This window comes from Pecten maximus, chromosome 17 (genome assembly GCF_902652985.1).
Source record: "Pecten maximus chromosome 17, xPecMax1.1, whole genome shotgun sequence".
Classification (NCBI taxonomy): Eukaryota; Metazoa; Mollusca; class Bivalvia; order Pectinida; family Pectinidae; genus Pecten; species Pecten maximus.
This window is the reverse complement of record NC_047031.1, coordinates 26592691-26664779: the sequence shown is the minus strand read 5'-3', so window position 1 is coordinate 26664779 and position 72089 is coordinate 26592691. Positions and strand designations below refer to the sequence as shown.

At 35.2% G+C, this 72089-nt stretch overlaps 3 protein-coding genes across 3 annotated transcripts in view; 2 read left to right on the top strand and 1 right to left on the bottom strand.

The window, feature by feature from the left end:
- Positions 1–8397: 8397 nt before the first annotated feature.
- On the bottom strand, positions 8398–14121 carry LOC117315266. Its single transcript, XM_033869413.1, has 3 exons — positions 13632–14121; positions 11522–12667; positions 8398–9827 (listed from the first exon to the last, which is right to left on the bottom strand). The coding sequence occupies exons 1-3, from the start codon at positions 14119–14121 to the stop codon at positions 9481–9483; spliced, it is 1983 nt and encodes a 660-aa protein (XP_033725304.1). The 3' UTR covers positions 8398–9480.
- Positions 14122–31413: 17292 nt separating this feature from the next.
- Positions 31414–37365, top strand: LOC117315770. Its single transcript, XM_033870129.1, has 6 exons — positions 31414–31822; positions 34088–34175; positions 35360–35454; positions 35882–35985; positions 36328–36544; positions 36847–37365. The coding sequence occupies exons 1-4, from the start codon at positions 31511–31513 to the stop codon at positions 35975–35977; spliced, it is 591 nt and encodes a 196-aa protein (XP_033726020.1). The 5' UTR covers positions 31414–31510; the 3' UTR covers positions 35978–35985; positions 36328–36544; positions 36847–37365.
- A 31311-nt stretch (positions 37366–68676) lies between these two features.
- Positions 68677–72089, top strand: part of LOC117315456 (serine protease inhibitor dipetalogastin-like) — a 14714-nt gene continuing 11301 nt past the window's right edge. The window contains exons 1-5 of the mRNA XM_033869650.1: positions 68677–68740; positions 69186–69273; positions 70024–70143; positions 70712–70831; positions 71279–71398. Of these exons, the coding sequence (XP_033725541.1) occupies positions 68677–68740; positions 69186–69273; positions 70024–70143; positions 70712–70831; positions 71279–71398 (512 nt within the window). The remainder of the gene's footprint in view (positions 68741–69185; positions 69274–70023; positions 70144–70711; positions 70832–71278; positions 71399–72089) is intronic.

The following is a 72089-nucleotide window of genomic DNA, read 5'->3' as shown; positions in this document are numbered from 1 at the left end:
TCTTACATTACAGATACAGTTACAGTAATATAAGTGTGGGTATGTATGATAGAACAAATCCTTCTCTTACATTACAGATACAGTAACAGTAATATAAGTGTGGGTATGTATGATAGAACAAATCCTTCTCTTACATTACAAATACAGTTACAGTAATATAAGTGTGGGTATGTATGATCGAACAAATCCTTCTCTTACATTACAGATACAGTTACAGTAATGTAAATGTGGGTATGGTTTGCATTGTTTAACGTCCCATCAACAGCTATGGTTATTTAAGGACGGTCTCCCCTCTATGTGTGTATTATGTGATTTGTATTGTCTAACATACTATAAACAGCCATTATTTATTATGGACGACCTCCTCAGTGTGCGAGATACTGCATTTTTTGGGAATTTGCAGTATGTTCGTATCTGTCTTCTACTGATATAAAGTAATTGATATAAACTCACTGAAGCATACTGCCGAAGACACCAAATTTTTTTTTGTATTTATTTTATATTACAAGTTTTTCCGCATAGTAAAATACAAAAATATAACCCATACACTTACACTCGCACATAAGATCATAATCACATCACATACATCATCAGAATCATCATCATCATCATCATCATGCTATACATTCCCTTACACACATTAATTCATAATTAGTTCACATACAGTGTAGTGACCACACCTATACATACATCATCATCATCATCATCATCATCATTCAATATATCATCATTTTCAAGCTATACTTGCGCTAATTAATAACTATTTCCCACCAAATATGATAACTAACCCCGTCACCTTTTACTGTTGTAAAAGGGCGTATGATTAATAAAAAATCAAATCACTGCCTCCGCTAGAGATCTAACCCTGTGATGTCTTGCTATAGACAATATCTATTTAGCCAAGTCGTATACCACGGTTACGTATTTCCCCTCCAGGAACGATCTCCCCCTGGATGTTCTAGGGGTTAAAGCTTTTCACAAGAAGATATTGCCCGAATCCCTAAATTAAATTTGAGTTTGAATAAATATGCATCTGTACTCTACAAAAGTGTTGGTTGAATAATTGTTTATAGCATAGTATACATACTAGACGGGGATTTCAGATCTATATTTAACAACTCATTTTCACATGAAATAGTTCTGTACATACCATCATATGGTCGACGCCCCCCATGATATTTTTAGTATGAGTACCAGTTCAAATTCTTTCTCATACATGTATCTGTTGAGAATTGCACGTTTTATGCATGTTTCGACTGTTATATGTTATGCATCTGGCTTTAGTCGGTACCCAAATAACAGCTGATGACGTCACAGTTTTGTTTTCGGCAAACAACATGCAACTTATGACACACTAAATTACAACACGTGGGAAAGTTATTTCTCTCTTTGCAGAATCGCCAATGCACGCGTATCACCTAAGCACTATTTATAAGAGACCTCGAGTTAAAACAGATGTTTATCAAATACCCGATTAAATACATGTCACTATATTTACTCTTAGTGATTTTTTAAAATTATTTTCAGGTTTCCATGCCTGGCCAAATGGAACGATTTGGACAGGAATGACGTATTCACAAAACTTGCCTTCTTGGCTGCCAATGAAAACCATAACGACAAACGATACTAATCTGTGCCTGGGTTTGGGTTATCACTTCGAAGAGGGGCTCCATTTGGGACCTATGGAAGCTGTCAACTGCGATGAAATCAAAGCTTTTTCTTGCCAACATAGGTATGTTCTGGAACAATTTTTTTTTTGTATTGTTTAATGTCCTATAACAAAATGACCATTTAAAGACAATCACCTAGTGTATGGAAATTGGGTGCCTGTGTGTGTAAGTGTGTTTCCGAGAGGCTGCAGTACGTTAATGCTTTGGGAGGTTGCTCTACGTTCGGGTTAGTTTGCTTGTGATAGCGCTGAAATGACATCGACGTTTATAGTCTTATCACTGAAGCATACTGCCAAAGACAACCAGCAGAACACCCTACTTGGTCACATTATACTGACAATATTAGAACCAATCGTCGCACTCCCTTATTGCTGCACATTTAACGAATAGTAGGAACTACGTTATAAAGATTGTGGTAGACCTTGCCAGGGGACAAAAACAAAGGATTTCCTTAGAGGGGCGAACCCTCAAATTAAGGCAAGTAGTGAGGCAGTGCAGTAGGAAGTCAAAATTGTATTAAGAGGATAAAGGATAAGATTCTTAATTGATTCGCTTTATTGAACCGTGCAATTGAATGAATGATGTTATTTGTTTGAAGTGGGTATTAATGCTCAATAATAAAATTGCAGCTGAAGTAATTTGCGAAAGGCATGTCAAATGCCATTATATATAATTGGTCATTTAAAGTTACAATTTATGTTTGTGTATTCACTTTTATCACAAAATGTATCCTTTCTATAGTATAATATGGTTTTATCATTATGATGGTAGGTCACATGTATTTTAACAATACACTAACACTAACAATATCTTACATGTACAACATCGATGGTTGGTGACGTCACAATAAATGCATTCATTTAGGGGATAGTAAGTTGTTTTGAGTGGCTATACTGGCGATTAGAACATGAAATTTGGTTTGAACTCGAGACCGATAGGTCGAGAGTTTAAACCAAATTTCATGTTCTAATCGCCACTATAGCCACGAAAAACAACGTACTATCCCCATTCTAACACGTTTACTATCGCATATATTGAGAAACATTGTTTTACAGCGCTACAAGTACGCTGTTAAGTACTCTGTGACCTCCGCTAGTGACGTGTCATACTGTGGCGGATTGACCAACCAGAAAGAAGCTATCAAAGTCGGTCAATTGGCCACGCCCATACTGGCGAGAGCTCGGTCTGTATGTTAACGAAGCGGGGTATTTGGATTGTTGTGAAAGTCCTGTTTCCGAAGATTTAAAGACATATTTGGATTTACGCAGCATGCTTAACGACATGTGCATTTTAACAAAGTCAGGGTTGATGTGTTTCTACAGGCTCCACCGTTATGTGAAGTTGTGTGCACTTGTTCCATTTCATTTCGGATTTTACTTGACCTTAGATGCTTACACACGGACGAAATGAAAGTTTCAATCAATAAATGACGGTAAGAATGAAGTTAACGATTTTTATTAAATTTATTAAGTTAATTCATTCTATTCGATTTCTTCACTTTCGATTCCAATATCACGGGTCATCAATCATAAAAATGGTGCAGAGTGTTGAATTTCGCTACGAGTCGAACTTGACGCCATATTGTTTTGATTAGAAACGGGGCGTGGCTTAACACGATATGTTATGGTTCTATCGCAGATTAGAAGTCGGTCCGCAACCAATCAAAACACGCGTTGCAAACGAATCGTGTTAGAATTGTATTATAGATGAATTTATGTGCAAAAAATTAGACAAATAATATATTACACCTATGTCAATTTAATATGGGATTTATTGAATACATTGTTAAAATGCTATTAAATCCATATGAAATAAGCCCTGCGAGGACTTATGATTCCTTTTATTATTCATATTGCTGTCTTTCAGGGCTCCTGATCACTGGCCGTAGGGGTATGGACAACATACCGTGTGGACTGGACACTAAATGTGTTACCTATTGACACTTGGAAGACGTTATACCTTTTGTTTTCATTCTTGTCGGTTCTCTTCTCTTGGTGTGATCTTCACTTCCTTCCGTTGTGTCTTTCAAACCTATCCGTTGTGTGCCCCCTTACGTCCGTTCGTCTTCCCTTTACGTACTTCCGTAGTGTCCCTTTATGGCCGTCCATGGTGTCCCCATGACTGTCGTTCGTTCTGTCCTTTTCACCCCAGTCAGTAGTGCTCCGTTGTCGCCGTCCTTGGTGTACCCTCGCAGTCAAATGTGTGCCTTCTGGACCGCCGAGATGTTCTTTCTACGACCGTCCGTCGTGTTTCCTTCATACTAGTCCGTTGTGCTACCTCTACGTCCGTCGATTGTTTACCTCTCTTGCCGTCCGCGGTGTTTCTACTTGATCCATCCATGCTGTACACTTCTAGCCTTCCGAGGTGTTCCCTCTTCGTCCGTCCATTGTATTCCCTGTACGTCCATCAATGGTGTAACTTTCTCGCCCTCCAAGATGATCTCTCTATGTCCATTCTTGATGTACCTTTTACGCAGTACATGCCTTTTCTTCTACGTCCGTCCATGGTGTAACATTCTCGCAGTCAATGCCGTTCCCTCTTCGTCCGTGTACCCTTCCCTCCGTCCATGGTGTACCCTTCCCTCCGTCCATGGTGTACCCTTCCCTCCGTCCATGGTGTACCCTTCTCGCCTTCCATTGTGTACCCTTTCCTCCGTCCATGGTGTACCCTTCTCGCATCAATTGTGTACCCTTTTCGCCGTCAATTTTGTACCCTTCCATCTGGCCATGGTGTACCATTCTCGCAGTCAATGCCGTGTCCTCTTCATCCGTCCATTGTGTACCCTTCTCGCCGTCCATAGTGTACCCTTCTCGCCGTCCATGGTGTACCATTCTCGACGTTCATGGTGTACCCTTCTTGCCGTCCATGGTGTACCCTTCCCGCCGTCCATGGTGTACCCTTCTCGCCGTCCATGGTGTACCTTTCTCGCCTTCCATTTTGTACCCTTCCCTCCGTCCATTCCCTCTACGTCCGTTTATGGTGTAACCCCCCCGCCGTTCATGGTTCGTGATGTCCACTTCATGTCTGTCTTTAATTTATTTGACCTGAACTATTCGAGGTTTTTTACTCCGTGTAAAAAAAAAGAAGAAGAAGAAAAGGCAAGAATTGTACAAATAAACAACCGAACAATGAAATGGACCTTTTTTGGAAAGGAATGTTCTAACAATCCTTTAAGGGATTCGAAATCGTTAGGCTTATAGCTGCCTGTTCTCATCGACATGACCAATTAGCCTCACGAATAATTCGTTAATGTAAAATACATGTAGTACTAGGCATCATTTTACACTGTTTATACGCATGCAATACATATATAACTATTGTCCATTCACCAATATGAACTTGCGTGCAAATCAAAGGTCAAAACGGCATGTCATTATGGTGGGTTAATAACGTTAGGTTTTAAAACATTCATTATTAAGACACTACCATCGTCATTTGTTAGTGGGAATTTGGTTGTTATACAGTCGGTGCAATTTCATGTTTTTTTTGGGAGAAGGAATGTATAGGCTGACGGCGCTGTAGCATCTTTAATATAAAACCATAAAACGAATATACATTGACATAAATATTATAGCGTTTTGATGACCAAATGTACTTTCTTTTAATTTTTCTACCTTCAAACAGTTCATACGAGTAATTCTTATTAAAAATGATATTATTTTACAAAGTTAATACTTAAAACAGTTCTTTTAAAAAGTAAAACTGAAAAACATAATATCATTTTACACAGCGAATATTTGAGACCGGTCATTAAAGTAAAACTAAAAAAAAATGATATCATTTTAAACAGCGAATACATTAAATATGTCATAAAAGTAAAACTAAAAGAGATATATCAGTTTACAAATCAAATACTTATAACAGGTCATAAAAGTAAAAGTAAAAACATAATATCATTTTACACAGCGAATAATCAAAACAACTCATGAATGTAAATCTGAAAGAATGATATCATTTTACACAGCGAATACTTAAAACAGGTCATTAAAGTAAAACTCAAAAATATGATATCAATTTACAAAGCAAATACTTAAAAGGGTTGGTAAAAGTAAAGCTAGAAAAAGATAACATCATATTACACAGCAAAGAAGTAAAACAGGTAATACAAGTAAATAAAAAATGATATCGTTTGACACAGCTATATTTGAGACCGGTCATAAAAGTAAATCCAAAAAAATGATATCACTTTAAACAGCGAATATATAAAATATGTCATAAAAGTTAAACTAAAAAAGATATATCATTTTACAAAGCAAATACTTAAAACAGGTCATAAAAATTAAAAGTAAAAACAAAACAAAAATCATTTTACACATCGAATACTAAAAACATGTCATAAAACTAAAACTAAAAGAGTGATATAATTTTACACAGCAAATACTTAAAACATGTCATAAAAGTAAAACTGAAATATATAATATCATTTTACAGAGTAAAAACTGATTTGTTTTAGTGCGTTTTGGAGATGTTCAATCATTAAGCCAATACACCACATCTAGATAAACGATAGGTACCCTATCATACAGTGACATTAGACGATACTTTCACACATTTCGATAAGAGTAGGGGAGGTAACTACATCAGATAATGTGATCCTAAATTTGGAAATATTTCCATTGGTCCAATCGTGTAGCAATCACTAACATTAACTAGATATTGTGTGGTATACCGTGTAAAACGTTTGACATTGCTAAGAATGCAGTTAATCATGTATTCCAATTCACAAATATGCAGGGCTTCGAGTAATTTGTTGAATATCTTTTGTGTAAAACGCTTGACATTGCAAAAATTAATTACATCTATGTAGGGCTATTAGTACTTTTATGATGTGTTTGTTGTGTAAAAATTTTGACATTGAAAAAAATTATTAAAACAATTGTTTCAATTCAGCAATATGTAGGGCTTGGAGTAATTTGTGATGTGTTTGTTGTGTAAACAGTGTAAACAAATTTATCAAATCATATAATTCAATTTGAATATGTAGGGCTTGGAGTAATTTATGACGCATCTAAAATGCATGACATTCCAGAGAACGTATTAAACAATTGTTTCACCAAAATAAAGGGCTTCGAGTAATTTGTTATGCATTTGTTACTAAATTCTTCTTCTTTAGTACTACTTTATTCGCATGTATATTTTTCAGTCATTTGAAATTGCTGGAAGATAAGCTTTGTCGGTCAAGTGCGGATAACAGCGTATTCAACGTGCCAATATTGGTAAAACAAATGGCACTAGACAATTTCTATATTAAATTTTATGCAAATTCTTTGAATCAAAAGTTTCATTCGATATCCATCCTTTTGGCTCCTAGAAACAGCGCGCGTGTGACGCAATTTTATAGTCATGATTTGTATATATTGTATTGTTATATACTGTATGACTCTGATTTTCATTGATTTCTGATTCGTCAAAACCGAACCATCAACAAGTCTGGAAAGATGGGCTAAAATAGTAACAAGGTTTACACACGAACCTATTGCCAGACATGATAAGAAGCACTTAATCTATATTTCGCACTGTATCTACAAATCATTATTGAAATCAAGCACAGAAGAACAACTAATTGCTAAGTAGACACAGGTGAAAATATTCTGAAATTATTTAATGACGTTAACTTTGAAAATCTAATCTGTAGATGTCTTAAAAGTCCTTTGAACGAAACTGAAACTACAACATTAGTCATTTCAGTAACGGTCATAAAGAGGCTTAAATGGTAGTAACTACTCCAAATGGTAGTTACTACTCCTGCTTAAGTCTCAGAACATTTCGGCGTGTGACGACTTCAGTATCTGTTTATAAAATCATGATTTGAAAGGTAAAAGTAACTTCAAGAGAACGAAATATTTGTTTGACTAATATAAGTAATATCAATAACCTTGAATCCAACTGACTTTAGGTGAAAAGTCTCTTCATATTAATTTCATTCATTGATTATAAGTTAAAGGAAAATAAAATGCATGGTTTACTAACATATAGCCACTACTGTTATTGTCTGAATACAGATACAAAATCTCTCGACCTATTTATTTCATATACCGGTAGGGGTGAATCGCTTGAGTGCACGCGCTTATATACATGTACGTTTAACACCCAGTAACTGAACACACCAACAAAAACAATCATTGCATGTTTAGCGGAGACTTGTTTTACATATAGTTTACTAAGTCTGATCCGTCACAAAGAAGATAGGACGTGATGCAATGCTAACGTGTATTGATAGGTTTGGTTAAGTAGTGTTTAACGTTCTATCAACATGTCATTTAGGACGGACTCTTTGTGTAAGTAACACGCGTGTGATGAATGTTTGTGTTTGTGAGGCTGCAGTATGTTCGTACTTGACCCATCGACAATGATCAATTTGCATAATATATATATAAATGAATAACCGTATGGAACATTTAGGATTAAATAGTTATGTAAAACTATAAAATATAAATAACTTCTACAATAGAAATGGATCATTTACAGAACATTAACACAAAATATTGAATCCAAATCTGAGATATAGAAACAATAGAGAATTATACAAAATCAATAATACAAATACAACATCAATATCAAAACATAGAGTTCAACAACAAATAATATACCGTACACAGTTAGACGTGTTAAAACAAATAGAAAATACAAAATATAAATAGAAGTTTAAACAATATCAATAATTCAAATAGAGCATCAATATTAAAATTAAGAATACAAAAACAAACACTATACCATGGCATTTAAAATTGTTAAAAACAAAGGGAAATAAACAATATCAATGAAAACATATCTAAACATTAAATTACTGAATAATGGGTTACACGCCGTATATGCTTGAACTGTCTGTTTATCCTTCAGAGATCGGGTAAACATAACTGTATGTCGTTCTTCCCTTGTTATCTAGCCCTTCAGACAGGTTTGCCTAACAATCCCAAGATGATGTCTAAAACCCGTCAGGCCTGAATGGTTCATGAATAAGTTAACGCCATGTATCTTTGCAAATTCGATTGTATCAAGATACACCCCCTTTTAAAAATTGATTATGCTTTATGCAAATGGCGACTCGACGGCGTACAGGAAATGTATTCATGCAAATACGGCGTTAAAAGCTCGTTATTCAATAAAACACAACATGACTCTACTGTATAGAAATAATAATGATACCTCGCATAATCACTTACTGGGAACATGTGCTATTTTGTTAACCATTTTGACAATAGGCTGTACCAATGGTTGATCACAATACCGTCGGTAAGGTGATGGATAAGACAATGATGTAAATTTCATTTATTAACTTTCAAGAGAAAGAACCTAAAAAGCACATTAAAATGTCTTAAACATGGTATAAATTGTCGATGGAATGACACACAGCGTGCATAATGATGTTTGCCTACAATGATACATATGAGGACAGTTCGTTGATTAAAATTACGATAAACTGACCAATGATTTTAAACAGAAGAGGTAGAGTAGCTATTTTAAATAGGATATGATTTAGAATGGATTATGTTATTGTATATTTACGACCTTGTGTTTTAAAACGTTTTTGTTTAATCTTGATTTTAACAAAAAAATGTCCTTGTATAGCAAATTGCTGTTGTCAACCCATAACGTTAAAACGATGTTGCATATTGAAGCATGATTTTGGATTGGCTGAAAAAGCGGCAGAAAAGTTTCTGAGAGGCATAAACAGTCCTTCAATAAAAGTGAATTTCCCAAGAAATTGTGTACCGTGGATAATTGCAACCTGTTTAACTTGAAAAGATATATCTGATGTTACGGCCCATAACATCAGATATATTCAAGTTAATTCATAGCAATCAATAAGTTACATAAGATTGTAGTTACCGCATTGATGTAAAACATCCTGAATCGGAATGAAATACCCTTCTCGACCTCTTCCGGCAATAAAGAGTCCGATACATTCAAGCTTGTCATTGGCATTGTTGACATATACTCCTGCCCCAGAATCGCCGTACTGATGGTTTACATGGCATAAAATTTTGGTTAGTCCTTTCATAAGTACCATGCCTTGCGGATATCTGATGTATTCTTCGTGCCCAATGGCGGAACATTTACATTTTAAAACTGGAGTGAAGGCGCCAAATTTAAAAACTGTGCTGTCAGGTAAGGGAAGTCCTATGGCTCCTGTGTTGATTGTTAAGGTAGCAAGACCTACAATATAGATGACGTAAGAATTTAGGGTATTGTTTCACAAAGCTTCGTAACTTACGCAATTTGCGTAAGTCACATTTACGATTTACTAAGCGTTTTACAAAAACTTCGTAACTTACGAACGTTCGTAAGTTACGCAAAAACTTGCGTAACTTTACGCTATATCAATCATGTCGTAACTTACGAACACAATTTTAAATCGTGCGAAAGCATGCCCTTTTGAACAGAAAATGATGTCGTACTCAACTCAATTGGTTTTGAATGTTGAGGAGGGGCCCGGCAAAATACACATTGTCATGAAACTAATTGTACGCATATTCGCAGACTGTGCCAACAGTTAGTCTATTTTAAAAACATAACGCGTATATATGAGCAAATATGTGAAAATTGCTTTATTACTGTTTGTTTTACCGCATGATAAACAATATAAAATAGGAATTTTATAGAAAATTTGATCCTCTATCAATAATACGGTTGTTTTGATAGAAAAAATAAAGTTCATAGTCTATGTACGGGACTCGGGAATAGGACGGGCGTACATTTTTTACCTCAAAAGTGTCGTCCTTTTTTACCTCCAAGTTAGAGAGCGTTATATTTTTACCGGGAGAAAAGTTACGAACACCTTTGTGAAACGCACTTACGAACTTCGTACTTTTTCGTAAATATTTTCGAACGTCCGTAAGTTACGAAGCTTTGTGAAACGGTATCCAGGACATACATGCACTCAAGTAGGTGAAATGACAAAACAAACTCGGTAATCTGGATCCTAACACCAATATCGTCACATTCCTTAGAGATGATACAAATGTCCCTATAGTTTCCGTAATGTTGGCACAATTCCTGTGTTTATGCGGTGTGTTATTGTAATTGTAACGTCGGCATCCTTCAAATTGTAAGAGTTGTATAGGGAGAATATGCAAATCGTGGCAAAAGTATTGTAGAGAGAAATCGACACGACAGATGGATCTTGATGCCCATCATTGTATGATGTCTTTTGATTCAATGTTAGTTCGAACTGGTCAGTTTTTTACTCATTTTCCTCTTCATCATTTCTATTATTTCAACACAATATATTCACAGAATACAAATCGTGATAAAAAGTGTTGAAAACGTTTATTGGTTTTATGGTAGTTTAATGTACTCAGATCTTTTCTCCTTTACCTCTTTATCATTTTTGCTCTGATACATTATATTTAAAACACTCTTTTGATCAGTAGAAAAACTGACAGTGGAAAAAGAGCAAAAAAAAAAAAAGATCTACATGGTGGAAATATCGTGATAAAAAAACTCCAAGAAGGTCATCGTCGGCCATTTTGTTGGAGAACGTACTTTCAAATAAAAGAATCAAAGATTGCCCCCTATCGACCTTTTTTAAGATAAGTGTCAAACCTGAACAGTAATAGCTAGCTACAAAGTACTATTAAGAATCATTTTTATTTATATTCCTTATAAAAAGTAAAAGTTCAAGTGCGATGCTGTCGCGAATTGTTATTATACCGATTTTGGTGTGGTCAAGAATTAACAATCAATAGTTGTCAAGGATTTTGTTTGAATGCAAAGACATGTAACTTACTATTCCACTAGTAAATTATCATATTTCAATCTTCTGTTACTCTAAATGAGTGCAATTTGCTTGCGTATATATGTATATATATATGTATGTATTTCTCACATATTCATAAAATAATACAAACCTTCAGACATTAATGCTTCTTGGTTACAGGAAACGAAGTCGATGGATTGCGGAATACGCACTTCAGGTGTGATCTTAACGACCGCGGCATCCATTGACGGGTAGCTACTTGGTTTGAAAGCCATTTTTACAACTTCACCACAAAGATCATCTTTCTCCGGCTGATAAACGAGGTGATTGTGATTTTTCACAACTCCAAATGAAGGATTATTATCAATGACGTGAGCACAAGTAATAAAACCTTTCTCCTGATCAGACAATTTCACAAAAGGTCCAATGGTCCCGTATACATTGTTTGCTTTACAACTGCCTTGAATGCGACCTCCACAAGCTAACGGTTCAAGCCTGTCTGAAGGAGAGTTAGCCGATCTGACAGTCTGATTCTCACGAACGTCGACAGGGAAACAGACTTCAGCACATCTTAACGACTTTGGAAATGGCTCTTCCTCTCCAGATAAGAATCCTTTAAACTTACAAAACAAAACAATGCAGTTTTCTGCGGTTGCTGTTCCATTAGTAGTACGTACTGCTGACAAATGGATTCCGTTAAGATTTTCGTGATTTTTCCAGAGGGAGTCGCTATAAGCTCTTACTACATTTCTCATACGGTCGTTCTCTTCTTGGGATAGACCTGATGTCATCATATTCAGTTCATAATCGATCGATTTTTCGTTGTCTTGGTCGCATCTCTTTGTATCCTTCCATATTGTGGTTATTCCGGCTGTTTTTGGAAATGTATCATTATGTTTGTCATTGTTCGTATGTATAACTATGACATTTTCACCGGTCTGAATCAGATTCCCATACTGCACGTCTTCGTGATTTTGACGAAGCTGATACAAAATTCCTCTTACGAGAATATCACGGATTACCGTATCACTTGAACCGGCCAAACACTGTTCGATGGAAGTAAACGAAAAATGTCTTGCTAGTATTTCCATCGCAGATTTGTCGCCGCTGTACATTGCCAGTTGTAAAGGTGTCATATTGACTTTTTTGGGGAGATGAAGGTCAGGATAAGGATGGAAAGCGCTGTCAACTTCAATATCGACATCTTTAGGTGAACTTTCAATCAGGCTATAACATTCTGCCGCAGATCCATGAACTGCATAATGTTGTAGCTTTGTCCAGGTTGATTCAAACGTACCTAAATAAATATTGCAGTTAATTCTCAGTATTATTTATTTTGCATTTACATACATGGTTGCGAATTGTACACATATGACAAACATTCATTGAGGACAACTACGAGAGGAGATTCAAATCTTTATCTTTGGATCACCAACACATAGTGCATATAATACATTGTGCTAATCATTTGATATATAACATAGTAACATAATTGACGAATGAAGACAACTTTATGACTCGTGCCCTGACCGAGCCTCGAACTCACGATCTACGTCACCCATTCGCCTAGCCAGAAATACCCACAGCTTATACCGCTGCGCCACATCGGCGTTCTGAAAATAATGTTTCAATGACGCAGTGATAGTCTATATTCTAACATGATCATTGTGGAAGTCGTCTATTAGATGATATGGATACATGGATCGTAATTATTAACATACATATATTACAAATATTCATCGAGTACAACTACGACAGGAAATTAAAATCTTTATCTTCGGATCACCAACTCATAGTGCATATGATACATTGTGCTAAATATTTTATTCCGTAATGAAAATTATAATCTTATTTGAACATTCTCGCAGGGTTAAATAATGATATTTAGGAGTGTAACGTTTCGATGACTACACTGATAATTTCATCAGACTAATGAACAATGAACTTTATAGTGGAAACTCATAACTCCAAATTTACTAGACACCTTCCACAGTTCAAGAAGATACGATTCTCTGCTTTTAACGCTTAGAGGTGTCAGCTCTTTACGTACATACACAACAATATAATGTCCAAGTCACAAAGGTACTTATCAAGCTTGCAGAAATAAATTTCATCTTAAAACATGATATAATATTGATAATAATGCAATTATTTAGTACAACACCGTGATGTTTTGGAAATCAGCATTAGTTTCTATAAAGGACAAAAGTAGTTCTAAAACGTCACAGAAACGGGTTGTTTGCATATACAAAAGATCTTACTTTCTATCTTTTTCCTCTCGCCTTCAAGTTGATCAGCCATTTTTCGTAATTCTCCTACAGATTTACCACCGAATTCGTTATGCATGTGGACGGAAATTATGTCCATGTCTGGCTTTGTTACATGTTCCGCATTTAAAGCTTCTGAAGTTCCATAAGTCATATCTTGGATTGCAATGTTCAGCTTGTTACTTTCGTTGCGGTCATCATCGAAAGCCCGTTGCATTTCTTTTGTTAAATCCGCAATTACGTGATTTTTCATTAAGGATTGCACTCCATTCAAAAAGCCAAAGCCGGCAACTCCTAACGAACACAGAGTGGAAATACCTGCCGTGAACGGAGCTGCCATTAGACTTAAACAAGCACCCGCCATTATCATACCGCTTGCTGTTTCCGATAGGCTTTGCAGGCTTTCTAGCTCATCTGCCAGTTTATGCAACAACTCAATTGTTATCTTCCTTTTTTCCAGCCATGTTTTGATTTTCAGAGACATCTTCGTCAGTCCAGGTACAGACATATCTGAGAAACGAATACATGCGATTTACCTTAACCCTTCATTTTGTCACGCATATTACGTGGTATACTTAGACTATCCAAAATACACCGAAGAACAGCGATTAATTAAAAGTATATCACGTAAGCAAACCTTGGACAGGAATACACACGGTGGTACCAGTATACTACAGTCTGTACATGGTAGTACCAGTATACTACAGTCTGTACACGGTAGTACATGAATTACAATAACACTAGAAAAGAGACGTGACTAAGCGGAATTATACATTGTGCTCTTTGTGTAAAAGTTTATAATTGCGTGCAGCCAGGTTTATCTAAGGTAAACAGTATTTATATTCCAGTAACAATTATGAAACTGTACAAAAAATACACACGTTCATTTAATATACAAGGAGCGATAACATCTATGAGTAAAGTTCAAACATAATTTATAGCTTCAATCTGATTAACAGGTCTTAAATATGCCTGATCACGATGGATCACGCGTATCAAATTCGCTGTGTGTATTAAAAGCTATCAATCAGGAAGTATGAGCTAGGTGGTCACGTGGTCCGACGCGTTATCTGGTTCACCTAACCAATATCACAAGGCTAGAATCTGTCTCGTTATATGCATTTATAGAGAGAAACTTCAAAGAGCCCCAAATTATTTTGTAAACATTGAAATAATTGACAGTGAATGTCCTGATTTTATCATCTTACATGTTTAGATTTTCTTTCCACACCTCATGTCTGTAATTTATAATCGAAATAATAGACCACCAGACAATAGCATAACCTTGATAATTTACTATTATCACATGGCATCTTTCTTTTTTAATTTTAAAAACTCAAACAATAGAACAATAAACTATAGGCCTACTCAGAGATGTAAATATCACATATGTGATATATACATCTCTGGTCTACTATACAGTTAGGTGAAAAAATGATCTCACTTGTGCAGTCTTTTTACGGTGATTAATTTTCATAGCCTTGTTAACCATTTTATTTTTGGCATAATTTGATAAGATTTTATACTCTTTTAAGAACATGTTTTACCCTTTCCTGACGTAATATTAACATAAAATATCCATTTCTTAATTTTGCAAGATAAAGATTTGATAAAAATGCAGTAGTCTGAAATACAGTTGTCTCATCTTGATGTAATTTAAATAGAAAGTATGTAATCACAGAGCTGATTTTTTTTATCTAAGACGATACATGGGTTTTTTTGTACATCGAACTTTGAGGATTTCCTTTGTACATATTAAATCAGGAATTTTTAGATATTGGTTGAAATTAAAGGTCCAGATAATTTTTAACTCAAAGCATATTATGACGACATGTTGGAAACTAAAGATCCTTGGATTCATTATTTAAATCAGGCACTTTGAACTGTCAATCTTGGGTATATGTTTGAAGAAATCAGTTACTGTTCTGATCAGTTTTATTGTGATGTATTCAAACAACGTCTTTTTATTTTTTTACAATTTCCCTAAGGAATGTTTTATGAAGATTATGAAGGAAATGTATTTGATGTGGTAAAAATGTTTCGCAGACATTCGTATTGATTTGATTAAAAAATATATTTTTTTAATACCCTAGTATGTTTAAACGTATTCAGTTACTCCAAGTAGAAAATATAAAAGAACTGAACCATTTAGAAAAATATTTATCACTAGCAAATAAACTAAAGTAAACATGTTTGTATTAGATTTTAATTAGAATATATTCATTTTTAATGAGTATTTCTCTGTTTCCCTAACAAATCTGACAAATTAGCTTATTGAATTATAAATCATGTAAGAGTGGATGCCTTTGTCCATTACTCAATATGTTATATACACTATTTTATCCAATAAGTCGTAAAACTTATGGAATAATGTTTAATTGAATACAGTTGTTTAATGAATAACGGGACCATCACTGGAGTAAATGTAACCAATTCATTGTTGTAACCCAATATATTAATGTAAAGTATTCCTACATTACAAAACCGTTGCAATGGTAGATAGTGTGTAGATAGTGATTTAATGTCACACATTTGGGTGCTTCTAACGCTAGTTATACTATCAGCTTAACTATCGTCTCGGCAGCAGTGAACCTGTGACGTACGAGGCTGACATACCTCGTTATCAGAATGAAATTTTGCATAAAGGTCAGTTGTCCAGATGGACCCATGCTATGCCCTGTATCTCAGCGTGTATATACACAGCCCCAGGAGTGTGAGGGTAATTTGACTGACTTTTCAGAAAACACACCTATAGACAACTTTAACCTTTTTGTGTCTAAAACCCTTTAATACAGTATTTTTTTGTGATTATTTAAATGTCTGTGCAATGTTTGATATTTTCTTCTCATAGAATTACTGATGTATAGCCTTGAATTGATACTGCTAGTAAAACATACATTTGTACACGTACTGTGTGAGCGTATGCCATTAACATGCAACCGCAACAATTCGTAGGTAATGTCAAATTTATTAACACTTAGGTAAATGTTAAGGCCATATTGCGACGTATTTCTATGAGGACGCCAATAGACAGGACCATATGTTACGGACGTTAAGGGGATGTGGCATCAGGAGTTATTTGAGAACAGGTGTGTAGGGAACACATGCAATCGCAACAATTCGTAGGTAATGTCAAATTCATTAACACTTAGGTAAATGTTAATGGCCATATTGCGACGTATTTCTATGAAGACGCCAATAGACAGGACCATATGTCACGGACGTTAAGGGGATGTGGCATCAGGAGTCATGAGTTATTTGAGAACAGGTGGGTAGGGAGCATCAACAGCTATGATCATATGCCGACGTGATTTTAGGGGAACAGCAATAGTCAATCATATGAGAAAGGGTGTCTATAGCTGACCATGTGCTTAAGACTATCGAGAGGTATACCAATATTCAGGGTCGTAAGAGGACGATTGTCACGGAGAAAAACGACAGTCATGGTCACATGAAGACGTATGGGTAACGTGTAGCTCTATTATGAAGACTAGGAAGACACAGTATCAGTATCATGCATTTTGTGTCGACACTAACCGCCGTTCTCACATGAGAACAGGTCCCTGTAGGAAAGGGACATATACAGGCGGGTGAATAGGGGGACACCAAAAGCCAGGATCATATGATAGTGAACGTCAAGGGGACACCAATTTTCATGGTCAAATGAAGATAAGTGTCTACGTTGACACCAGCAATCATGGACATATCGGGTCGGGTGTCTCGGGGGAGGACTGGTGTGCACTCAGTCATGGTCATCTGAAGACAAAGTTATAGGGTGGCACTTAACGTCTGGGTAAAAAAATAACGGGTGTCAAGGTAAAAGCATCAAGGGTCTTATAAGACATGTGTATTGGGTGTAATTATAACACAGAGCCATCTAATAGAAAACCAACAGCTAGGGTCATATAAAGACATGTTTATTGGGTGTAACCATAACACAGATCCATCGAATAGAAAACCAACAGCTAGGGTCATATAAAGACATGTGTCTAGGGTGTAACAATAACACAGAGCCATCTAACGGGAAAACAACAGCCAGGGTCATATAGAGACAGGTGTCTCGGGTGTAACCTTCTCATGGAGCCATCTAACGGGAAAACAACAGCCAGGGTCATATAGAGACAGGTGTCACGGGTGTAACCATATCATGGAGTCATCAAATGGGGAACCAACGGCCAGGATCATAGGAGGACACATGTCTACGGGGACATCAACAGTCAGGCGTTTAAGGGTCACCTTAGCAAAGCTCAATTACTTTTTCAATTCCGTTGGGAGGGGGGGGGGGGGGGGGGGGGAGAGAAGGGGAATGGGATTGGGATTTTTAGGTTATAACTGTTCTTGGGACATGTTATCGTTCATTATAGTGTGTTATATTATTCACAGTCGCCATTTTCGTTTCAATGTAAAAAAACAAAATAAGCAGTTACACGTGCATAAAGTGGAGAGAGGCATATATAAATATGCAGTTTGATAATTTGCACGATTTTTAGGTGGGGACGAAATAAGGAAACACAAGTAAATATTTTAAACCTCTTCATTTTCTGAACGACTGAATGGGTTCATACCTAATTGGGCTGGAGCGTAAATTCGATGAAAAGGATATCCATAGGTGTATGAATGTTAGATACGGTCCACCAACGATGGGAGTGTATGGATCAGTAGGGGAAACACAGTCTTCTTCTTTGCATTAATTTATGGTGATATTCCCTTAGAGGCTTATGGATAGGGCCAGTCAGTCAAAATAAGTTTAAAATGGTCAGTGATTATTGATTAAATTTCAAAATTCATTTTTGGGATAGGAAAGTAAAGGATAAGACTGCAAAAGTAAAAAAAAGGAAAGTGTTTTTCCATGATAGTTTAGATATCTAGGTTAACGATGCAGATAATCTAAATATATTGTATAAAAATACCACAAACACAAATATATGATCACCAAAAGCAGACTGAACTTTTACAAAAGCTTATTTGATCTCGCAAACACGTATACACATTAGGTGAATAATGGTAAGTAACTGGTAAAGTTCCGAGTAACATGAGCGGGAATTGTGCACATGCTGTTTGCCGTAGTCTCGGTGACGTATTACTCGTGACGTCAGGAGTATGTTCGTCGTCGTGTCTGACTCTCCCTCTATTTCTCTCCACTACTCGTTACGTATTTATGAGGGGCGAATTGTTATGTCTGACGTTAAGAATATGCAGTATTCCGTTTTAATATCACGTAGAATGTATAATGTCTGTCTCTCAAACCGTCGTCTTTGTTTACATCAGCGTGGGTTAGGTTTGTTTGATAGAGAAAGCTCCCTTTCATATTGAGTATGAAATCCACCAAGACAAAGGTAGTGGTGTCACAAAACACATGAAAATTCAAAAGGTTTAGTTCAATCCCAAAAAACTAATACCAGCAAGTGTATCGGGTTGGACATCTACTGCATAAGGTCTAGACCTCTTATCTAATTGTTATTCTTATTATCATTATTTTTTTGTTTTGTTTAGCTGTTTATATTAGTTTAAAATGTTGCTTTGTTTAAATTAATTGTTTATTGTATCGGAATGCACTGTATTTGTACTTCAATCAAATGTGTTTATCGCTAATCTACCTGTTGTACAATACTTTGAGGTAACTGGGTGTAAGCTTTGTTTGTGGGCGTAAGGTTTTTGTGGTTTTCTGGTACCCTTCCGGTGGATTTTCGTCACCATACTGGTGGACGCCAAGACCCTTTGCTTACCGCTACCCTGCTGGAGAGGACGTTAGGTCCCACTGGTTTCTGTTGCCATTCCAGCTAATATGAGGACGGATGTTGAGGAGAAACCTTCAGAGGAAATCAAAACATAGACAGAAAGAGTAGTAATTAAGGAAAGGTATGAAAGAGATCGCAAGTGGTGTAATGGAGTCATCAGATTTATTTCTGTCTCTTCAATGTCCTGCGCTATGATCATGTTAAATATATATATATAATGTCTAGAATATAATTTTAAAAAATATGAATGATAACATCTTTTATTATGATTTTAGATGGAAATTTCATCTAATATTGATTGAGTTGAAAACAAGAAGACATTTGCGATCGCCAGTGGACCATGTGAAGTTAAATTCTGTGGTCACCATCCAACGATAAACAACTCGCCCACTCAATCCACGCTGCCCTCTCTTCAACCGCCAACATTCATGGCCAGTGATCGGGGGTTCTGAAATACAACCAGTGGGAGGATTAAAACACGCATATAATAACATAGATATACAAACACCGACATTCGGATAAATAACTGTCTTTGGTAAATGGACTCTTAGATCTATGTTAATGTCACTGAATAAAAAACACTTTCATCATTGTCTACTTAAAGTTATATATTCGCCGCCTTTTACGTGATATCCATATGTTCGATTGCTCTGTAGGATATACATGTAATGTATATCAAAAATTATTTGAGGAAAATACATAGATCATGAAGTATAAAGCTATCAAATGACAGGTAATCCTTCAAAAATATAAATATACCTATGTTGACAGGCAAATACATTATTTTCACTGTAGTCTACAGCTTCATAATAACTTAAAGTGTGTTCCACGGGTGTAAGGTTTTTCAGGTCATAATCCCAACCTATGCACAGATCACTGGCGTTTGTAGTTGGGGGTTTTATGAACAATCGAGCCCTGTCCAGATCTTCCCTTGTGGAAAGGTACCTATAGCTATGGAACAAAAAGTCGGTAACCATATCAGGTATCTGATAAAACATACGTTGTATAAATATTGCACAAGTTACTAAAGGAACGTTTTTTGTAAGGAAATTTTTTATTTATATTAAATATACAAAAGAGTACAGATATGCAGTATGTAACCCAGATTTTTTTTTAAGTTTCACAAATGTTTCTTATATTGTGTTGCATACAATTACTTTATTCACGTAATTCCTAGCCATATATTCAATACATGTAGTTAGTGTAGAGATAGATATGTGTTCTCTTTTCTTGACAGGAATTTCTTTTATAATTTACTTTTTATTCAGTAATGAAGGGACATTTGGTGTAGGTGTGACTCAATAAAAACGTCCGCCATACATCTGATTATGCGTATTCTATTATCTCATAGCGTTAATAGAAAGTGAAAGTGAAAGTATCAAACAGTAACAAACATACATAGATTAAAATTATATTCTGAAGAAATCTTCGTTAAGTTGACATACGGGTATACATACCCAAAGACATCATGTGGACATATATCAAATATGTACGATCTTCCATTTCGTCTCTTGTTTCAAATGTCAGTAGTTCAGCTCAAGTACTTTCACAGAAATCCTAACATGACAAATAAATAAGAAAGTAAATCATTATAAAAAAGGACCTAAAGATTGGTAACCTTTCAAAGGTAAAATATATGTTTGATTACAGGAAGCGTTAGTGAATAATCTGTGTATCCTCATTTCAAAAGTGCAGGAATTCCAGAGTTCGATTGTTTTATTGATTTATTTTTTCTGTCATTTTATTAATGCTTATCCAAATTTTTGAAACATTATAAAGAGCAAAAAATCATCAAAGCACCCATTGTGATGTTTAAGATAAATATAATTTTCAATAAAAACCAAATCAGTGATGAATGAAAAGTTAGTTGGAATTTCCGTGTAGTATATATATATTTGATTTCCCCTCAATTAACAATATATAGATTTTCGGTTTGGATTGTTATACACTAGCAATTGGTAAAACTTCAATGAAATTGGACATCTTGTATACAATACCTTGGCTTCTTTCCATGTTTTTTTGCGCAACTAACGCCGTGATGCACACATCCCCTATATGTCCCCATTGCTTCGGGCATTTCATTGTAGTGTAGCCTATAAATCAGAAGTGTAGCCTGCTTAACGTTACCGTATGGTGCATATACGATATGACATATATACATACTGATTTTATATTAACATTTCGAAATGTTCCCGGAAAAACAAATCGATTTTTTTTAGGATAGATTTATGCTGTGTTGCATTTGCCTTCATGTCTTAAATGAACAAAATTCTATCATATAGAATTGAATACTGCTTTTTAAAGTAATTCGGGTTGTGCAAGAAATTGCTAGATTTGTTTTCATGAAACATTACAAGCCTTTAACGGCTTGAACTGAATATTTACTTTATCAAATATCTCGATCACATTAACTTCCGATCATTGCGAAACAATACACCTTTGTTCAAATCGTGATGTAAATCAGTTTTTTTTTTATATATCGCCCTATCAGGGGTCAGGAAAAAATGGTTTGTATTTCTTTAAAAACACAAAAAGAAGGCTGCATACTACAGGTACCGATCAATATTTATAATGTATAAATTCTGATCAATCAGAAGCCTTCGTTCTGCGTCCATTTTGAAATACAAGTTTATCTTTTTGTGCTGTTCCAAAACCTATGTATAGAAGGTATCATACATTAAGCTTAACTTCATTATATTAAAACAGTGAAAAAATCAGAGACATGTAAATATCTCTTTTGCCAATCAGTGACATGAACATTATGTGTGTGGCCATTGAGATATGTAGAACTGTTTTTATATATTGTATTACAAATATTCAAATTGTCATGATTCCACTAATACTGCCCTACATTGTCTGTTGGTACCGATCAGGCACAATGACGTTGTTTATACGCTGAATTCATACAAATGTATTATATTATAAAAGTTGAGACAGCGTAACATAATTCAACGTCAGGTTTTCAATGTAGACACAACATGTGTCTCTTTGACGCAAGCTATGACAAAACAGAGTTTCTTTTTCAATTCATACTTTATTTCTTTAAACAAAACTCTTCTGACGTTTGCGGTCGGCATCTCCACGTACTGGTTATGGGCCAAACTTTGAATTACTGGGACATTATTAGCCGGTAAATGGCTTTCTGGAAAAGAGAAAGTTCTTAAATGTAAAACTATAATTGAGGTTATCAATGTAACGTAAGATAATCTCCTTTAAAGCAAGTACTAGCCTTTTTAGAGTTAGGATCAAACGAAATAACTCTGTTATCCGTACAGCTGATAATGCAGCTCCATTGCAGCATAGCTCATAAGGAAAATTTCTACTTACCCGTTATAAATATATTGTACCTAGGGATCAATCTGTTACAGAGAGTTCCAGTGCAAGGATAAAGCCCTGAATGTGCCCTTGTCATCCATGAGTTTGAACCTAAACAAGGTATGGACAATATCGAAAGTTCAAACTCGGACAGTCTGTGGTCTTCAGTGGACAAGACAGCGTGTTTGTGATTTGTGTAGGTAGCCACTCGGTTTATTTGTGCGAACATATGAGAGCTTGTAGGCAAATTTTGTTAGTCTTATTAATTTTCAAGATAATATGTTTCGGTTAAGATTAATAATAAGCTGTGTAATATGATATATACTTTTCTTATAACTATTACATATTATACACGTGTGTTGGAGGGTTGCTTATGGTAATAGCGGGATGTAAGGCTCCATGTACATTTAAGGAATTTATTTTAACACATTTAGTTTAAAGAGGAATGTCTATAATTTTGTCGGAGCCTATCCTATATAATATGCTAGATCATGGGGCGGCCTCTGGGATTTGCAATCCAGGCACCATGTATAAGTGTTAGGTCCTACCCACCGGGGAGGACAAGTTAGCGGGAGGAGGGATTCCGAATTATGGAAACCCCCAGGGTTATCCATTCACGGGTACCGTAGGGTACACTTCAGTAGCGACACTGCTAGGGGGTGTTGTCCACATTGGGGACTGGGGACCAATGGGAACAGGTAGACATTTGGAAAACAATTGGGTTGGGGGGATTGGATCGCACCCCGTTTGTATGAACGGAGGGGATATATGCCATCTCTAATACCAGTGAGGCATTGGCGGGCCATTAAGTGTTTAACAGGCGGTCAGGAGATATTGAAAAGTAAATGAGAACTCTCTCATGATCTAATCATAACTGAGTTGAAGTTGTGGCCATATTGTTCCAACAAAGGGGAAATATGGTGATTTTATTTTCATAAAGTGGTATGAGTTATATGAATCTATCTCTTTGTATTGTTTTCATATGCAGTCTATAAGTGCTTTATAAAATACATAGTTGAGAGGAGAATATTGCATTCATTTTTTTTTATTTAAAGTATTGCAATGCAGGCGCAGAAGAAAGAAATTGTTTTACGATTATTTCTTCATTTCTTACAAATCTGTGCCAATGTTTAGTACAAAATATAAGTTACAAAACGACCCAAGTACACACAAATCATCACGACATGTGATAAATGTATAACAAATGTGACACGAGTGACAACCTGGCAGGCATAGCATCATTGTCTGTCATTTAATAGAAAAAACCAATACCGTAACACATACTGTTATACATATGACAGAATAAAATGATAATGCATTTATTTACGTGAGAACCAAACCAATGCACTAAAACATCACTGTTTCATGCATTCCATCATTTGCACAATATAAGGCCTATGCAGAAGAAGGTGCTAGCAGTGAAATTATTCGATTATTAAATTGAAAATAGTTTCTGATCCTATTCCTGCCAACCTCCTTTAAGTCACCAAGGAAGTATGATTTTGATTATTTTAAACAAAAAAAAAGACTGAAATATTTACCGATACGAAGGGAGGCAACTCGAACATTATCGACTTGCCTCGCCATGTATGAATAACTACTCGGTTCAATCACAGAGATTCACGACTGTAATCGTAATCACGAATTTAATGTACAGAATCATGACGAAAAGCCTTATATGAAATATTCTGTTACTGACAATCGAACCTAATTTATAAATCATTTTTTACACACGAAAAATGCAGTAGGTACTGTCAACACGTTGGGCACACAACACATAAACTTCACTTTAGCACAAATCTGAGTAATATAACATTATTGATACTAAGCTGATTTGTGGGGAATACCTTTTTAATCATCACAAAACATACAATTATCAAACTTACCTACAGAGGAAAAACTGTTAACTTCTTTGTCGCCTTCCCGTCTTCAGCAGCATTGTAAAAACTGTAGATATCAAACGCAATTATCCCAATTGTTATAGTAAATGTCAGAGTCCTCCGAAATTTCTTTTTTTTTTGTAGTCGTAATAATAGACTATTTTTTATGTTATAGAAAGATGTGTAAAAAAGTGCATTTATTATCATTAATCACTGATGCAATAAAACTGTTTAATCCAAAAGATATCGTGTTGAAAAACATCGACTTAACGTCGACTTTTACTAAAATCGTTAAAATTGAAAAAGAAAATAAGAAAAGAAAAAAAAAATCAACGTTGTTTCAACGACATAGTTGACAAAAATTCTCGACAATGAGAAAACGCCGTTGCAATAACATTGAATCAACGTTTACCGACATCACGACCAAAACTCAACTTTCTATCCAAACATTAACTATATATTAACGTTGAATCAATGTTCATCGGCGTAACTACTCAAAATCAACTTAAAACTTAAAAAAAAAAAAAAAAAAAAAAGCAACAAACAAACTAAATTTTTTTTCGTTTTTTGTTCGGTTGCACGGTTCATAAATGCATGCCACTATGAAAGGTTTATTACCGTGTTTGATACAGAAATACGCCTGTCCGGCCTGAACACACATCTCATCGATAGCACAGGTGTGTCCTCTATATGTTCCACCAATACCCTAATAATACAAAAAATAAAGATAAATAAACAAAAACAGAATATTTATCATAAGAACACGGTATCACAGTCGATACATTGTATTATAATAGTAGGAAAAGAGACGCAAGTTCGGTTTTTTTCTAATATAATTTTTAGACACGTGGTCTAAATTCAATTATATTTTACATTGAACTAAAAATGGTTATCTTTATCATTATTATATAACAGATGGCATTATTATCTTCTAATACGTTACAAAGAAGAACAATAATAACATTAACCTTAGCAATAATAATTTATGATGAAACATACTCCACAAATATATCACACAAATTTTAATAATATCCATACGACAGATGTCCCTCACCAATACCCCACAAACCAACCAAAATAGTTACCTTACTTACTTATAAACGGGTAAAACCGGTATCTTACATAGCAAAATATTATATAACAAGTTAATGTTCCGTGAAACTTATTGATATAAGTTGTACATAAAGTAATGCACTACATGCACTACATTCACCGACAGATAATTCATCGTAACCGTTGGATACCTTCCTTGTTTTTCCCATTTGTAGACGGAAATATCACTGCATCCCAAAGGCTTATTCCAGTTATCACGATTTCCGTGACAGGTGTCGAATAATGTCGGGAAAATGTACATGTTAAGCAGAAGGTTTCGAGAGATATAGCGAGATGAATACCACGGGAACAAAACTTCATACATCACTGGGATGCGTACCTCCACTGGGACCCTCACATTCTCCATGTTTACAAATGGCAGGCGCAAATAGCAAAGATGTTTTCGTGCAGAAGCAGAAATAAATAAAAAAAATCTGCATAACAAGATCACTCAGAAAAACATGTACCTGGCAACTGTTTACCAGAGTTTCTACAGGAATCTGATTCATATTTTAATTCATGAACTTTGAATTATCACAGGGGTTTGTTATAAAAATTATATGTACAAATGTATATATACACTTTTACACTGTATTTACATTTTTACTTCGCTCTGCCTCAATGAACCTAGTAAACGCAGGTTACTCCATTTCCCGTTGAAGATTTTGGGTCGCGTGCTTCTGTTCTTGCCGGCGTGTGAATACAATCACTGAGTTAATAATGGCGATCGAGTTCTGTACAGCCTCAGACTTGAATGCACTTTCATTTTGTGAATTGTGTAACATTGTTTAAACTATATAAACACAAGTGGAATAGCCGCTTTATGTGCTAATAAAAATGTCAGTATAATGCAGACAGTTTAGAAAACAGGATCTGACAGAACACTGACACTTCCGATAGCACCGAGCTCATGACCTACTATCGAGCACAGGGACACATTATTATCGTAATTTGACTCAAAATGATTAATCTAAACATATGGAGGACACAAGTTTCCGGCCATCGAATACCGCCAATTTTCAAACTAATGTTTCTTTACTTACTATTATCAGAATTTACATCCCAGAACGCCAGTGCGACAATGAAATCCAATATTTCAAGAACACCATATACATCATCAGCTAACCTGCGACTAAAATCCACATTGTTACACTTTTTCTCGAGCTCTGAATATCCCGGCTACTAGACTGCATCACATACGCTCGCAGGGGTTCGACGTTAAATTTTGAGTAACATATGACATCTTTAAATTATCGCAAGACAAAAATCAAACATTCATTCAAAATAATAAAACCTTACAAAATCGATTTTTCAAGGCTTTGATGAGTACATAAACACTGTTTTTAATGCTGTGATATGTCACTGTTGTGGTCACGTTAACCTTGTGCTCATTATTTTAACCGAACTCCTGTGTCTCGAGTGACCAAATCACACCTATACTATACTGTCAACACTGTACTTTAAGTTCGTATTTATATGGGTATGGCTATTTTTTTTTATTATACAATATCATAAATATTTGTTATACATGAAAATTGTACTTTGGCAATATCGTATTTATGTGTATCAACATCGTAATAATTAAAACGTGTATGGGACTATATTTTGTGTTGCCTTGGCGACGATAATAGCTGACTGACTGCTGTTCCACTACTGTACATACATGTACGATAAGTATAACAATGTTACAAAGTGACGCACCTATGTCACTCCATTTCGACCGAATTTTGCAATCTGGCAGCGGGGTTTCTAATTTGGTTATTAACGTAAACATAAGGAATGCTTGTCAATTTTGTTGCTTGCATGGACTAATGAAGGGAAGTAAACCTCGTGTAAATGGTACATGAAAATTATACCAAAGAAAATTGGTGGGAGTTATGGTTACAAGGTGTACTTTAATATATTCAAAGAAAATTGAAATTGAAAACGGAGAAGTCGCAATAGACATCATTTCTGATAACTCGAAATTAAGATATCGTCTGATTTTTATGAAACTTGCAAAGTAGGTGTAGTCTTGCACTACAAAAACGATAGCGGCGTTTATTTTTGAAAAAAAAAAGATCTACATTTCCTGACAACTGATTGGTGTGAATTTGCTTTATAAGGGTATAAGGGGACTGCGAATGTAACCGTACTGGTTTGATTGCCATACCAACCACACGTATGCTTCTGGTTGATCGAAGTTTAGTTTTTGTTAAATTTCCTTGTTTATTGTTATATATACGGTAATTAGGGGACTTAATTAAACTGCATCAATTTTGTTGCCATAGTAACCGCACTGAGGCTTCTGATTGGTCAAAGTTTCAATCTCTGATTTTGCTGAAATTTCTAAATAGGTGTAATATGGTACTGCAAAATAACCCGTATGGGTATCGCTTCCAAAGTACCTAAAGGAAATCTTCTGATTCGTCGCAATTGACAAATTATTTGATTTATATGAACATTCGTATATAGGTGATTTAAGGGACTATATCAACCACATTGGTGTCGTTGTCATAGCAACCACACGGGACTATGGGGTAATTTAGGGGGCCGCTGTCAGGATATTCCATCATAATTACTATTTGTTAAAAATACTTGGTGTACAGAATCGAAAGTGGATGAAAATGTAGTGTGGTGCCAAATTTTCCACATATTAAAGCTTATAAATTCAGCAAATCATACTCCTGAGAATATTGGATCATTTGGCAGCATTCGTCATTGTTTTCATTAATTTCTAGATAAAAAATACATCTGTCTTACCCTTTGCGTATGCAGCACACTGAGTAGGCAATAGCATAGGCCCCTGGGACCTTTTGAATGTTTTAAACATGTCTCACGGGTTGTCCCTAAGGTTACTACAAATGAAACCTTTTTTGTTTGTTTTGTGAAATTTGTTCGTGGGCGAAATTCCATTTTCCCAGTAAGAGGTCCTTTCATCCATATCTTAATACGTACTCTTTAATGATTCATAGAATGTACCTGTAATGGCGACAGTGTAGGTAATCACTTTTATTATGATGTTGGGAAAACATCACCGACACATTTATATTAAATTACAATTAGATGTCACAAACGCCACTTCGTTAATTGAACCTTTGATGTTTAAATTTTCATATAGAGCCCATTGTTTTCGAGGCAAATTGAGTTTCATGAATTATCTATATTCTGTATGCGTTGCTCATTGAACACATAAGTCGACCGTAACTGATCAATATGCATCCTTCATATCACGTTTCTTACGAAATATTTGGTTCGCTGCGTTTGTGTAATTATGATCATTACAATGAGGTGATCTAAAACCTGTATCTATTTGAATGAAATAAACACGAGAGCTCTTGTTCATATATTTTTTTATCTCAATATTATATTACATCAAAGTAGTATGGTAACAGGCAAAGACAATATTGGAGCACTGCTGTTATTGCTTCAGGGGCCATGTTTGCTTCAATATTCAAACGAAATATTGTATTTACTCCGAACAAAATAATATTTAACCCATTAACAAAGGGTCAAGTTCAATGCTACTAAATACCATAAATCTAAGGTCATATTTAAGAATAGATTTTGATATGAAAATTCAAACGAAAGAGATGTTAATTTTTCATCTCGTGAAACATGCTTCAGTTGCTTACTGTAGTGTGGGGGCTTTATGTGTTTGCACCGTTTCTCATTTTTTCCGCCTTTGTTTGGCTTAAAACTTAGAAAATTGGATTGCCATAGCAACCACATGGATGCTAATGATTTATCGAAATTAATTTATATTTGGGGACTTAATTCAACCGTATGGGTTTGGTTTCTGTAGAAAAACAGTGAGGCTTTCGATTGGAAATATTGTCCGATTTCAATAGAATTTGTATGTAGTGTTTTTGGGACTGCGAAATCAACCGTATGGGTTTGGTTTCCAAAAGTCTTCTGATTGGTCGAAATTTAGACACTATTTAATTTCTATGAAAACTCGTATAGAGGTGATTTAAGGGGCTAGTTAAACCGCGTTGGTTTCGTTGTCTTAGCAACCACATTTGCGTATTCTGTATAATGGGTCGTTTGAGGGACCTCAAATGGTTTCCCATTACAATCAGAATTTGTTAAAACAGTTTGGTGTACACACATCGAAAGTTGGTGAAACTTTTATTTTTTAGACTTGAAAATGTTCCAAATGTTTATAAAATTACTCAAATGATCATTATTGAGATGGTATAACTCAATTATTTTGCAACTAGTTATATACTTCAGAATACCTACATCGAATTTTGCAGATGACTAAATGAATATATTTAAGGATAAATCACAATGGTTTCTGCGTTTAATTATTGTAAATAAACATAAGTCCTGCACTAACTGGATTTTTTTTTAAATTCCATTAGTCCTGCAAGAGATATTATGAAAAGGGCCAGTAACTGACAAATGATGCGTTTTGTTAGGGAGTATGATCTGTTGTAAATTATGAGCTCAAATATGTAAATAGTCCACACTGAATATGTAACACAATCTTAAAGGCTAAAACTGATACTTTGCTTTGTGACGTGATAGTTTGATCCCCTGACCGTAAGTTTCCCCCACCTACAAAACCAGGCACATCCTTAAGTGACCCGGGCTTTTAATAGGACGTTAAACAAAACAAACCAAACCGATATGTTATGGGCCACGTTCTTAAATAAACATCGCCGTTAGTTATAATTAGGGCGTTAAATATGATATTTATTACATGACAGATAGTGACTGAACAAATCCTGCAGCATATAGATATATCCAAATCTCATTGTTTTTACAAAGAAATGGCCTCTATAACCATGACTTCCCATAGTATATCCAAGCGCTTCTGGCCTGTTGATACACTCGCGTCTGAATACAATCTCACAATGAGAGATAAGGGTGTACATGTGGGTTGTCAAGTTTTCTTTAAGGGTGACATTGAAATCAGGATATCAGCTAGAAACATAACAATTCCCAGTAGAATTGATGGCTTGTTGATCTGGATCTATCGACACTCACGGGACATAAAACGATGTCATATCCACTCGGTTAATAAGGATCCTGTTAATTACAATGTTTGGATCGAGGATGACGGCTTCGACACTATTAACCATATAAAGTACTGTTGTTGCAAGTGAATAAAAGACAGAGAACATTGGGGGGGGGGGGGGGGGGGGGGGGGGGGGGGGGGGACGGACCACGAAGCCAGTATTCTATGTTATTTAGGAAATGACATCTAGTTGGATACCAGGGGGCCTTTTTATCAAATAATTAAATATTGAAGACAAACATCAAGAAATTCAGATTTCGCTTCCAACCGTCATCTTTCAGATATTGATATCTTATTTGCTTCTTACGCCATTTTGAGACCCGAACTTTACCTGTTTTGAATTCTTATTATCATTACTCGACATAATGTTCCAAATAATCAAGAAATATTGTTGTACAAGTAAAAAAAAAACCAAGTGTGATTAACACTTCTATGGAATTCAATATGAACCCTGTCGTCCATCCTGGGAGGGCAATACTAAAAGGTCATATCACAGACTCCTGGGACCTTTTGAATTATTTTAACCTTCATCATGGATGGTCTGTATGGTTGCTACAATATAAACATGGTTATTTATTTGTATAAAATCATCTGGCAGCATAACAGACCGGAACATTACAATGCATTAAAATCGCGAGTTCGTCTTTGTTCTATTTCACCGGGGAAAAAACGATCTGTTTTTAATAGGTTTATAAAAATGGCAGAACCGCAGTTTGAGTAATGCATTTGGCGTTGGTATGTGCAACGGGAATCGCATCTGATGAGAAACTGTCTTTTCAACTGTCATTTGTAGAAGGAATACATAAAGATTCGCAACAGTATTTTTTCTCTTTATCATTAGAAATGAGGAGGATGATGTTTCATATGGATATTTACCCTATACTGACGTTCACCGCCATGATGCTTTGCGCCGAAAGTGTCCTGGAGCTGCCACTTCCTGAACTATCGCCGCTGGTGATGCAGGAGTATCTCATAATTTCTGTGCCAACATTTTATCAGTGTTTGGAGCTGTGTGTTGCCTTCAAATTATGCCGACATTTACAATTCATTGAAAGCACGAGTAGTTGCGAGTTGAACTCTGACGAACATGACAGACAGAGCCTATGGACAACAGGATATAGGTACAAGTCAATGAAGAAGACTTCTATTCCTCAGGTAAATAGTGCATCCAACAGGTAGAGCGTAATTCTAAGGCTTTCTTTTTTATTCTACTTCACAACTTCTTCCATAATATCGTCCGTGACAACCTCACTTGACCTTAATCAAATTCCACAGATTTGGCCGTTACTTTTCTTGCTTAAATGGCGTCTTTCTTGAAGAAGTTTTCCCGTTTTCAGTATAATGTGACCGGTTTGGATGTATTGGTGGGCGTCCTGGACAATGCCTTACTTTTAAAATTTAGTGGAGCATTTGCCCCTATTTGGAATGATGAGAGTGTTTCCCTTTGAAAAGACATACCATATTTTAGGTCTTTTGAAAATGGTTTTTCCATATTAAAAGTCTTTAATCACAATGACAAAATATCAACAATACCGACAAACAAACTAGACTGCAGTCTAAAAATTGACGTTCAAGACGGACTTCATTAAACAACACCCACCTTACAATATACTTCAAATGCAACCCGTAAAGGAGCGGGGAGTTATATATGTCTGCTATATATTATTGCGATTTTTAAGAAGCCACTAATTGTGGGGTCGACTTAAGGTCGAATTTTTTTTGCGTTGCCTTCCGTTCAGGAGATATTGACAAAGACTTGTTGTATTCCACTGCTTGTTGAATCAAGGGTATTTTTCCAAGTCTTCTATTTAAGGCACATTGGAGAGACCAGATAAACAATTTGCCCTCATCATAATACCTTTAACGTAAATCTGTCCTTTCTTCCCTCTCCTTTTCTGTCTTTCCTGTCCTTTGTGATCGTGAATAAGTATCTCCTGGACATACGTTACCATATGACCCTGGCTGTTTCGAGGACGTTAAACCCCTAAAATAAAAAACAAACACTTCAAATGCGGGTCAAATAGTTTCCATTAATTTAGTCGCTTCTTTTAAATGGGCATTAAATTCCTATTAAAAATCAGGACCATGCAAGTATTTGGTAATGTTTTGTGCGGGATCATTAGGTAGCGTAATATGATATTAGTATAACCATCATTTCGGTCTGTAGTTTGGTTTAATATTTTTTTTCTGGATTATCTCTTTTTGTTATAAACAAGTTAAATGATAAGCTTTTACAGGTTTGATCCCTAGGAAAAAAATGGAGAAAAAAAGCACGTTTAACAAGAGTTTCGCCGACCAGGACATACTATGAGACCTATAAGATAATAAACGAAGATGTCAAACCGTCCGGACAAAGTTTCCGAATCTATGAAAGAGAATGTTGATAACCTTTTTGACAATGCGGACTCGACAAAGTCAAAGAGGACGTCTAGGTCAACTCCTCAGAAAGCATGTACATCATCCTTTTGTCAGTGATACTCTGTTTGTTTTGAGTGATACACTCCACAGGCTTTTATCTAGGCCTAATGTACGGTCGAAATAAGGTCAGTAACACAGGATGTCTACGCTGTTAACAAACAACAGTGACATTCGACGACATTTCGAGAAAGGAAGCTGTGGTATAAACCTCGCGTAATATAAATTATGCAAACAATATCTTTATGAATTATGCAGTATATATATTATTAAAGTAACCATTTTGGAATTAAAAAGCTGAAGATGGCTAAGACAACGGTAAATATATTGTCTTAAAACGAAATAACGAAACAATAAACCCCACTTTAAATCAATTGAAAGAAGGAAAAATACTTTAAATTACACGGATGACTTATTGCATAATGAAATAAAATCTTCCAAATGAGATACTTATGTCGACCACAAAACGTCTCGTGTATATGTCTCCCGGGATCATCTGCTATTTATTTTCCCGTCATTATTCGACGCATGTCACAGAGATAACGATAAATGGCTCGAGCCTTTGGAATGCAGTGGTATTAACGTTTACAAGTTGGAATAACAAGAAAAGCGTCCTACGATTACGATGAATTACCTGTCAGTGAAAGTAGTTCGGTACAACCTATATAAATAAGTTATCAGAATATCAACTAATTATAGAATGTCTCATAGGCTGTAATGCTTATTAACTTGTAAACATGTAATTTTGTCAGGTTAGATGTCAATTGTGTCCGTTTCTTTATCAATATAGACATTAAGGGTACTTTTGTAGAACACTACAATTTGCCAAGTTGAATTTAATGAAATTTGCGTAGAATATGTTTGGGGCGTTTTTTTTTATTATCAATCATCATTATTAAGATTTAGGTTAATGCTATCATTGATCGTCTTGATAGGGTATTGAGAAAGTGTACTGCCATGTGTTATATGATCATTATAAAGATACCAATTTTATTTGTATTGTAGGGTATTGGTGGTGCATGTAGAGGACACACCTGTGCTATCGATGAGATGTGTGTTCAGGCCGGACAAGCGTATTTCTGTGTCAAGCACGGTAATAAACCTTTCGTAATAGCACACATTTATTTTCTCATCAATTATCTTTTCTTAAAAGTAAATTATATTGTCAATTTCTAGATTAACAACATATATTGCAGTGATATGTAATTGATGGTTTTGTAATCAACAGACTTAATTTTCAGTAATTGAAATAAATCTGCATTGTACACATAATTAAGATTTTTGATAGTAGGGAAAATGTTTTTTGGAAACAATTTAATTTTCATGTTGTTGCAGAAAAAACAATGCCGAACACAGAGTCATTAAAATATTACAAAAAAAAAGTAAAAAAAAAAAAAAATGATAATAATAAAAATAGAAATAGAAAGTGATACTCCTAACGCTTTTAACTGATGTGTATTTAATCGTTCGGACCAATGTTTGCGGACTTTCCTTCAAAATAATGCTGCTTTTATTTATGGAGCATTTCTAACAATACGTTTTTGGTTTTACAAAGTTCACCAGACGAAATCGGAGATACTTAACTGTTCTGTTTTCCGCAGAATTTGAGCATTATCTCTGAACTATCAGGAGGATTATCATCTTTGCATACATGATACGCATTCTGTCTTATAGTGCACAGCAGTTCGTTTTCTGGATCTAACATGCACGGCATCGTTAGTCTGTATACATGTCTCTGATGAATAAAAGCATATTTACATGTCTCTAATTAACAAAAACATACCAACTTATCTCTGATTTGCCGAATACATACTGTACATGTCTGTTTGATTCAATATAATGAAGTTTCGTTTAATGTATACATATGTTTTTGAACAACGCATAACGGGGGTTTGCGATTGGTCGTAATTAAAATGTTATAATTGTAGCTGCTTTTCATTACCCCTAATTGGTCGAAATATTTTCGAATTTAGGTTCAGTTTTATACGCAGATTTATTAATTTCCAATGGCCACACAATGGATGTCATTAAAGCAAACGAGATATTTCAGGTTGTTTGAGAAGTTAAATATTCAGTTCGAGCCGTTAAAGGCATGCGGTTTGCGGTCAAGTTTGTTGACATTGGAGACAAATCCAGTAGATTCTTTCACCACACGGATCACTGTCAGTATCAGTATACAATTTTATATAATAGTCTAGAAAAGTTTAATGTAAACTTCTATATGTATATGCACCGTATGGTACCCTTAAGTCAGCCGCGTCTCATTTTCATCTTAAGGCTACACTACCATGAAATGCCCGGAACAATGGGGACATATAGGGGATGTATGTTTCACTGTGTCAGTTGAGCAAAAAACATGGAAAGAAGCTAAGGTATTGTATACAAGATTTCCAACTTCATTTAAGTTTTACCAATCTTAAAATAATTCAAACCAAATCAAACCAAAATCGGTATATTACTAATTGAGAGTGAATCAAATATATTCTACACGGACATTCCAGCTAACTTTTCATTGATCGCCGATTTGATTTTATTACTGATATCTGCCTTATAGATCACAATGGGTGCTTTTGATGAATTTTACACTTTTAAATGTTTCAAAACTTCAACATTCATTAAGAAAAAATCAATGAAACAATCGAACTTTTGGAATTCCTGCACTTTTCGAATGTTGATAATTATATAAATTACTCAATAACGTCTCCTGTAATCAAACATATATTTCACCTTGGGTTGGTTACCAAACTTTAGGCAATTTGTTTTACAATGATTTACTATCTTATTAATTTGTGATGTTAGGATTTTTGTGAAAGTACTGGAGCTGAACTACTGACTTTTGGAACGAAAAGAGGAAATGGCAGATCGTACATATGTAATATATTACCGCGTGCTTAGTTCTTTCGGTATGTATACTCGTACGTCAGGTAAACGAGACTTCTTCAGACTATAATTTAAATTTTGGTTGTGTTTGACCCAAATAAATATGTTCATATCTTGTTCTGATGACATAATTATATGTATATTTATCAGATAAGAACAGAACTTTATATATGCCTCAGTATATTTCGACAACATCACTTGGCCTTCCTCAGCTGAGTGATTGACCCATTGACTGTCATTAGACCTTGGGTGGTCATGTTACAATAGCAGTAGGTGGAACACTCGCTCCTCGTGTCACATTATACACAGAAGCAACATATGCTTCATAAAATACCTGACTTAGTTTACCACTTACTATTCCATAGCTAGAGGTGCCCCTCCGAACGGGAAGATCTGGACAGGGCTGGATTACTCACAAAATCTGCCACGGTGGATGCGCATAGATCCCTTTACGACAAACGTCAGTGATCCATGCATAGGTTTGGCTTATACCAAGGAATACCTGGAAACCCAGGGATATACTTTGGAATCCCTTGAAGCTGTCGACTGCAATGAAAAGAATGGCTTTGCTTGTCAACATAGGTATATTTATGTTTTTTGAAAGAATCTCTGTCCTTCGAACGTTTTATACGACAGGTTGTATTATTTTTATTGTTAAATATATGTTTAGTTTATATGAAACAGAAAAAGGAACATAAAGAGTAAATGGAGCCGGGTGTTTTGCATGTAGTAACATTAAAATAGATATCAGAGTCCGTTACCTAAAGACAGTTAAAATTCCGCCTTGTTCTGCCGACAACTACACATACAATAATTTATCCGAATTTATTGAAAACATGACATTAATCTCATTCCTTTTAATTGTCCACTTGGTTATCTTTCAGGGCCCCCGAAAACTGGCCATGAATTTATTGAGTTGAACAGAATGCATGGATGCATGGAAGGTGAATTTTCATTCCAAATGCAAACACCAAGATTGAAAAAAGTTATTTCTTACAAGATTTTAATCAGTGGTGTTGCTAAGGTTAAAATGATCAAAATATTATTGTTGTTTGTTCATTATTGAAGAAAAAAACCATATACTCCACCAATGAAATGTTTTATAAAGTTGCAATCTCTGATCATCCGTATTAGTATTTAAATTTTATTTCCATCTTCGTATTCATTTCATCGTGAAACGGATTTGTCAATTCGCTCAATTTAGATGTTTGGCTATTTACCACTGTGACACCTTAGTAGTTTATAAAGGCGGAATAGTAAACATATCTAGATGTTTCTGACTGGTTGTCTGTTGGCCTCGACCTTGAGTGTTCGAACCTCGAAAAGGACATATATAAGATTATCTTACTTTGACATTTGTGTTTATGCTTGTGTTTGGTTATATTAAAATAACGTATTCTTTATTAGGTGTTGTTGTTGTTGTTGTGGATGACGATGAATTGTTGACGTAATGTACGCAATTGTGTCTGCTAACAGTTAAATATATCTTTAAATATAGTTACAGTTATTGCCAAGTCATTAAAACAAATGCAGTACAACAGTTACAATGTCGAATGCAGTGGCTGATTGTAAATGGACCTAATCGGTTTGTTTGGCCCATTGGAAACCTGTGTTGTTCACTGTGGAGTCTCGCCTTACGCTTTACAAGTCAGATTGACGACACCTTGGGTATCGATGTCGTGCTGAGCGATATTCCGACGCTTGCATAACAAAAAGCGAAATATTCTGGGGAGTGTCTGTTATGGTACATGTATGAACAATGCAAATACCTCTTGTGGTTATTAATGGTGAGCTTACAGCAGTGAGATATCAGAATCAGGTCTTGAGACCGTAGCAGAATGTCCATTGTTCGACAAAATGAATGGCCATATAGATAGATATGAACTGATCATTTATTGATTGTTTTTGGTTGTCATTTAGGGCCAAACAACACTGAAAACCCCGAACAATTGAAAGATATCAAATTATTTAAAAACTGATCAGTGCATCAAAATATCCAGTCGTAACTTTTAAAGTGCACTCATTGTGACGGGATTGATTTCTACAATTATGTATTCTGGTAAAGAGCAATTAATGTAGATAATCAAACATTTATGACACAAAAAACTATGAAAATGGCAATTGTGAAATGTTGTTAGTCTAAGTTCTGTCAGACTTAAGAGAATTTCAGTTTCTCTATGTATGGTTAGAATGGTCTCTCTACAGACTACTAAGGGCAATTTACATCAAAAGGAATAATGTACTTAACTAAAGTGGTACAATAAAGTCGCGATCAGTTTTGTCCTATCACACCATTCCAAAAACAAACATGTAAACACAGAGAAGGCAAGTCGCTAGTTGTGTGTTTGTTTTTTTGTTTTTGTTTTGTTTTGTATTGTATAACGTCCTATAAAAAGCTAGGACAATTTAATGACGACCTACTATGTTTGCGATATGTACGTGTAGTGTAGTGTTTGTGTGTTTTGGGAGGCTGTGGTATATCCATGTTACCATTGTTGATACTACGACGTGACAAAATATATATATATAAAAAGAAACGAAACCTTAAAGGCAACAACATTTTAATTCTTATCGTATACCTTGCATCTATCGTTGCGGTAGATATTTAGGTCGTTTTTTAGGAAACTTGACCCGTTAGATAAGAAAATGTACAATGAATGGTTTTTGAAATTATTACTAATTGTTTGATTAAGTTGCAACATAAAGTACATGTGTACTATGAAGAAATTGTGCGAAAATATTGTATCGTTTTTGAGATATGCGCAATTTCATATACGCACATCTCTACGTCAATATCATACTTTCTATATAGTGACCTTTATAACTGTGATGTCACCTATTTATTAAGAGCGTTTATTTAACATGTTTTAGGAAGTCAAATCATTGTATTTAAATGTTGGATATTAAACTCGACTCAGATCACACATCGCAAGCGTAATCTAGACCTACTCGAGAAATGTGTATTTTAGTAATGGCCTTAATCTACACAGTAACCTGACCAAGGAACAAGTAAGGCCGTGCACACTTCTCAGTTTCAATCATAATTCCACCGATTCCTCGGTTCCTGTTCGTATGGGCTGTATTGATACTTTTCTATCTCTGACAATCTAGCTCTTGTCATCAAAATCTGAGCAACAGTAAGTTACATATTGTGTATCATCATTGCTTTACATGTCAGCATCTTTCAAATTTCGTTCATTATCAATATCTTGAATGACAAAAAAACACTTCCTATGCATATCTGACATGACCTTCAAAGATTCAATAATTCAAATAAAAAACTTAGGTATAACCATATCCTTGCACATATGCATCAACCGCCCGGCATCAGCGGCCATACACATGTATATTGTATACCTGGGAGAGAGATTCATTCCGATACCTGTAAAATCACACAATTTCTACCTGATAAATATTCATTGATCTTTTTGTAAGCGAAGTATATATAATATGATAAAGATCGACCACACAACAATATCAGTATTGCAAAATCTATTTGGATGTTCGACGCTGTAATCAATGACTGTGTCCACACGGGTCTACTTATGTCTGCTTAGAAAATGGAGTTGTGGTGCACAATATTGTTGAAAATAACCACGACATTTGAGTTAACACAAGACAACTTCAGTCATTGTTTAATACCAGTGTTCACGTGAAAAAAAAAAAACAATGAAAATATCGCAGTGGGGTTAAGTCTATTCTCAACATACTGGAATATAGTTATATAGCGCAGTGATTGACCATTGACAAAAAGTTAAATTTGGCAGTTTGGACGGCATATATGACGAGAAAGGATGTTTCTAAGGATCACCTTCTTAAACACATGTATGTTTGAACAAGAAAGTAGTAATGAAGGGGAATGTTGTGTAAACCGGCGATCAGGGATTCCCCAAACATTTCAAATTTATTCAATTGCAAATCATGACTGAACAAAAGTCATGGATATAGATACAGTAAATATTGAATAATGCATATATCATACAGCTGATTCGTTTTTATAGAATTTAATAATCTGATGAACTGAATGAAAGGAATGTACAGGTAGGTATAACCGTCCCATCCCGGTGTCAGTATAATGAACTGAGGCATATGTCAAACTAATGGGAACGTCACTTTAACATTCACTTGAATTATTAAACATTCCCCATGTTTGCTTTATTCATGTAGACAAAGTCTTAATAAAACCACATTGCAATGATAGGAGTTAAGCAAATTGGCAATATACCACGTGATCTGAAGGATACATGCGGATTCGTTATGGTCTACCTATGTTTTGATGTACAAAACATTTAGACTATAGATAATTTATGAAGCTTAATTTGCCGTTTTCGGGCTCCTTAAATATTTAAAAATCAACATAAAAACGGGTTTAAAACGAAATTGTGTTGATGGCCTCTAATTGTTTTTCGTTATAAATGAGTCTATGATGGTTTCATGATTCATTATTCAAATTACCATATATCGACCATCAAATGTGTATTCGTTGATAATTGATTATACATTTCAAAACATGAAAACATTGGCCTTTCTTAAGGTATGATAGCAACGATTTCAACGACAGATGTATCTCGTGGATGACAAGATGGGAGGTCAAGTTAATAAAGAAGACTTCTATTCCGGAGATAACATTATGTATTCCAACAACTTTCTGCTACCTTGTGTCTCCCTTGACTCTCCTCACTTTCATTTTTTTTATTTTCCCCTAGTCGAGATATACCACAGGATATAGGATTGGAGTATGTACACCTTTTTATCGTACAGTTTTCATGAAGTACAATGGCGTTACGTCAACAATTCAATCAGATCATGTCAACATGTCCTTGCATTGATGTAAGGTCAATATTAGATACATAATAAGAGGGTGAACAGGGTAAGAGAAAACTAATCATTCACCCCCATGGAAGGGTAGATAGTTAAGCTGCCAGACACTCGGCAAGCCTCTATCCCACACCGAGTGAACTCAGGTCCGGGACTACTGTTTAAACCTTCTGTTTGTGGATATGTGGGATAGGGAATTCTTCGATCGAGTGTAGAATTTCCCACAGGCGCTTGCATAAAAAATATGATTTTCATTTTGTATATGACAGTGGTATGAGTACTCTGTGAAGTACATGGTTGGCAACTCCGCCACGAGCGAAAAGACACACCACCACACTTCAATCGACTAAAAACACATTTATTTGCCTATATGTCGTTAGTTAACCGAATTGTATTCATGAGACTGTATAATACAATTTACAGTGATTTGGTCAGAGTAGGAATACAGCCCCAGGTGTTGCTGGTCAAAACAATGGCCGCTATTTACTTTCGGCCTGGAGAGATTTCGAATGCTAGTATTTATAATCCACAACACAATAAATAAAGCAACTTCACAGGTTATGGGAGTAATATCTTATAATTAAAAAAAAATGTAGTCAACACAAAATAACTATAAGCGCCGTTCTTGATCTAAGAATTATCAGATAGGCAATGTCGTCACACTCACAGGGGCTCGTTTCCGAATTTTCAGAAATGTAAGACACAACAACATCAAAAGTCCAGTATTTTTATAAAAAAAAAAAATAATAATAATAAAATCTTGTGAAAAATCGGGAGCATCGACATGGTTTCCGGTTGTGTATGCATATTGGATTTTAGTATTGTGGTTATTCACTGATGTTAAAGTCCTACTGTAGGTCTACCTTACAAAATCGAGCCCATTTGAAGTTGAAAATCGTCTGCTAAGATGCGACTGGTTAGACTTGAATCTGTTTGGAACGAAATATCTTTGAAATCGTTTTCACCTACTGCCAAGACGACTTTCATTTAGAATTTTAGAACTGATATTCTTCTGAACATAACGTAAATCCAGTCGATAGAAACGTAAGTATTTCCGAGGAATCGAGTCTGTCCTGTGTAATACCTGCTCAAAGCCGCATCACTTCTTAATGTTAACCGTATAGCTTTGCGCCGGAAAACAGCTTGGATTGTAAACAATCAAAAAGTATGCAATTGTTAATAATTTGACGATATCTACAAACTTATATGAAACAGAAAATAAAGCCAAATTTGTGCAAAACCATTGTATGTGTTTGCTATTAATAACGACATGAGGGACTATATTAATTCTTCTAGAAGTTTTGGCTGTTCCGGTATTTGAACCTGATGATGTCAGTGATCGGGGAAGTGGCAAATTTAAACGCGTCTTAAGCTGCAGTAAATAAAAAAATGAATGTAAATATAAGCATTGAACTGTTATCAAATGGTAGTATACAGTCGATATGAAAACAATTTTGGTGACAGATAAATATTTCATGTCGCCTGACATTCTATTTATCTGTCACCCAAATTGTATTCATATCGACTGTATACTGCCATTTGGTAACAGTTCAATGCTTAAATATATACACAGTCCGTGCACGCACAGTAGGGAGTACGCATACACACCGGGTGTAAATACACCTAAATACTGCATTTAAAGAGTGAGAACTATCTAACCAAAATACGCGTTTATTATAACCTCATAAATATAGTTATAGTGAATAGTTTAACTTACCGCAAGCTGTAGTTTGCGCTTTTAACAGATATTTAGCCCTCACGCTCCAATGTAGGGTATGTTCGTCCTTTACCCGCGTGTCTTCTGTTCTCACCTGCTCACGCTCATGTTCATTTAAGGACGTGCCTGGTTTTAGAGGTGGAGGAAACCGGAGTACCCGGAGAAAAACCACCGGCCTACGGTCAGTACCTGGCAACTGCCCCACGTAGGTTTCGAACTCGAAACCCAGAGGTGTCGGGACACCTTAACCACTCTGCCACCGTGGCCCCTAGGATTACAGTACCGACACCATTAATCCTATAAAGTACTATTGCAAGTGAATAAAAGACAGAGAACATTTCGGGTGTGTTCCCATGAAGCCGATAGTCTTACCATTCAGGATATAACATCTAGTTGTATACCAATAGGCCTTTGTATCATAAAGTCAAAAGGTTGAAGACAAACATAACGTAATTCAGATTTCATTACCAACCGTCATCTTTCAGGTATAAGGCATGGTCGACTTGAATACTTAGACAATCCAAACTACGATGTAGACCAACACTGCCATTCTGATCGGATTCTAGGACGGGGAAGTTACATTCACGATTAAGACGTTATATGTTTTACCTTCAGCAAATTTCGCTAAATTTAAAAGAGCATTTTTAGTTTTATTGAAAAGGAATGATAATGTAGCATACTTTTTCAAAGGCTAACTTTTATCGTATCATTCTCGGCACAAAAATGCGCTTTATTGCTGTGTATGTACGTATGGACTGTATCTGGAGTCATTTGGGTATTCTATTTTCCCTGTAACAATATAAAACACACATGAGACAATATAGAAAACAAACTCACCTAATAATACATTTACATATGGACAATTAACATTGCAGCGTACGATACTTCTTAAAACTAACAAGTGATGAAACAATCATTTCAGGATATGAAGACTACAAAACTAAATATGGTTCTCACAATACCCGTATATCAGTACACCGACACATAATATCAGTGTTGAATAACTCTCTGTAAAGAAAAGATTATCTTAGCCAAATAACCACACCCATAATCACATATGAGAAAGTTATAGTAGGCCCAATAAATATAAATTATGGAACATTACTATCTACCAGAATACATATTAAGTTTGCCAATTACTAAGTTAATAAATAGCTTACCCTGTATGTGGTACCGGGGATTCGCTTAAACCATCGGTGATGTAACCCCCGTCTCTCTCTATATATCGATGTTACCTCTACGAGAAGAAGGTAAGAAGTGGATAGAAAAGAAAGAACCGAGAAGCGAAAAACACATTAACGCGGGAAATGCCACGCAACGTGACAGGTGTCAAAGGTCAATCTGTCACTGGTCAAACAGGTATACTTACGTCACAGTCAAATACATTCCAAGCAAAGCGAAAGTAACACACGAAACATGGCGACGGCGATCGAGGATGCGGAGCGCGGATTACGGATTGCAATCAGCGACAACATTATATGCAAAGTAATACTAATTAGACTCAAGATATTTCAACTCAGTCTTAGGAATATAAAGAATTGAAATAAATCGACAAATCTAACAGGGTGCCACATAATCAGGAAATATTGTTGTACAAGTAAAAAGACCGGAAGTGTGTTTAACAATTCTTTACCGGTTCCTTATTTTTATAATTTTTTATTATCATTACTCGACATTGTGTTTCAGATAATAAAGAAATATTGTTGTACATGTACACGAACCGGAAGTGTGTTTAACACTTCTATGAAATTCAAAATGAACCCTGTCGTCCATCCCGAGAGGGCAATACTAAAAGGTCATAGCACAGACCCCTGGGACCTTTTGAATTTTTAAACCTTCCTCATGGGTGGTCTATATGGTTGCTACAAATAACACCTGGTTATTTATTTGTATAAAAACATCTGGCAGCATAATAGACCGGAACATTCCAATACATTAAAAACACGAGTTCGTCTTTGTTCTATTTCACCGGAAAAAAACGATCCCCAATCTATTTTTCATGAGTTCATAAAAAAGGCAGAACCTCAGTTTGAGTAACGTATTTGGCGTTGGTAGGTGCGACGTGACGATCTATTGGAATCGGATCTGATGAGAAACTGTCTCTTCCACTGTCATTTGTAGAAGGAATGCAGAAAGTATCTCAATTGTTTTAAACCAGAAGTGGTTTTTCTCTTTATCATTAGAAATGAGGTGGATAATGTTTCAAATGGACATTTTTCCTATACTGACGTTCACCGCCATGATGCTTTGCGCCGAAAGTATCCTGGAGCTGCCATTTCCTCGCCTATCACCGCTGGTTATGCAGGAATATCTCATAATTCCCGTGCCAACATTTTATCAGTGCTTGGAGCTGTGTGTTGCCTTCAAATTATGCCGACATTTACAATTCATTGAAAGCAGGAGTAGATGCGAGTTGAATTCTGACGAACATGACAGACAAGGACTATGGACAACAGGATATAGATACAAGTCAATGAAGAAGACTTCTATTCCTCAGGTAAATATTGTATCCAACAGGTAGGGCGTAATTCGTAGGAAGTGGCTGAATCTCGATATTCCTTTTTTCTACTTCACAACTTCTCCTAGTTTCTCCAGCCGCTCTCCTTACTTGAGTTATATCTGATTCTATATAAATGGTTCGTCTATATGTAAGGAAACCGATATACAAGTTATACCGTAACCTAAGAATTGACGTTCTTGAAGGACTTCATTAAACAACGCCCATCTTACAATATACTTCAAATGCAACCCGTACGGGAACGGGGAATAATATATATAGTACTATATAGTATTGCGATTCCAAGAGGCCGCTAATTGTGGGGCCATCCTAAGGTCGAATGATTTCTGCTTTGTTTCCGTTCAGGAGACATTGAAGAGAAAAAGAATAAAGTCTGTTGTATTCTACCGCACGTTTATCGTAGTAGGTAACTAAGGCCCCTTGAAAATTCGAAAATATTTGTTTATGTCTTCTATGCAGGGAACATTGAGGAGAATAGATGTTCTGCCCTCCATGCAATACTTTGGAACTGAACTTTTCCCTTTCTGTCCTCGCTGTTTGGTTATCTGTACTTTGTTTTCTTTTACGAGTAGTCTTTTAAAAGATGGCATTATATATAATAGATTTGTGCGGGAAACAATTGATAAAGCCCTGTTGTATCCCACTGCTTGTTAATCGAAGAAGGTGACTTAAAGTGGAACCTTGAAGAATCGAGGATATTCCTCCGCGTCTTCTATTTAAGTCACATTTAAGAGACCAGAAAGACCTTGTGCCCTCATTAAATCACTTTTGAACTATTTCCTTTATTTCCTCGCCTTTTCTGTCGTTCCTGTACTTTGTGATCGCGTGTAAGTCTATCCTGGACATAAATCACCATATGACCCTGGCTGTTTCGAGGACGTTAAATTCCTGAATTTAACACAAAACAATACTTCAAATGTGCGTCCAATAACATCCATTAATTAAGTCGCTTCTTACGAATCGGGCGTAAGAATGTATACCAATCATTATAACAAATCTAAAAACATTAGGAATTCAAGAAATTCGCAATTATGTCCACCTTCATTTTTGTAAGGCTACTTTTGTTGATCACTACAATCTGAAAAGTGGATATTAATGACATTTGCGTAGAAAAAAATGGAGGCGTTTTTTTTTCATTTTCAATTATCATTATTTAGATTTAGGTTAATGCTATCATTGATCGTCTTGATAGGGTATTGGGAAAAATTACTGCAATGTGTTATATGATCATTATAAATATACCAATTTTATTTGTATTTTAGGGTGTTGGTGGAGCATGTAGAGGACATACCTGTGCTATCGATGAGATGTGTGTTCAGGCCGGACAGGCGTATTTCTGTGTCAAGCATGGTAATACCACGCATTTATTATCTCATCGATTATTTTTTCTTTAAATTAAATTGTATTGTCATTTTCTAGATTAACTACATATGTTGCAATGATATATGATTGCTGGTTTTGTAATCAACAGACTTAATTTTCAGTAATTGAAATTAAGTCTGAATTGTTCACATATTTCAGATTTCTGAAAATGTATTTGTTTTCTTAACAATTTAATTTTCATGTCGTTGGAGAAAAACAACGTCGAACACAGAGTCATTATGATATAAGAAATAGAAATTGTGTCGAAATGTAAAAAAAAAAAAAAATAAAAAAAAAATAATAAAAAATAAAATTGGAAAGAGACGCTCCTAACCCTTTTAACCAACTTCCCTTCAAAATAATGCTGCTTTTATTTATGGAGCATTTCTAACAATACTTTTTTGGTTTTACAAAGTTCACGAGACGAAGTCAGAGATACTTAATAGTATTGTTCTTCCCCAGAATTTGAGCATTATCTCTGAACTATCATGATGATGATCATCAAGCTTTGCATAACTTTACGCTTTCTGTCTGTAGCGAGAACCGAACTTCCCTAATACATAAGGTCAAATACCAAGATACAATGTATACAATGCATTTATATATATGATGGTAACTACCCCGGTAGGTCACACAGTCCGTTGGTATAAGGTACGAAACCAGGTATTGGTTACACAGACCAGTCACTTCCTGTAACATACTGCTTGCCCATATTTGGAAAGCTACAATATACGGATTCTATAATTAGGATACTATAATCATCTCTGTATCTAACAATTACATACGCCTTCATGTAAGAATGTATTGTAAGTTAATATACGGTAGGAATTATATATAAATATATACTTTATATATATATAAATGATATCGACAAATAATGGCATTGATGCTAAACGTCAACGTCTACTAAATCATACAATAAACCTACATATGTTGTACACAAAATCCCGGCCCCATTCACACGAATATTTACATTTACACTGCAGCCCCACTATATAACTCTACCAAGCTCACTTGGAAGTTATGAGTCCATAACTTCCAAATCGTTATTATGACGTCATTATTATAGTGACGTCATAATTGTCACGTCGGCGATAACGAAAGATGGCTGTTGAAAAGGCTGTTCCGTCTTTGACGATATTAATTTGTTCATTCATCGTCGGAGCAAAATTCCTGGATATAGTCTTTAAAAATCGTTGTCAAATGTAAAAATAAGCATTGAACTGCTTTCATTTGGAAGTTATGGGCTGATGAATGCCAACTGGACGAAGGCAAATTTTAACATGAGGCGCTAGCGCGCTTCATTAAACTTCCAACTGAAAGCAGTTCAATGCTTAAATATATACACAGTCCGTGCACGCACAATACCTAGTATGCATACACACCGGATGAAATACACCTTAATACTGTATTTAAAGAGTGAGAACTATCTAACCAAAATACGCGTTTATTATAACCTCATGGATATAGTTATAGTGAATAGTTTAACTTAACGCAAGCTGTAGTTTGTGCTTTGAACATATATTTAACCCTCACGCTCCAATGTAAGGTGTGTTCGTCCTTTACCCGCGTGTCCTCTGTTCTCACCTGCTCACGCATGCGTAACTTACCTTTGTACTCGCAAAAAAGAAAAGCGCGTAATTCAAAAGAGCTATGTAACTATATACAAATAAAGAAAATGGCATGTGACACTGTCCAATAGCCATAGCTGTTTGTTTTCTGGATCAAACATGCACGGCATCGTTAGTCTGTATACATGTCTCTGATGAATGTAAACACATTTAAATGTTGTCTCTAATTGACAAAAACATACCAACTTATCTCTGCCGAATACATAATGTACATGTCACTTTCGTTCTGTTTGATTCAATAATGAACTTTCTTTGAATGCATGGTAACTTGTATACATAGGTTTTGGAACAACGCATAACGGAGGCTTTTGATTGGTCGGAATTTAAATGTTATAATTGTAGCTGCTTTTCCTTACCCCTAATTGGTCGAAATATTTCCGAATTTAGATTCAGTTTGATACGCAAATTTCTTTCTTTCCCACGGCAACAAATGGTCGTCATTCATTGAACATTGACATTTAAAAAGAAAAAGAAACCATGGCCGGAAGTTAATGCAAACGAGATATTTAAGGTTGTTTGAGAAGTTAAATATTCAGTTCGAGCCGTTAAAGGCATGCGGTTTGCGGTCAAGTTTGTTGACATTGGAGACAAATCCAGTAGATTCTTTTACCACCCGGATCACTGTCAGTATCAGTATACAATTTTATATAATACAATTTTGTTCATTAAATATATATAGACCAGTGCAATATAGCATACATATACATATTTAACTTCAAAACATTAGATGCGATTTACGGGAAAGTCTAGAAAAGTTTAATGTAAAATTATATATGTATATGCACCATATGGTACCGTTAGGTCAGCCGCATCCCATTTTTTTTATCTTAAGGCTACACTACCATGAAATGCCCCAAACAATCGGGACATATAAGGGATGTGTGTTTCACGGTGTCAGTTGTGCAAAAAACCTGGAAAGAAGCCAAGGTATTGTATACAAAATTGCCAACTTCATTTAAGTTTTACCAATCGTAAGTCTAAAAACAATTGAAACCAAAATCGATATGTTACTAATTGAGGGTAAATCAAATATATACTACATGGAATTTCCAGCAAATTCATTACTGATTTAGTGTTCATTGAAAATCAATTTATCTCATACATCACCAAGGTTTCGTTTGATAAATTTTTGCACTTTTGAATGTTTTGAATGAAACAATCGAACATATATTTCACCTTTGAAAGTTTACCAAACTTAATGCATTTTTTACAATGATTTACTATCTCATTTATTTGTGATGTTAGGATTTTTGTGAAAGTACTGGAGCTGAACTACTGACTTTTGGAACAAAAGAGGAAATGGCAGATCGTACATATGTAATGTATTACCGCGTGCTTAGTTCTTTGGGTATGTATACTCGTACGTCAGGTAAACGAGACTTCTTCAGACTATAATTTAAATCTTGGTCTGTTTGAACCAAATAAATATGATAATATCTTGTTCTGATGACATCATTATATGTTTATTTCTCAGACTAGAACAGAACTTTATATATCCTTAGTATAGTTTGACCACTACACCATGTTTAGTCCTTTTACAATAGGAGTAGGTGGAATACTTACTCCTATTGTCACTTTATACACAGAAACAGATTATGCTCTATCAAATACCTTACTTAGTTTAAGACTTATTAATCCATAGCTAATGGTGCCTCTCCACAAGGGAAAATTTGGACAGGCCTGGATTACTCACAAACTCTGCAATGGTGGATACACATACATCCCCCCACGACAAACGTCAGTGATCCGTGCATAGGCTGGGCTTATAACCGGACATATCTGCAAACCGTGGGATATGATTTCAAATCCTTTGAGGCTGTCGACTGCAATGAAAAGAATGGCTTTGCTTGTCAACATAGGTATATTTATACTTTTTGAAATGATCTATGTCTTTTGCGCGTTTTATACGACGGGTTTTATCATCATTTGTTGTTGTTAGATATTCATTTAATGTATATGCAACAGAAAAAGAAACATTAAGATAAAATGGAGCCATGTGTTTCGCATGCAGTAACTTTTAAAACAGATATATGAGTCCGTTACCTAAAGGCAGTTAAAATTCCGCCTTGGCCTCTCGACACCTATCAGCTACACACACAATAATGTATCCGCATTTATTGAAAACATGACATTTGTATGCTTCATTTTAATTCCTCTCCTGGTTATATTTCAGGGCCCCCGATCACTGGCCATGAATGCATTGAGTCGAACAGGGCATTGGCGTCGACCATGAGTGTTCGAACCACATCTAATAATTGCCTTTCAGTTGACATTTGTGTCTATATTGTGTCTATCTTTTTAATAAAATAACATATTCTTTATTAGTTGTTGTTGTTGTTGTTGTTGTTGTTGTTGTTATGAAGTTCATCTTTAAATATTACTGATAGTTACAGTTATTACCAAGTCATTAAACAAATGCAAATACATTTTTGTTGAAGAACTGTTGAGGGTTTCATTTGAGCAAAATATTGGTGTGATCTTCATATGAGATGAATTGCGTCTAATAGCATTTAATGCATGAGAAAGAATACTCATTTCAAAGAGCAGGCTCTATTTGTCATATCTATCCCAGCAATTTATAATTCATCTTCAAAGAACTAGGTTTGTATCGTATTTTCACAACGGCTATTCTTCCGTTTTGATATTTTTACCAGTGATACCTTAGTTTGTGTTATTCGCATAACGAACATTCTTTTATTTATCTATTTATTCTTTTGACATTATAAAACCATTCTTTATTTTCCCAAGGAATATTGTTTCTGAACAATGTAACAATATTTTTTTTGATATTGATCGTTATGCAAAATTATGTGTGTAAAACTGTAAGTCCCATCGTACAGTGATTTTAGTTTCTTCACTCAGTGGTTCTGCCTCCCGATTTCAACTTCAGCTGTAAACATATATTCCCCGTGGATAACACGGAAAGTTTTAACGGCCCATCATCATAATAAATGAATGTCATTAGGGCCGAAAGACAGTGAGTAGAGATCGGAAAAAAAAGTACAACAACAAGTCAAATGAATTACATAAAAGCTTTCTCCTGAAGTCTTTTGATGGAAGCGTTCCAAAAGAACGTGTATAATGTTAAATGGTTCATTCCATGCAATGTGTTGATAATGGCCAGTAGAGATGAGTTATTTCAGCATTGAACGGCTTTCCGTTGGCATTCATATTGACTATGAATGCCAACTGAAAGCCGTTCAATGCTTATATTTACCATCTGCGATTTTTTATTTGTCGTGCGATTTTTTTTGAAATTTTCAAATTCAAAGTTCAGTTGACAGTTCATAAGCTGGTGAACTCGCAACTGAATTGGTAGGGTTATATAGTGACAGTGCCATACCATGGTAAATATATATATACAAAAGGCGTATTCTATGACAGGACAAGACAACGTCATCTCGATGGTTGTTTCTCTAGCAAAGATAAAGTTCACCATCTTTGTTTTAATCGAGAGTAGTTTAGTGTCTACTTAATGCTTACATTTCGTTTGCCACTATGGTAGAACATATTTAGTAACAAAAGGTTAATATCAGTTGTCTGAAGTGAAAGGAAGTTAGAGAAAGCACGCATCTGGAGTACATCCGGCCATAAAGCCAGCAATATGGTGTATATCAATATCCCGCTATGTTGGCCACGGTATCCCTATGTTGGTCCGCCACTTGTTCAGTGTTGAGTCTCGACTTACGCTTTACAAGTCAGATTGACGACAACGTCGGTATCGATGTCTTACTGAGCAATATCCCGACTTTTGCAGAAAGCGATATATTCTGGGGAGTGTCTGTTCTGGTACATGTATGAACAATGACAATACATCTCGTGGTTATCAATGGTGATCGTACAGCAGTTATATATCAGAATCAGGTGTTGAGATCACACGTTCTTCCACTTATCCATCTAAGGTGTAGCAGGAAAACGCGAGGCCAACTATTGCTAGTGTTTGCCGTGATTTTTTGGTTCAAAACAACGTTCCAAACCCGGATCGGCCGCCATACACTTCAGATTTGTTCTGAATCGATCATTTGTGGGATGAGCTTGACAGGATGGTAAGAAAGCGCGTCAACATCCAATATAACGCCGCTCAACACACAGGGTACTCCTGTTTCAACAGTATTCACGCAAATACCACAATCTACTCGGTAACTCAGTAATGTTGAAATAATCGAGAACACATCAAAGAATCCTGTACAATAATAACTATCGAAATAAACTATTTTTTTTTACTTGTATATCACTATTCAAGTGTTCCAAAGTGAGAAAGAAAGGATGGGCTCTCTTGGGGGAATATCGAAGCGTCATTTGGAAGCCGGTATCCTGCCAAGTAGGCAATTGTCGATTGAAAGCCATTTTATTTTGAGTGTAAGTCAAATAATCATGCACGAAAGCTCATGGAAGACAGTATGAAATCTAATTGTGTCATGAAGAGAAAGGTCAAATTTCTGTATTTTTTTGGACCGAAGAAGAATTTCCATTGTTCGAAAGAATGCGAATGCGTAGACGTTTATTTGGGCAGTTTCTAAGACTGAAAAGGCATTTTGGTTTATTTTAACTTGAAAAATATATATGTATTGACATTTAAATAGATATTGTCTGATCATTTATTCATTTTTATTCTTGTTGATATAGAGCAAACAACACTAAAAACACCAAACAATTAAAGACAATCAATTTATTTCATAATTTATCAGTGCATCAAAATATTCACTCGTAACTGTTAAAGTGTATTCATTTTGACGGGATTGATTTCTGCAATTATGTTTTCTGGTAATTTTCAATTCATGTAAATAATCAAACATTAATGACACAAAAAGCTATGAAAATGGTAATTATGAAATATTGATAGTCCAAGTTATGTCAGTCTTAAGAGAATATCACAGTTCATCTATGTAAGGTTAGAATTGTCTCTCTATAGACAACCAAAGGCAATTACATCAAAAGGAAAAATGTACTGAAATAATGTGGTACAATAAAGTCGCTATTAGTTTTTTTTTCAAATCAAGACTAAACAAAAGAGATGGGAAAAATAGCATGTTATGTTAATTTGGTTATATATAGTGTAAATATTGAATAATACATATATATATATGTATCATACAGCCGATTCGGTTTTTTTTTTATAGATATTTAGTTTATTGTCTGAGTAACTGAATGAAAGAAAAGCACAAGTAGATATAACAGTTTGGTTTGTTTGGTTTGTTTTTATTTAACGTCCTATTAATTAAAGGACGTGCCAGGCTTTGGAGGAGGAGGAAAGCCGGAATACCCGGGGAAAAACCACCGGCCTACGGTCAGTAGCTGGTAACAGCCCCTCGTAGGTATCGAACTCGCAACACATTGGTGGAGGGCTAGTGTTAAAGCGTAGGGACACCTTAACCACTCGGCCATCGTCCCATTCCGATGTCAGTATAATGGACTGAGGCATATGTCAATTTATCAGGAACGTCACGTTAACATTTACTTGAATTATTAAATATCCCCATCTTTACTTTATTCATGCAGTCGATGTCTAAAAATAAACACATTGGAATGATAAGAGTTAAACAAAATCGCAATATACCACGTGATCTGAAGGATACACGTGGATGAGTTTTAGTTATTTGTAAAACACAGTTAGATTATAAATAAGTTATGAAGCTTAATTGCCATTTAACATTTCCGAGCTCCTTGAATATTTAAAGGTAAACATAAAAAAGGTTTTAAACGAAACTATGTTCATGACCTCAAATTGCATTTCATTATTAATGAGTCTATGATACATCTTGTATGTTCATAATTCATTATACAAACAAATTGCTATATATCGACCATCAAATGTGTATTCGTTGATAATTGATGATACATTACAAAAAATGAATAAATTTGGCTCTCTTAAGGTATAATAGCGATGTACCTAAGTATTCTTCAAAAAGGGAAGATTTCAACGAAAGACAGATCTCGTGTATGAGAAGATGGGAGGTCAAGTCAATAGATAAGACTTCTGTTCCGGAGGTAAATTTGTGTTTTGAAAGCAGGGCGGAATTTGAAATAGAGGACTGCACAAAGAATCTTATCTTCTCCCCTTTTTCTTACAACTTCTACCTTATGTATCCATTGACTCTCCTCTCTTTCAGTTGCATTTCTTATATAATATGTACTTTATATCAACGGAAATTGTCCAATCCTTTTAAATCACATAGTATCTTAACATAATTGGTCATAACTTTGTTCTCCAATGTTATATTTTCACGCCATGTACAACATATTTACGATAAAATACATGTTACCATACCCATCAAACAATTTACACATCAAACAACACCTTCTATACTCGAGTTACCTCCCATATTGCTTTCGTAACCTTGATGATGTTAAAGTTTAATTTTGTTTTTGTCTTTATTATTTCAAGACAGAATTTACATATCAATGAAACGTTATCAGTTGTAATACCTAATCACTCTTATTATTCATTCCTACCTGAGCGACCTTTTCATTGTATACAGCCAACTTACAGTATAATAAATGTATGTGTGCAAAATGTGTTTGGCCATACCTCGTGCAGTTATTAAATTGCCTCGGTTCTGTTGCTCATCCACTTGTCCGTAACAACAGCTGTAAATAATACCGCCAGAGATGCCATTAATTTATAACATCTGCTTCAATCAGCCAAATCGGACCACTACTTTATTGTTGATGTCACAAGTGGTTGGTAAATATAAAACCTTTGTTGTTATATGTATACAGCTTTATCAATTTAAACCATCGCAAATGGGTTATCTTCATAAGTATGTATTTAAACGTATGATATGCCCATATTTTCCCTTTTTAGCAAGAAAAAAAGTATCTTTTGTTTATTTTAGTATTTAAAGCATTCCCGGAGATAATCTTCAGAGTTAAACGAATGAAACTTAAATGCTTAATATCTTTGATATATCATTAACAGGGACAGAGTGTTGATGTAAAGGAAACCACGACACAAAGAAATAACAATAACAACCTTTTTGACCTACTTAGTGTTTAAGTTGATTTCCAAAGTGTTTGTAAAGTTCTAGGGAAAAAAACGAAAAAATGGGTGTATAACATGTGAACCACTCATTCATTGTATTCACTTAGATGAAAGTTGTAAAACACATTCTATGAGATGTACACGTATTACCATAACGATCATCCAATGATTCTACTCTACGTTGCGTTAGAGAAGGTAAACTTGGTGCCCGTTTGACGTATTATTGGGGGATGTTTGGCCATATGACGGAATTTCAATACATAACATTAATTTTCTTTGAATAACATTTAAATCCAGGAAGTATCAAGTGAACATGAACTAGAACATTTTATTGCATTTTGCCAGTGAAATATAGAAATTTATCAAAAAACACTTATATTTTACTGCAGCGATGAGCAATGAAAATATAAGATTTTGCAGTGAAAATATAAGACAAGCGTAACAACCTTTCATGATCGGTAAGATAATTCAGTTTCAAAGGAATCGGTCCAAACATTTAGGAAGTGATCTTCGGAAGGTTGCGTTGGACGGACGGACGGACATCTTACCATAATACTCTCGTCAATGATGAAGGGTGTATAAAGATGATGAACATGGCGTTTACCTAGATTGGTTTGTTTTATTTTGTTTAACGTCCTATTTACAGCTAAGGTCATTTAAGACCGTCTCCCGTGCGTGTGACATGCATGCGTGTGGTGAGTGCGTATGTGTTAAGTCTCCTTGTGTTAGGCCGGATCTTTTGCCGATTTATAGTGCTACCTCAATGAAACATACTGCCGACGACACCCAGCAGCACACCCCACCCGGTCACATTAGGCTGACAACGAGCGAACCAGTCGTCCCACTCCAAATTTGCTGAGCGATAAGCAGGAGTAGCAACTACCATTTTTAAAGACTCTGGTATGTCTCGGCCAGGTGACAGTAGTCTTAGACTAGATATTTGAAAGTCAATGGTGATTTAAACCCTTGTAATATTAAGCCAATATTAATAGACAAATGTTCTAACGGAGAAGCCCAGCCGTTGTCATCACAACTGACTGTTTATAATCTGAATTGTGCGGGACAAACTTCCTCGTATAGTGTCGGTTATTTATATCACCGATAATGAAGATGGGCGTTTACAGTCTTTAATTGCTATTACGCTTTATCCGTCATCTAATAGAATTATATCATTGTGCAGTTGGCAAATAGGAACAGTCTTTCGACAATATTTACCGATACACCATTTTGAGCGTAATCACTCTGCATAATTCCGTCCAAGATCTGTTTTGCCTAGTAACTTGTTTTCGAAGCTTTCCTATATTAAATCATTTTTTGTTGATGTTTTTTATTTCCGTAGACTTTGTGGGAATAAATTATTGGCCATTGTGATCGGGTTAGCTTGGGGAAGTGCGTGTGAGTCTGGTTATGTAAACATTCATATTTCAACACTTACCTAGAAAATTACTCAGTGTACCCTACAAGCAACAGCAGCATGTTATCAAGTATACTTCTAGTCTAAGTAGAGATAACTCTTCAACTTATATGGAAAAACTTATTGCACCACGGGTAATCAATTTTGGTATTCAGAAGCAATCTTTCGGCAAAAGTTGGCCCGAATCTTAATAGGTAGTAGTCTAGTAGTCCATGACTCTGTACACGGAGGATCTAGGATCGCTGTTGTTGCGAACCAAAAATGAATATTTTTCGCCACTTTCTCAGTACCAATTACAGCAGCACTTAATGCAGTCTTTCGGTAATGCATGCCTTTATTGGTATAAGGTTTAAGCTATAAATATGTGAACTTTATCGGCTTTTTGCAGTTATTCACTCTCGTACTCGATGGTCTGCAATTGCTTTGTAGTTTGACTCAAAAGATAGTAGCATGCTGTTACATTGACATGGATTAAACTACTTACAAGTGTCAACAGACATAGCTGACGAGACAATTATTGAATTATGCACTTTTTTGTTTAATGTAAACAAATGAAGCTTGAAATCATAATATCACCGTAAATACATCTTAATACTATAGTATCTATTGACATAAGAACAAATTATGACGCTCTCATAACGTTTAAATTTGAACGTTATTCAGGAAACTTACGTGCCCTGGTTGTAATTTTATACGATCTTGTGTCAAGCAGAATGTGTCCTTTTGGAACGTTTCATTTTGCATATTACACATTGGTAACCAAATTGAACAGTGATAACGAAAGTACATGTAGATGAGGTGTAAGCTATTTATAGTTTCACAGATGATTCAACCTATTCATCGGTTTAGCGATCGATAGAAGGTGCCTGACGTCAGTAACGTATACATATATAATCGGATTTGTCGTAAGGAGACCAAATGTATACGCGTGTTCGATAATGATATTACACGGGGCATTCAACACAAGAATTGCTTTATCTGCTGTATAGATCAGTATTCATCGCTTGTCTTGTCTGTGGTCGTGTGAACACAAAGATAAAATAGACTCTGTAGAGCAAACGGTTTAAAAAATAAATAATCTGACGTTTGGTAATTTGTGGTTGTTATTGCTAAAAACTGTATGTTATAATGTCTATCATCAAATTATCCACTGGAATCTTCTCCCATATTGCTTTTATTACTTTGCCAAAGTGCATTATTTTGTCAACTGCATCAAGACGAAATTCCATTGTGCTCCATATAAATACTGCATATGCGTAAAGAAGTAAATAACTGTATGTCGCTTTGAGGAAATTCGAACGTAATTCATGATAAGTATATACCAAGGGTGTCTCTTATATGTTTTTGTGCCAATAAGTGCATATCAGGACTTGTCAGTGTGGAAATTTCCACGTTGGATACTACGCAGTTACAATTGGAAATACCAAACTTAACAATCATAATGGAAGTGGATGAGGTGTAAGCTATTTATAGTTTCACGGATGATTGAGTTAATTTGTACGTATAGCGATTGATACTCGGTACCTTTGGTCAGTAACATAAACATAGATAATCAGGTATTACAAATACTTCTTATAAAGCGACATAATGTGTATTCGTGTTCGCGGGATTTTATAAGCTTTTTTAAAGTTGAGTCCGCATTCAATGATTACATGTTAGTAAATTATAGTATTACTGTGCAACAAGTTTAGATTGTCTACATCGATATCCTAGGAATATAAACTTTCATGAAAACGCTCTTTAAAGTGATTTTTATTTCAAATTTTTAGTCGCTACCTGAACACTTTACGCAGTCTTGTCTGGAATATATAATTGCTAAATTACATTCATGCATAACATTTAACATAACCAGCGTTGAGATAATGAAACTAAATATGTAAAAAAAAAATCAAATATTATGAAAACACGCAATCGATGTCGTTTGTTTTCAGTTTAGGTAGATGTAGTGTTTGATTGAGTTCGTCTGTGTATATTTTAATTTTGATTTGATTCTTTTGCTGTTTTGGCAAAGATGTGTTTTTAAAAAAGTGCGTTTTTATGAAGGTAGGAATGTGTTTTTATGAAGGTAGTAATGTGTTTTTATGAAGGTAAGTGTTGCTTTTTATGTACCATTTGGTAGGTATGTATATTATGGAGATATATGTGCAGTGATGTGTATTGAATTCGAGAAGGTCTTTCACGGATATATAACGAATAAAGAAAGGTTACCAAGCGATCTTGCCATACACCAAATCTTGGTTGGTCATAGGGTTATTTTCAATGTACTAACTAAGGTGTTTTATACATATACCAGGAGTAGTTGCATTTTCCTTGAAGTTATTCATGCTCGAAAGTCAAAGAAATCACAGAACAAAGCAGTTTTTCACTTACCTCAAGGTTTTCCCAGTTGAAATTTCGTAAAACAAGCTCAGAATCTTAATCACGTGAAAAATAAACATCTTATTCTAAATTGTCTAGATTAATGCAATGCCGCGTCTGTCAAAAGAAGGGAGGGGAAGGGTTATTGACATGCTCCTAGTCGGAGCAAGGCTACGCGAGGTCGTAAGACGGCAAAGGGTTACCTAATGACGCATGTCGTTTATTGCAACCTTTTAATGCTACCAATTCAACACAAGGCTGTCCAAGGAGTGGCCGGCCACGAGTTTCTACCTCCTGAAGAGTGGATGCGGCATCTTTGTTATCGCTTTCTTCCTGCAACCGAAACAGCAAGTATTTTGTTTGGTTGACGGGTAAGCAGCCAGACCATCAGTAACAGGCTGCGACGTCACCAAATCTTTTACGAGGAGGCCTACCACATTTCCCGTTCTTAGGCGAAGTCATCACACTAAACACCCCGATTGCGCCTGGCCCCACCGATGATGGCTATAACGGAGGTAGAACAATGTTTTTGATCACCGATGAGTCGATATTTTTTTTATTTGATGTACAATGACGGGAGGCAGAGGATATGGTAGACTTCGGAATGAATGCTTTGCAGACTGCTTTTTAAAAAAGGTTTCAGACATTAATTGATTTGAACATTACTTTTGTGAGAAATACCGATGAGTATTAGTTCCTTGATAGAAAATTATATGGGTTATTATTATTTTTGTTATAATAATGAAGTCAGAATTACAAAGTTGGACCAATATATATTAGGAACTGGATACTTGGGGAAGTCTTAGTGCCCACCACTGAATGATAAGTACTCGTCATATGCTAGACTAATCGCTTTAGGTCGACTGATATGACGTCTTAAGTGTCCTTTTTCAATCGATTATTGTTTGTCGGTTCTTCAATGACCAAAGGTCAACCAAAATTGTGACGTATCTGAATTTCTATCAGAATTGATTCTAAATTTTCAATGGCCGATGGTCGAGGTCAAAAAAGGTAAAAATGGCTGATGTTTCAAAAATCTTGTTTTGAAGACCAAAACACGGTAGGATCAAACACTCATTGCGGGTAATCGTGTCTTAAGATCTTTTACCGAAATTGTAAATTTCTTGTCCCAGGGATCTCATATTTGTCCCTTTCGAGAGGATTAACTTTAATATAGCTTATATTTGAAAATCGCATTATACACATGATTTTCTTGCAATTGGAAATATAAGAAAAATTGCTTGGCAATGGTTCAACTGAATAAAACTTCGCATATCTTCTCTGGGCCCAAATTAAGCAGACACAGGTATTCTAAAAGGTCCTAATGTGTTTTACCAAAATTGTGAATTTCGTCACCCCTCTCACCAGTCTCACCAGTCACCCGAGTCTCATATTTGCCCCTGGAAAGGGCGTATATCTAATTATAGTTATATAGGGGGATCACATTTTTTAGCGTGATTTCTTTTAAAATTTCATTGGAAATACGTTTTCTAAGAAATATCATTATTGGATAGAAATTTGATGGTATGAATATGCTGGCCCTGATTGATAACAATTGGCTGATAGGCGTGCGAATAAATAGTCAAATTGACTGAAAAAATTCAGAACTATGGTGACCGTAAGGGCATATGAACCTCTTTCTCTATTTTCCCCTTCTTTTTTCTTAATCACTCCATTAAAATATGAACTCACATAGATACACCCCACCTTCCTTATCTTTGAAACCAATGTGGCCAGTGGCTCACAAGATATATGAACCATCTTTTTTGAAAGTGTGTCTGTCTTGTATTTTGTTTTTCATTACTCTCAAAATTCTTTATGCACAACTAGAGACCATCAAGAACCTACATTGAAAATTGAGAAAGACCCATTCAGTGCTGTATGCTAATGCGTTCAAGCTGTCAAAATGTGTAATGGTCGCCATTCGGCCATTATGTTTTCCGATTAAATTGAACATAGGTAATTGAGGACCAAGAGCGATCTTAATTTAAAAAAAAAATAAAAACAACATAGTATGAGCATTCATTGGTTTTAATATATATATCGCACAGCGAGCTGAGAACGTATGCATCGTGTAAAGGCATTGCTAAATTCCATTCATCAGATTGTAGCTAAAACGATGTTTATCTAGATGTTACGCTTGGGCTGATTTTAAAAAAGACCTTCACTAATTACCGCTTAGTTTTTATAAACGTTTGTTTTCCCTTTAAATGTGCGCATATCCACTGTTAACGTATCACAACTTGTGTACAAAATAATGTGTAACATAGATACGCTCCACATACATAACACCAGTCCGAACATAATTGTATAATAATACACTTCAAAACACATATAACACAAAGTAAAGTTTGGGACCTCTCCGCTTAACGTTGATTATAAACGTTTGTTTGCCCATTAAGTGTGCGTATATCAACTATTAACGTACCACAACCTGTATGTATTTCCAATCTTGAATGCCACCAATAACATACAAAAAGAGACTTTTTTAATTAAAAATGCAGTGGAGTACACAAAAGTTAACAGGATATTGAGGGAAGGTTGGGTTTTAAATCAGGAACATGTTAACGATCGAGTAGACTGGCTAGGGGTTTGGCGACAGGTCATACTGAACTAATTATGGTGTATCTTTATTTCAAAATATTTTATTGTCAACACAACAGGTATACTAACAATGTATCTTTTACATAGCATATCCATATCTTTATTTGTGTTTATTAGCTTTTTTATAAAATAAATTAACAAATATCCACTGTCATGCAATTCTTTATTCAGGCAACACGTGATGCAAGTTTTCATATAACCAGCTATGTATCAAGGTGGCCTGGGATCTGCCACAATGAAATAATCCACTGCAGAAGCAGGAAGCCTGTACACCTGAAAAAAGATAAAAGGAAAAAAATAAAGTTACACAATGTAATGTAATGTCCTATTAGCCAACTATAGTAGTTATATAACACGTTCACTGTACCTGTGTATCATGTAAGAGGAGCTTCTCTATACAAATACAGGTGTCCACTGTACAGTACAGTACATGTGTATCATATACAGGTGTCCACTGTACAGTACAGTACATGCGTATCATGTTTGGGATGGGTAAGAGACTATGTTTGCCATAATTTCGTTCATAAAATGTTACAATTTTCTTTTCTTTCTTTTTTCAAATTTCCAATACAATAGTATAACAATATGAATTCTGGTTACCATGGTTAATGATATTCTTGTGTGTGTAACCATTAATTCCAAATTATATAAAGTTACACATGTATATGTACTATGTGTTTGCATATGTTTATTTTCCATTCGCATTGGACTCATAATACTATTAACACTTTGACCAAGGGACCTTTTAAGAGTCATTCCTTCAAACTATGTACTGCACTTTATCTACCTTTCTTATTTACATCTGAACAATTTAATCCCTATATTTTGAGGAAATCGGTCAAAATTTAGATATTGTCCGATTGCAATGAAATTTAGTATGTAGGTACATCAAGGTCATGTGAAAACAAACAATCGGTGTCGTTTGTTTTTTCAGTTTAGGTAGATGTCTCGTTTGATTGTGGCTCATTGTATTTTTGTTTTTTGATTTCTTTGCTGTTTCTTGGCAAATATATGTTTTTATGAAACGTGTTTTTATGGAGTTAGTAATGTGCCATTTGGTAGGCATGTATATTATGGTAATATATATTTGTTCCTTTGAAGGAAGATGTATTTTCATTGCAGTAATGTGTATTGATTTCGAGAAGATATGTCACAAATTGAGATACTTATTTTTTTCACGGAGCTATATTTAACAAATAAAGAAAGGTTACCAAGCTCCCTTGCCGTACACCAAATGATGGTGGGTCATAGGGTTATTTTATGTACTGTTGTGTTTTTGTAAAAATACATGGAATAGTTGCCAACATTTTCATTGAAATCATTCATGCGTGAATGTAACGAAATCATATAACATAGCAGTTTTCAAGTTCAAATTCGTAAAACAATCTAAGAATGTTTTTCACATGAAAAATCAACATTTGATTTTAAAAGAAGAGAGGGGTTATTGGCATGCTCCTAGTCAACGCGAGGTCGTAAGATGTTTCGGGTGTAGAACAATGACGGTATGTCACTTAATGCTACCAATTCATCGCACTTATCGCCCCGAATGCGCCTGGCCCCACCGACGATGGCTCTAACGGAGGTAGAACAATGTTGTTCACCAATGGGTCGATATTTTTTTGTTTGATGTACAATGATGGGAGGCAGAGTATATGGTGACGTCGGAATGAACGCTTTGCAAACTGCTTTTTAAACAAGGTTTCAGACATTAATTGATTTGAATATTAATTTTGTGAGAAATACCGATGTGTGTTATTTCCTTAATAGAAAATTATATGGATAATTATTGTTTTGTGCTATGACAATGATGTCAGAACTTCAAAGTTGGACCAATATATATTTGGAACAACGATACTTCGGGGAGGTCTTAGTGCCAACCACTGAGTCATATGAACTCGTCATATGCTAGACTGATCTTTTTAGGTCACCTAATATGACGTCTTAGGTGACCTTTTCTAATCGGCATTTCATTGTCGGTTCTTCCGTGAGCAAAGGTCGACCAAAATTGTGACGTATCTGAATTTCTATAAGAATTGATTCCAAATTTCAGTGGCTGATGGGCGAGGTCAAAAAAAGGTAAAATTGGCAGAAATTTCAAAAATCTCTAAAGACCAAAATGAGGTAGGATTAAATACTCTTCATGGATGAACGGGTCTTAAGATCTTTTACCGAAATTGTAAATTTCATGTCCCAAGGATATCATGTTTGCCCTTTTTGAGGGGACAAACATTAATATAGCACATATTTGAAAATCGCATTATACAACATGATTTTCTTGTAATTAAAAATATGAAAAAAAAACATTGGTTGGCAACTTGTTTTAATGCTATACAGCTTTTCAACTTCATTCCATTCCACTCCATTCATAATATTTGTTGTTGCATGACCAAAGTGCCGTTTTAAAAACTGTACGATGAAGTTGAAGACAACCCCCGTGGCACTTAGAAATGTGATAACGAGGACATTTAGCAGAAGTTGCAACGCCGAAGATATCTCCTTCATCGTGTATGTGATTACGGAGGAGAAATTACTTCAGGAAATTTACCAACAGTTATTTGATCAACATCAACTGATGACAATGTCATCTAAATGATGTTTTAAAGTTCGAAAGCTACATACAAAATACAGAGGAGTTATTAATTCATCACTAATTATTGTTATCATTTATTTACAATCTAACCGCTATATATTTATTAATGTATCTAAAATGCTGCCGTAGCTAACCCCGTGTGCGTTGAAGAATAAAACAAAATCTAGCATTGGGTTATAATATTTCTTTTATCAACGTCCTTCTTTGGACCTGACACTAAACAAAGCTGACTGTTTCTCGGTGACGCATTCTGCTAACGACGACTGTGTGACACAGTCGAAATATTCCGAAAGGTAAACATATTATCTGAGTAACGGAACATTCTTATTATATTAACAATCAATTGAACATTTACATTTATTAAAAAGTAATGGGCATGATTATTTTTCCATTTATAGTTATATTTTGGTGAACTTTGACTTTCAACCCTAAAGCTACATCAAGTATTCCAAGCAAATGATTTCTTTAGTAACAGTAACCTAGACCACAAGGTTTTGATAAGTTGACCCGGCAAGCAGTCACAAGGTAGAACTTGATAAAGTCTTATAACCATAATCAAAATAAAAAAATTCTAAATATATTGTACTTCAAATGAATTTCCATTTATAGAAATACTGACATTGACCTTTGACCTGTACGAACACTTAAGGTATTGTTCAGCAACCAAACCAGAGGCCAATAAGGCCTTTACCAATCAGCTGCTTCGCAGGTCCTCTTGGCTATCGAGAAAAACAAAGTTTAAACATTTTAGCATGCTTGACTCCTTTGACCTTGAATGTACGTAATGGTCGTTCATTTTAGTAGTTTTTCGTATCACTTCACCACAGCATTCTACAGGCCGAAAATCATGTCCTTTAAAGGAAAGGGTCACTAATTCAAACACACTTGGTAGCCTTTGTGGCAGGTGAATGAATTGAAAATAGGCAGACAGACACATACCTTTTTACTTTTATGCAAAATGTAAGTGTAATTCCAAAACAATTATATTTTGCACACAACCAATTCTCAAAATTCACCTTAATAAATTGTATGTTACCCCAAGAACACTGGGAAGTTTCAAAATTGAGACGAAACCTTTGAAGGTATTTAAATACACGAAATGTAAAGAATCATGTGAGCTTTTATAACTATCAGAGATACGAGGACAATATACAGTAATAAAGGAACATACGAGGGCTGATTGATCAGATGAAAGCCTCGTATCGAAGGATTTGAATTTTGCCGGATATATTGTATTGTTTTTCAACATAATCCCTTTCAGTATTTATGTACTTTTGCCAGTGGTGTTTAAGGGCCTCAATGCAACTCCTTTTATAGAAATCCTTTTCCTGGCTGTTCAACAAAGTTATCCACTGCATGTTAGAGTTAAGGTGCTTGACATATCTGTTTTAAGTTTTGGAAATATATGAATGTCTGATGGAGCGTGATCAGGTGAATAAGACAGATGCTCAATCATTTCAAAGCCACAATCGTGAATGGCAGCAATGAAAATGACATTCTAACCCTAACCATAACCGATTGTGTCCATTTTGCAAAAAAACAAACACTTATCTTGTTTAATTGAGAGTGCTGCCTAGTCAATATAAACTACCAAAGGCAGACCAGTCCTTAGATACACGGCCCTATATAGTTAGAGAATAGTAGAACTTAAAAAGAACATCCTTGAGTGCCTCCTTCAATACGAGGCTCACAAATTATCAATCAACCAATAGATTTCATAATTTCAATATTGGATTTCAAGCGAATATCAAGTGTATGCGTATATTCTAAACCGTGTCCCTATTCAAATAAGTTACAGCAAAACTCACGGTCTTAAATCTACATCGTTGTGGTACAGTCAATTGATTGAATAGCAGGCACAACTATATCATTTCTTTTCGTTGATTATAACATGATAGGAAGACAACTTGAATACATTTTACAGACATCTTGACATGAAATTAAAAAAAAAAATATTGCAAAATATAAATGTAATACATTGGCCTTATATACATACAAACAGGCAGACATAACATATATAAATATACATATTGCAATTATTAATTGGTATGATTATACTACACGACCTTCATGAACATAATCAAATGCAGCTAGGTAAATAGACCAAAAGTCCATGTTCAATTAATGCCCACCACAAAAACAAAATGTATTCATTTCTTAAATATACAAAGGATATATCTATATTTGACAATACCGATACTAAAAAGGAAAAAAACATGATCTCAATTGAATATAATAACGTTATGTTGTTGGCCTCATCCAATCTCCACAGTAACATTAATGTAATCCTACAACATAGACATCCCAACAGTGACATTAATCCTTCATCATAAATATCCCCACAGTGACATTAATCCTTCATCATAAATATCCCCACAGTGACATTAATCCTTCATCATAAATATCCCCACAGTGACATTCATCTCATCCAACACCATAGACATCTTAACAGTGACATTATTCTAATCTTACAACAAAGACATACCAAACGGTAACATTTATCTAACGCTACATTATAAACATCCAACGATGACATTAATCTAGTCAAGGACAGGACACCTTATAGTAAATCAATTGGTTTCTTATTCTTGTTTAAGTATCAATTCTAATTAAAGGGAATATATATATTAACCACAATAGAATACGCTTTCTTCAGTACATATAGGTTAGAGTATACGTCATTATTCTCTTTTTCCACTACAATTTTCTACTCGATATAAATGTTCGTGTTGGAGAATTATATGCTCATACATAGTTTAAAGTGTTACATTACATACCTCAATTCATCTACATTACAGGGTGAACTATTTCTGTATTACTTCAAACGTCTAGGAAGTACTCAAAGGAAGACCATGTCTTATTTATGCAGGGATTATCGATTATGAGTCAGTACAACTTTAATTTATTAGAAAAGCACACTTTTGGATTGTAATTTGTATGTATCTCATAAATCTACCACAGCTGTTAGGCTAATCTCTGACAGAACACGGATCTGGCGGATATAAAAAGTAGGTATATATGCATATATATGTTTCTGGTTTACTATTTATTTATTGCTGTTTGGTCTGAATTATCGACACGATCATAGCACAACTCTAGTATTTCTACCGATAAAAGGTAAGTCAAAATACTGATTAATGCTTTTATGCAACATATACAGAAATTTCACTAGCTATATGATTCAGTTAAAATCACTCATGTAAAGGTGTTATTTAAATGTGTGATATTGTAAAATCCTACATGCTAAATCTACATTCGGGGTGTGCGAGTACTTTTGCACGTGTTTTTGTTTTATTTAAGTGTTTTCTTCCTTTTTATTGTCATGTTTTTTGTTGTTTTCATGTTCATAATATTTCCATTCTTCTTTTTCATGTCTCTTCAGTCACGGCTATTTTATTCCTGCTTTGATATCTCAAAATCCATGTTGTTGTATGACTCCTGGTTTGGTGTCATTACAACCCCTGTTGTTTTGATTCATAGTTTGAGATGTCATTTAAAACCATGTCTTTTTATTTCTGTTTTGACGTCACTTTAATCACTGTTGTTTTGAATCATTTCCTTGCCTTGCATTGTACTTTCCGTTTTTATTCTCCTTCGGTTTCTTTGGTTGATTTTCTGTGTTACCCTAGTCATAGTGGTTGTTTTCCCCTTATTAATTTTTTATCTCCCAGGCTCCTATAATAATATGTGTTTATTGTTTCAGTATCTTCTCAGTTGCTATAATTTTGTTCTATGCCTCTTCCGTCCCTGAGTTCCTGTTGATGTTATTTTTCCATTTGTTTATTCACTTTAAACGTATTGTTTTAGGCGCACTAAGATGTCGCGTATTTCCTACTAAGGTATAAATAAGCGCAATGAATTAGAAACGCATTATCAAATTTTCTGTAGGAACTGAACATAGCATATACAATAATCAAACTCATAACTCATTGGCATACTCCAGGATCAAAAATCGTTCAAATAGATATATTTACATTCCTACTGTGGTTTGCTGATATGAACATACCAAGTGAAAACAACAAACATATGACCATGAATACACTATGAAAACCGTATGAAAACCTTGTCTCTCGTGCTGATTTTCCACGCATAACATCAGAAAAATATCAATACGCTTGAAAACTAGTCCTCGTTTCATTTCCGTAAATTATGTTTTCTTTGTAATCTATTTACATAAATTAAATCTAATTTAACACAAATTATTGTATTCGATGTTATTTCATGTCTCTTTGTTTTAAAAATAACAAGCAAAAAAATAGATAAATAAACTACTGAAAACTGCGGAGTGGAAGGACACAGTAAACGATAGTGCATAGGCGGGATCTCCCGGCTGTTCTAATAATTTGGCGTTTCGTCGTATACATGACAAATTTTTCTTTTAAATAAAATTTCTCGTTTTCTCGATATAAATTTTTTAGATCAATGTTATGTAAATATATGAATTGAATAGATGTTTTAAAATTTTCATTGCGGCTATGAATACCAGTAGCTAGCTACATATCCTCCGATGCGCGCTACCGCGAAAAAATCTATTCAATCCATATCTACCGGTAAATATGCACGTTTACAGTACTTCCTTAATTCTTTAAATTAATTCCATTTGTGCGGACGACATTTAATATGTCATAGGCAAATTTATTAAAAAGGGTACGTGCTCTCTTGATGTTTGTGTTACAGATTCTTAGCAATGTTTTGAGTTATTGTTTTTACAGATTCAGCTATGATTTCATATATATCTATTGTGGTCGGATTGTCCTTCCTTCTGGCACCATTGGTTAAATGTGGTAAGTATATATACATCAGCTGCAATGCTATTTAATGTTAATGCTTATCTATTCATATAATTAATGTTAACACCCGTTGTATGTGTTAAAGTAATTATACGTTCGTGATTTGGTTGGTGTAGGACTACACACTTACATTTGTTTTTGTACTCAGTCTGCAACTCTAACGTCGCTTTAATTACAGTCAACCTTCGATGTTTCGAAGTTCAAGGGACTAACAGAAAAACTTCGAAAAAGCGGGACCTCGAATTATTTATGGTTGACAATAGATCGATGTTTTTCTTGATAATGACCATAGCTGTTAACGTTGCTGTCATCATTGCTTGATTCTACGTTTACAAGCGTATATCAACTGTATTATTTAACGTATTGCTATATCTTAATTGATAAAAATATTTTGATGTATCTTTATTTATTGAATTATTAATATATTTTGATATCGTAGATGACTCGAAATGTAACAGAACAAGCGGACCGGTCTGTGGCGCCAGATTCAGAACCAGGACGTTTAAAAACGAATGTAGAGTGGGGAAGTACGTGGTTTTCTCTGATTTAATGTTCTATACAACGCTGTCAGTCTTTTGTTCTATACAACGCTGTCAGTCTTGTGCCCTATCTGAAAGCATTTTTGTCTCAGTTAGTTGTTGCAAAATACATTATCAAATATCTCGTTAACATTTTCAAAGCCTTTCAAAACCGCTTACTTTTTTTCTGTTTGAAATATTTATTTTCAAACCCATACGAATAAAACCATTTATAGCCCCATCTGTTGCCAAGCTTATCGCTATGTACTGAAAAAGTGAAACAAATGGGATTAGCTCTGATTGATTAGAATGGATTAAACATGTGTTTATTGACGTTTGTTATGTGTTCGCCAACCTTATAACGAAACTTTGCATACGTTATCATCACAGATAGTAGGAGGAAACAGTTTGTATACACTTTACAGGTGCTTCTCACCATTTCTTCCTTTCTGACATCACCGATCGATCTTAGTGGGAAGAAACCGCTTTTAACGCAGTTTTATATTTTGAACAAGTGTTACTCGCCATTACAATTATAAAAGTGAGTGAAGTTTAGCACGATGGACAACAAACGTGTTTCCAATTAGAACAAAAATCAACAAGCCATATATTTATTGCAGTTATGAGCTTATATGTTTAGTGTTTAGGTTGAATCGAGCAGTACTAAGGATTTTTTTCCCGAGGGATTAAACTTTCTGAAATTCATTTGAACCTTTGATTATGAAAACCTATATATAAAACCTGTGGTATGATTTACAGGAGGTTCAACATGATCTTCTCGGGGGAATGTGATGGGGACTGTGTTTGTCCCCAGGACTACACCCCCGTGTGTGGAGTGGACGGGAAAACGTACACTAACAAATGCCGCGCTGGCTGCAAGTAAGATATTGATTAAAATATTATAAACGTGACTTAAAGCAATATACTGAAAAACCTGAAACTGTTTTATAAAAACAATAAAATTTTCATAAAAAAGAAGAAGAGTAAAAACAGAATTCTATTTAGATGAATATGGACAGACACGCATAATTCACGTAATTTATGACAGTTAAGTTTAAATTCATGATATTGAAAATTAAAAATCGATCAACAATTACTCAAAACATATTTTATCAAATTTTAACTGATTAAAGATTAACGGATATGATTTTTGCGATAAACCTGTGAGACACATGGTTTCTTGTTCTGAACGCTTTCATGTGATTTAAGACGATTATATTTAATCGATTCTCAGTCAAAAATCATATATTTATTATGAAAAATATTAGATTACCAACACGTTTACTACGCTCTTCTTACTCATTTTATCGATTGAGACCAAATTGCGAATAAATTATACAGATATATACAGAGATGCAGGATTTCACCATGAGAATACGCCCAAGCATTTCGGTGGGTAAGCGCCTTCTTATATCATTGACGACACCGGCCATTAATCTTTTTACAGGGGAGTGTCTGTAGCCTGTATTGGGAAATGTCCATGTGACTGTATCTGTACCCAGGAGTATGATCCTGTCTGTGGTGTGGATGGACAGACTTACGGGAACGCATGCGCAGCGGGATGTCAGTAAGCGGAAATAAGCGTTACTAGTGAAACATATTTTCGTTAGCTAATGAAAAAGCAAGAAGAAAAATATGAATATCGTCCACGACAGTATATATATATATTTTTTTTCTCTCAAAAAAGAAAAAAAAACGTTGATGTTTCATGACAATGTGTAATTAGGATATCACATACAGAATATAATTAAGACATCTGATGTATAAGGTATAATGGAGATATTTCAAAATAATATTTAGGAAAATATTATGTACAAGGTACAGTATATTACGATATTTCATTACAGAGTATAATTTGATATTCTATATACAAAATAATGTACGTATTACAATTCAGATGTGTTATATACACACACATGTACATATCATAATTAAGATATTTAAATACTAACATGATAATTATGTTATAAAGATATTTCGTGTATAGAATATTACCGCGACATTTTTATTACAGTGGTGTTGATATCGCCTGCCACGATAAATGTCCCTGTCCGTGTATATGTACCCTGGACTATAATCCGGTGTGCGGGGTGGACGGTAAAACTTACAGTAACGCGTGTGCCGCCGGCTGTGCGTGAGTAGTAACAACTGTTATAAACTATTGTTCATCAATCATTTTTGCATGTTCTCAACTATACTCCAATATTCTTTAACGGCGTCTGTTAATTACTGCTATATACGTGTATTTGATTTATATGTACTGCTATCTTTAATGGAATCTGTCTGTTGTCAGTCAACATCAGATGGTTGGCTTTGGATCACTTTTAGCCCGTCACCATAACATGGTGGTCTTTACATCTGCGTTGTGTCTGTCATCTTCAAAGGGTGGGGTTTGAATCGTCATTTCTTCGTCATCATCAGATAGTGCTGTTTGGATCGCACGTCAGTTAATACATTTCGGCGCAATTTCTTAAGACCTACTGACGGAATGCCCTAGAAACCAAATCATAATCTTCAGTGTCTGGTCAAGTTCTGTGGTTCCATATATGATTCAGGCTGGTTTATTAAGGTGACAACCAGGCACCGTTCGGAATTTTGAGACTCACTCAGCTTCTAAATGCCATTTCTGAAAACCTACTTCAGGAATATTTTGAAGACAGTATTTACATACGGTTTTGTTATTGTGGCTACAGAAGGAATAATGTTCTGACATTTAAATGACAAGATAAATGAAATATATGAAAAGATAATAAATTGCTGATTTATAAGCAATACAGAAAAGAGAAAGACTTAACGCAATACCGATAGTCAATGATTTGATCCAG

What these genes read in the sequence shown, in the direction of transcription:
- LOC117315266 (XM_033869413.1), bottom strand. Translation starts at nt 14,121, where the DNA reads ATGTCTCTGAAAATCAAAACATGGCTGGAAAAAAGGAAGATAACAATT. An exon ending in CGAGAGGAAAAAGATAGAAA is followed by an intron (nt 12,668 to 13,631) that starts GTAAGATCTTTT and finishes ATATTTATTTAG; the next exon opens with GTACGTTTGAATCAACCTGG. An exon ending in AGAAGCATTAATGTCTGAAG is followed by an intron (nt 9,828 to 11,521) that starts GTTTGTATTATT and finishes TCTATATTGTAG; the next exon opens with GTCTTGCTACCTTAACAATC.
- LOC117315770 (XM_033870129.1), top strand. Translation starts at nt 31,511, where the DNA reads ATGAGGAGGATGATGTTTCATATGGATATTTACCCTATACTGACGTTC. An exon ending in AGAAGACTTCTATTCCTCAG is followed by an intron (nt 31,823 to 34,087) that starts GTAAATAGTGCA and finishes TTTGTATTGTAG; the next exon opens with GGTATTGGTGGTGCATGTAG. An exon ending in GTATTTCTGTGTCAAGCACG is followed by an intron (nt 34,176 to 35,359) that starts GTAATAAACCTT and finishes TTTCATCTTAAG; the next exon opens with GCTACACTACCATGAAATGC.